This window comes from Bidens hawaiensis, unplaced genomic scaffold, assembly GCF_021521415.1.
Source record: "Bidens hawaiensis isolate Kalapana, Puna unplaced genomic scaffold, B.hawaiensis_p1.1 tig00009361_1, whole genome shotgun sequence".
NCBI classification, from domain to species: domain Eukaryota; kingdom Viridiplantae; phylum Streptophyta; class Magnoliopsida; order Asterales; family Asteraceae; genus Bidens; species Bidens hawaiensis.
The window spans coordinates 249434-321522 of NW_027491690.1; the positions used below are offsets into that span (position 1 = coordinate 249434).

General features: G+C 35.9%; 3 protein-coding genes and 2 pseudogenes across 4 annotated transcripts; 2 read left to right on the forward strand and 3 right to left on the reverse strand.

Moving 5' to 3' along the window:
• Positions 1-16262: 16262 nt before the first annotated feature.
• LOC143532141 (uncharacterized) lies at positions 16263-18673 on the reverse strand (annotated as a pseudogene). The gene is made up of 2 exons (XR_013135127.1): positions 16544-18673; positions 16263-16464 (listed from the first exon to the last, which is right to left on the reverse strand). The product of XR_013135127.1 is annotated as an uncharacterized LOC143532141 (transcript).
• A 2504-nt stretch (positions 18674-21177) lies between these two features.
• LOC143532142 (asparagine synthetase [glutamine-hydrolyzing] 2-like) lies at positions 21178-29397 on the forward strand. The gene is made up of 13 exons (XM_077027273.1): positions 21178-21381; positions 22526-22664; positions 23077-23172; positions 23262-23403; positions 24820-24915; positions 25037-25131; positions 25412-25573; positions 26289-26369; positions 26446-26667; positions 27608-27742; positions 28426-28593; positions 28676-28783; positions 29080-29397. Exons 1-13 carry the CDS (start codon positions 21302-21304, stop codon positions 29230-29232), a joined length of 1677 nt encoding a protein of 558 aa, XP_076883388.1. The 5' UTR covers positions 21178-21301; the 3' UTR covers positions 29233-29397.
• Positions 29398-30280: 883 nt separating this feature from the next.
• Positions 30281-33479, reverse strand: LOC143532143 (pentatricopeptide repeat-containing protein At2g22070-like). Its single transcript, XM_077027274.1, has 3 exons — positions 32724-33479; positions 31387-31809; positions 30281-30950 (listed from the first exon to the last, which is right to left on the reverse strand). Exons 1-3 carry the CDS (start codon positions 33400-33402, stop codon positions 30442-30444), a joined length of 1611 nt encoding a protein of 536 aa, XP_076883389.1. The 5' UTR covers positions 33403-33479; the 3' UTR covers positions 30281-30441.
• Positions 33480-36062: 2583 nt separating this feature from the next.
• LOC143532144 (uncharacterized) lies at positions 36063-41382 on the reverse strand. Its single transcript, XM_077027275.1, has 9 exons — positions 40832-41382; positions 39817-40023; positions 39492-39734; positions 38878-38944; positions 38602-38781; positions 38406-38497; positions 37433-37621; positions 37218-37354; positions 36063-36516 (listed from the first exon to the last, which is right to left on the reverse strand). The coding sequence occupies exons 1-9, from the start codon at positions 41324-41326 to the stop codon at positions 36339-36341; spliced, it is 1788 nt and encodes a 595-aa protein (XP_076883390.1). The 5' UTR covers positions 41327-41382; the 3' UTR covers positions 36063-36338.
• An 8449-nt stretch (positions 41383-49831) lies between these two features.
• LOC143532115 (BTB/POZ domain-containing protein DOT3-like) lies at positions 49832-71845 on the forward strand (annotated as a pseudogene).
• The last annotated feature ends 244 nt before the right edge of the window (positions 71846-72089 follow it).

Genomic DNA, 72089 nt, shown 5'->3' on the forward strand with positions numbered 1-72089 from the left:
CAAGGACTTCCTCATTCTTACGACTTAGCGCATCAGCGACCACGTTAGCTTTACCGGGGTAATACTTAATCTCACAGTCGTAATCCTTTATCAATTCTAACCATCTTCTCTGCCTCATGTTCAATTCTTTCTGCTCGAAAAAGTACTTTAAACTCTTATGATCTGTATAGATAGTACACTTAGTACCGTACAGATAATGCCTCCATATCTTAAGAGCATGCACTACGGCTGCTAACTCCAAATCATGCGTCGGATAAGTACTCTCATGGACCTTCAACTGTCTAGACGCGTAAGCTATCACCTTCCCTCGTTGCATCAACACGCAACCTAACCCTTGATGCGAGGCATCAGCACACACAACGAAATCCTCGTCACCATCGGGTAGAGCAAGGATTGGAGCTTGCGTGAGTCTTCTCTTTAATTCTTCAAAGGCTTCTTCTTGAAATTTTCCCCAACTGAATACTATCGACTTTCGGGTCATACCGGTCAGCGGTGCGGCTATCTTGGAGAAACCTTCGATGAATCTCCTGTAGTAGCCTGCTAACCCTAAGAAGTTTCGTATATCGGTCGGATTCTGCGGAGTCTTCCAATTCGTTATCGCTTCAATCTTAGCCGGGTCCACGGTTATCCCCTCCGGATTAATCACGTGACCTAAAAATTGCACTTCTCTTAACCAGAACGCGCACTTCGAAAACTTGGCATACAACTTCTCTTTCTTCAGAGTCTCTAGTACCTCTCTCAGATGCTCAGTATGTTCAGATTCGTTCTTTGAATAAATCAATATATCGTCAATGAAGACGATAACTGACTTATCCAACATCGGCCGACACACCCTATTCATCATGTCCATAAATGCTGCAGGAGCATTTGTTAGACCGAATGACATTACGAGGAACTCGTAGTGTCCATACCGCGTTCGGAACGCTGTCTTAGGGATGTCTACCTCTTTCACCTTCAGCTGATGGTAGCCTGATCTGAGATCTATTCGTGAGAACCAACTTGCACCTTGCAGTTGGTCAAACAGATCATCAATCCTTGGCAAAGGATATCTATTCTTTACCGTAAGCTTATTCAACTCACGATAGTCTATGCACATTCTCATACTTCCATCCTTCTTTTTCACAAACAAAACCGGTGCGCCCCACGGAGAAACACTCGGTCTGATAAAACCCTTGTCGAGGAGTTCTTGCAGTTGGGACATCAATTCCTTCATCTCGGACGGTGCTAGACGGTAAGGCGCTTTCGCGACGGGCTGGGCTCCTGGTACTAGATCTATCTGAAATTCTATCTCTCGCTCAGGTGGCAACCCCGGAAGATCCTCAGGGAATACTTCTGGGTAGTCGCGCACAATAGGAACATTCTTCATTTCTTTCGTCTCGGCCGTAGCGTTGACAACATACGCCAGGTAGGCACACAAACCCTCGGCTTTTATCATCGAAATGACATTAAGTCCATAACTCTCCTTATCACCATAAACCGTCACCGCACTACCATCCAATGACTTTAACCTTAACATCTTACTTTTACATACTATCTGAGCCTCAAACTCAGACAACCAATCCATACCCAAGACTACATCGAACCCTCCTAAGGCCATAACATACAAAGTAACAGGGAACTCATGTCCCTCTAACACTATCTTACAATTCTTAACCATTTTTGTTATTTTCACCGAAGTGTCACTTGCGGTTTCTACTACAAAAGTTTCCGACACTCGGCAGCCTTTCATTTTAGCTAGTTTACTAAACGTCGTAGCTACAAAACTTCTATTCGCACCAGAATCAAATAATACAGAAGCGGAAACATCGTTCACTAGAAACGTACCTGTGACGACATCCGGAATCTGCCTGGCTTGTTCCTGGGTCAGCATGTAGGCTCTAGTTCTGGGCCTAGCTTGATCGGCATCCTTCTTTCCACTACCTCCAGCTACACCTTCAGTGCACTCCCTTGACATATGGCCTGTCTTGCCACATTTGTAACATGCTGGCTTCGCACTGCACTCATTGGCATAATGCCCTACCTTCCCGCACTTATAACAGGCATTCGACCCCATTCTGCATTCCCCACCATGAGCCTTTCCACATTTGAGACAAACATTAGAACTTTTACCCCACTTGCACTCACCACCATGCCTCTTTCCGCAGGTCTTACACGATCTCTTCTCCCACACTTTCTGTTTCTTATCCTTGGAGTTCCATAACTGAGTACCGGGTCGTTTAGCAGGAGTGACCCCTTTCTTCTCTTTCTCTTCGTCCCTTTCCACCCTATCATCCGCGGCCACGTCAGCATAGACCATTTCCGCGAGTCCAACAGCCGAATCAAAAGTAGCAGGTTGAATCGCCCTGACTAACATGCGGACCTTTTGTGGCAACCCCCTCACATAACATTTGATTCTCTTGACCTCAGTGTCAACCATGTCAGGCACCAACCTAGATATTCGGTTGAACTCCGTGGTATACTCACGATGCGTCATCATACCGGCTTTTAAATTCTGGAACTTCATCTCCGTTCTTTCAACCTCGGCATCTGCACAGAACTTCTTCATTACCAATTCTTTCAAATCTTCCCACTTCATCGCTCTGATCTCATCCTTAGTCTTTCTCTGCTCCACACTTTCCCACCAATACATAGCCTCATCTACGAATGACTGAGTAGCGTAACCCACAGCTTGGTCGGGACGGCATTCGCTAATGCGGATAACCTTGTCCATAGCGGTTATCCACTGGAGAGTAGCGATTGCGTCTCCTAAACCAGTCAGCTTAGGCGGGTCACAACCTTTGAAGGACTTATAGCTGCACCCACCTTGTCCTCCTCTCCTATCATCGACTTTTACAGACTTATCCCCACTCGAGGCCCCTCTTTCACCTTCCCCATCCTTTCTACCATCACCACCCGCCCCTTCAGCAGTTCGCTCACGGCTTCCAGCAGATCCTTCGGGATTCAGGTTCTTCACAGCAGCAACTACAGCCTGAACGATGGCTGCTTGAACTGCAGGGCTAAGTTGAACTTCCTCGTTGTTGTTCTGGTCTCCTCCAGCTGCGCTTCCTTCATCTTCGGTGTGGGAAGCTTCTTCCACCGAGGGTTGCCGGACAAGACGAGGCCTGCCACGACGCCCAGTGCGACCCCCAGTTTCAACAAATTCTCCAGCTCCAGCCATTAGTATTCTAAAGGGGAAAACACAAACATCATCACTCAAGGAACTATCTAGTACAAGGATAGTAAGGCTAACAGGTAATAACAGTGGCCAGTTGTGATTAGCTGATCACGTTACTTTCCGTGTCCTATACACTTCCTTTTATGAGTCTATTTGTGCTGGTTCTACTTAAGTAGTTAGTCAATTCAAACAATCAATTATTCCTATCCGTACCATTCTCATATCTTTTCTTTCTCATTAACGTATATCATTTAATCATACCTTTCACCTTTACTGATCTTGCTTGAGCGACACATGGCATTCTTGAACTGGCATCTTCTTTCTTTTCTTACTTAAATCCCATTCTCTGTTCGAGTCTAAGCATGTAGGATGCTTAAATCTCTCGAACTTTGCTCTGATACCAACTTGTAAGGCCCCGTTACCGGTAACCCTACTTTCGTGTTGGATTTACTCATAAACACAGTTCTAAATATCAGAGTTAATTAAAAACTTTACGCGGAATATAAAACTTTCATAAAACATTACATATCGATTCATAATCATGTCTTAAAACATTCCTCTTGTCTTTCAAAATCAAAACATAACTTATAAAACATATCAGATCTTCAGATGCCAGGCTTTAGTCTTCTGCCATGTGTCCTCCACTCAAGCCAGCTGTCTCAACCTACTCACCTGCGTGCATACTAAAAGTCAGCTACGCTGAGTGAGTTCTAGTTAATCATACAATACCATACAATACCTTATTACATACATACGTACTTAACCTCATAACTTTCTTTCATACACACATAAGTACTCATGCCTTCATTCTTACTTACATACTTTCTTTCTTACTTACATACTTTCTTTCTTACTTACATACTTTCTTTACATTCATAATCATACGTTTTAAAGAGCCTTTCGCCCTATAACCTCACAGATATTATAAGGGTCTGGTCCCTAACATCACAGATATTATAAGGGTCTGGTCCCTAACATCACAGATATTATAAGGGTCTGGTCCCTAACATCACAGATATTATGAGGGTCTGGTCCCTAACATCACAGATATTATTAGGGTCTGGTCCCTAACATCACAGATATTATGAGGGTCTGGTCCCTAACATCACAGATATTATTAGGGTCTGGTCCCTAACATCACAGATATTATTAGGGTCTGGTCCCTTGTTTTCGAATATTAGTAGGGTTCGATTCCCTCTTCGTTACCATACAACCATACATCATACCTCGAGTATTATTAGGGCTCGGTACCCTTTTCGTAACCATACAACCATACAACCGTCATTTCTTTCTTTTATTAACTTTATTACGTTCATACACATAAACATACATATCATACTTGCCATATTTATAACGTTACAACCTGACAGTACGCGCAATATCCGAAGATCGTTCACGTACCATCAAGCAATCATTCATACATATCATACTTACCATATTTATAACGTTACAACCTGACAGTACGTGCAATATCCGAAGATCGTTCACGTACCATCAAGCAATCATTCATACATAGCATACTTACCATATTTATAACGTTACAACCTGACAGTACGTGCAATATCCGAAGATCGTTCACGTACCATCAAGCAATCATTCATACATAGCATACTTACCATATTTATAACGTTACAACCTGACAGTACGTGCAATATCCGATGATCGTTCACGTACCATCAAGCAATCATTCATACATATCACATATATCACATATGGCATACACTTATCACTTAGGATAAATGTATTAACAACACATCAAGTATGCACACAGCCCCGAAAACATAACAAGGAATGGGGCTAGAAACTCACCTGGATCCTGTTACGCTCGCCGTTGATCGTAATTCCTTTCTTTAACTGGGCTCGGCTAACTGTATAATATTTACACATATCAATTAACTACTACTACCCGTTTTGTATTTCTATCTACATATGACCCACAACGAACGGGGGTCCGGGGGCAGCGCCCCTGGCAGCGGGGTTCTAGAAGCGGCAGCCCCTAGCGGGGTCCAAGGGGCAGAGCCCCTGGCTGGGGTTAAGCTGCCAGGTCAGCTTGGAAAAATTTTATTTTCGATAACTGCCTTAACACATTTTCCATTAGGTTTTTAATTTATTTTCTAAACGAACTTCACTTCAGGCGAAGTTAAACCTCGGGCGAACTTGGCTTCAGGCGAAGTTAAACCTTAGGCGAACTTGGCTTCAGGCGAAGTTACACCTTAGGCGAACTTGGCTTCAGGCGAAGTTAAACCTTAGGCGAACTTGGCTTCAGGCGAAGTTAAACCTTAGGCGAACTTGGCTTCAGGCGAAGTTATCCTTAGGCGAACTTGGCTTCAGGCGAAGTTATCCTTAGGCGAACTTGGCTTCAGGCGAAGTTATCCTTAGGCGAACTTGGCTTCAGGCGAAGTTATCCTTAGGCGAACTTGGCCGTAGGCAAAGTTATCCTTAGGCGAAGTTACGCTTGAAGGCGAAGTTACGCTTGAAGGCGAAGTTCATCAGGCGAACTTAATCTTGCAGGCGAAGTTATCGCGCTGCAGATCTGTTTGCCCATAACTCCTTCGTTTCTTAGCCAAATAACTCGATTTTGGTACCCACGGAATCGTATGATCGGCGCCTACAAATCCCAACCATCAAATCGGCCTAAAATCGACGTTTTAGGGGTCCGATTTGGGCAGTTTGGGTTTCGGGTCCGGTTAACCCATCCAATCCTAACCATTTACAGTAATAATAGCTTTGTTGGATTGTTCTTACCTTACCAACTCAGATCTATCAACAAAATCTCGGGTTTCGGCTTCGAATCTTGATCGGTTAGTATGTGTGTTTTGAGGAGTGTGTGGAGTGTGTGTGGAGTTTGGTGAGAAATGAGATATTTTGGGATTTTGGGGGTATTTATATCCCTGAAATCCCATTCTCATTTATCCTATCTCAATTAATCCAAGTCCATGACCCGCTCCTACTCGATATTAATAATTAAAACGCGAAATCACTAACATAACTTTCTTTATTCAACATTATAAATTTTAGGATGTTACACTCAATTTACAAATAATGCAATATGGTGGCTTGAGAGAATGTAGGGAGCTACCAGACCGTGACACATAGGATTTTAAAGGTTTCGTTTATATATATTATAGATATTTCCTTTGTTGTCTTCCTTGTCTTTTGTTATGCGTCCGTGTTTTCATCATCGATGTTTGGGCGTTTGGCCACCAGCATGCAAGGGTTCCTGATCTCATCTAAACTATTCAATTGAAAGTATCAGTGACATGCACGGGAACATCAACTCAATTGAATAATGTTACCTTAATCTTGTTATATTTCATTAATCTTGTTTTTGTAAAATAATGATTTAATAAATCAAAAAACAAATATTTTCGGTCAATTTAACTTGATTCGTTGATGCACGAAATCTTTAATTAACAGAATTTTAAATTTTGGTGGTGGGTCAAACCCACACCCTTGATGTTGTCTAAAGGGTCAAATCCATGAGTCGAGTCTACCCATTTGCAATATTTATGTTCATGACAACATAATAATTAAATTATGATAGTTGTTAAAAATGTTTAATGTATACTAAAACAAATAATGTAGAAAAAACATTAAAATATAGACGAATTGTATTTTAACGATTCAAATTATGACTCGCTGGTTGATAAATAACTTACACAAATTTTCGTCCAAAAATGATAAATTTACACTACTGAGCATAAAAGTGAAGGGGCGTGACTCAAAATTTCGGTCGAAAACAGGTAAATTTACAATATGTATAAAAATTTTGGGCCGAAAAATGATAAATTTACCCTGCCGAGCGAATAACGGAGGGCGTTGAGCTCAAAATTTCGGTTGAAAACAGATAAATTTACACTATGTATAAAAATTTTCGACCAAAAAAAGATAAATTAACACCACCGAGTGAAAAACAATGGGGCTGGGCCACCCCTGGCCCCAACTAAGCTACGCAAATGATTTTAAGGATTCAAATCATGACTCACCGAGTCGCTGGTTGATAAATAACTTATACTAACAACACTAGTGACATTTTTGCTTTTCGATTTTATTGACAAAGGAAATCCCACTATTACAAACATGTAACTTTGCATGCCCCAATGGTCGAATCTTCATATATCATTATAACAATTTACAAAAATTTAATTAAAATAAAACTCACTCAAATTCTCATTACAAGTAGATGAAGCTATTTATCAATTGGAATAAGATTAGCCTTTGTGATTAAATGAAAAGTTAAATTCATCATTGTTAAATGGCTGGTATAACTATTATCAACAAATAAATCATATTATTTGATTCCAGTTTACCTATTCTTCTCTATGTAATGATTAGATAGTCACTAATAAGTCTTTAAAGTCGTAATTAATTGTGGCGAATCCACAACCACTATTTTGGTCTAGTAGCATAAGCGTACGACTTTCAACCAAATGGTTATGAATTCTAGTTTCATTTGAGGCACTAGGGTAAAAATTGGTGGAGAGAGATTAGTTAAAAAAATAGTGGCGAGCACGTGCATAGTAGTAAGGATGTGGGAATTCGGCCGGAATCGTTGGACGAAAACAAACTTGAAAAAATATACCTAAAAAATCTGGAAGAAAATTTAAAAATATATATACAAACAGTTAATGAAAAAAAAAAGAAGAAGAAAAGGGAAAACAGGAATAAGGTTCGAACCTGGTTAAAAACCAATATTAAACAGAGGATGACTATTAAAATTCAAGGTGAATAAATTAGTTAAATGGAAAAAACAAAATTTATGTCAACTCAGGCTATGTGTAGTGGAGGGGTTACAAATTGGGACGTTTTGCGCCGTATGACGCCCAGTCAGCAAGGGGTGAGAGTTTGTTTTTGGGGTGTAATGATGTAGGAGCTACATATAGTAATATATATATATACTAGTTTAGAACCCGTGTAACACACGGGCTAATCGAAAAAATCATAATATTTAAAAATATGTCCAACATGAATATACAATTTAGGTACAAAGAACGAATTTTTATTGATATGTTTACTTTAAAATACATGATGATGCATGTCTTATTAGTATACACTTTACAACCATGGACTACAATAATTGTTTATATAGCTCATGAGGCATTGTGGACTCCAATAGGGATTTTAAAGCTTAAAACATTTTACAAAACAGAAAAAAAAAATCCGAAACCAATACGCATACTAATAATAAGTAGGTGTAATATGTCTTAAAAGCCTTGGAACAACAAATAAAACTTGAGTTCATATGTCATTGTTACATTCAAAACAATTTTTTCTTCAACCTTACTTGAGAGTCTGAGACGTCAACTTTCTCGGTTGTAATGACTTTTCCGTTAACCTTGTTACTACAATTCTTGTATGCATCAAAACACCATGGGATATTTTGAGGTACACACTTGATTGTTCCCAAAAGTATCACTGCTTGATCTATAAAATGTGTATATAGTTTAGTATTCATTACTTTTTCAATATCAAAATAATTTGAATCAGAATTAAGTGATTTGATATTTAATAATAGCAAACAAAATTAGAAAATTATGGAAATATACATATAGAAATCAAAATGATTGGAATCATGCATATGATATCTTAATTTTATTTTTCTTATCAGTATGTAAAAAAACATAAAATTAAATAACAAATAATTAGGAATTTAGTCACAATTGATATATGAGTAGTTAAGTATATATAAACTATCAAAATCTTCAATGCTAATTATTAACAAAGTAAATTTAGAGAATCTTCTAAAATAACAACTAATCAAAGTTATCAACAAGTGATAAAACTTAAGAAACATAATGTTAAACAAAGATTTGATCTAGTTATGAACTATAACTTGCTCATATATTTCAATCACAAAGAGAGTCACTGAAACAAACTTCACTATAAAACAGAAAATACATGCAGTTGTCCTTAGTAAACGAATAGAACCTAATTTATGCTTACTGTAACAATTTACCTCAGGTTTGAAGTAAAACACATGTTATAAACTTCAAATCAGAGTCCAATCCATATAAATTTTTAGCAAACTTAAACAAAAACAAAGGTTCAAATGTGCTTGTACCTGCACGTTGCGGTGGAGATGCACCAATAATTCAATCGGTAACTGGTTTGTTACAATAGTGGTGCAGTATTCTTTAGGCCTCTTCTACATAATGATTTTTGCATACATTCAACATCTTTTTCTACCTAATATAATAAGTAGACAACAACAGATGCATGAGTTGCATAAATTCAAATTTAAACTATCAATTAACTTTATACTCTGAATCATTTTTTATTATTATTTTTTTTATAAAGTGATTGTTCGGAGATAAATCTCCTTATCCACCCGTTAGTAACAGGGTGAAAAGACATTTAACTAATCACGTGACGAAATATGGGTCAGGAAGGCTAAACTATGGTATCACATCATCAACAAATGAAAACACTTTATTTTAGGGATATTTATTATAAATCTATACGACTATACTCATACACACTCTTTAAAGAACATGAATAGTAAATAATCATAGTTACCTCCTCATATTCATGTTCTGCATCTAACATCTTCCCATATCTTATTACTCTAATCATAATACTAACATATCAATTGCATAATAACCTCAAAATTGGCCACAAAACACAATCAAATTTCTTAATCCTTCATTAAACCTAACCTATAAATAATCACCAACGACAAATATCGCTACGAATTGAAATAGTCGAATCTGATTACACTACAAATGAATATGTGTAATCTGTAAACATCAGAGTGAGTATGTTTAACGATCGATAAATATATAATTAGCACTGAGGATTGCATCTCTTGTTCTGATTGACATTGGTTGTTTAACGATTGAAAAACATAGAATTAGATTTGAGGATTAAATATGTTGCTCCGATTGACATTAGAAATAGATTTAAGGATTACCTTTAAAATTAAAAGAAGGATCGATTTGAAAGCAATTCGGATTGTCACCACAATCCGCAGATGGAGATTGAGTTCATCATTAGGGCTATGAGTCTGGAGAGGATCGCAAAGTTTGAATTTGAATATTGAAAATTTAGTTTAGAAAGAAATATAAAAAAATCAGAAAATATATGGAGAACACCACGTATTTTGAAGAGTTCTTGAGATGCCATGTGGCACAATGGAGTATTTTGGTGAAATTTTGTTTCAGATCCACTTGTTTATTAGATAGGTAGATATATATATATATATATATATATATATATATATATATGTAACGCTAGTAATATTATAATAAACTCAATCTCCTCCCCGGCGACAAATACCCCAAGCCCTCGCCCATTTTGCCCCAATTTCGCCCAGGGAGCGGTGTTCCATCCCAATTTCGCCCCTTACACATGGCCTCAATAAATGGCCAGTAAACCAATGATGATTTACGTGTGTCGATCCCTTCTTAAATGAATATATTAGAATCGAATATTAGCCAATTAATTTTAAATTTAAGTGTGTAATCCTTGTATTGATCACTTAGCACGCATATATATATATATATATATATATATATATATATATATATATATATATATATATATATATATATATATATATATAGGGTAGGGTTAATGTAAAAAACAATATTTTTGTGAGAAGAATAAGAATAGATCTAGGCCCTTTGATCTATAATCTAGTGGTTGAGATTGGTAGTTTCTAAATAGTTGTATTGTTTCTTATTTACATGGTATAGTGTGGTATGGTGTCATATTTATGTGATTTGTTTTATTTTAAAGCTCTTTTCATCATTCTCACAAAACAATTGTTTTTTATTTGAACTCTTATATATATATATTTATATATATATATACACACGCGCGTGACATATTATTTTGTAATCATTTTTATGAGGTTTGTGGAGATGTGTTTATAAAGAAAAAAATGTATCTGAACAAGTTTAAAACTTAATATGATAGCTTATACGGAGGTTTTGTATTCCGATGTTCAGTACCTCAGTGGATGAAAAAAGAGAATGAGAAAATTTCACACAATTTATGACAAGTGACACTCAGTTATACTTAATTATACATAGATATGATCTCTGCTATTAAAACTTAAAATAAATATTAATATTAATATTAATATCAACTTACCCTACGATAGCTATTTTAATAAAGTAATATTTTGGTCAAATTACCAATGACAAATATATTTACACAAAAAAAAAAAGTCACTTTCGGAAAGGAATCTGTTGCTTATATCATATGGGACCCACTCTCAATTTCAAAATTATAACTTTAAAGAAAAGATAATTTAATGTCACTCATAACAACTAAATATTCTAGATCTTATGTTATGTGCACATATGTGATACATCGACGAAAATTAAACATTAAAAGCATCAAAACCCATATTTTAACTATGCTTACGAATATGACTAGGGAGGGTATCTTTAATACATTTATTATAACCCCGGTAGCTAGTACGTAAGATGGCATGCTCCACTAAAAAACTATCAATCCCCATGAAATATATTCTAATATTTTTTGTTTATAATGAATAAAATTTTAGGATTATATATACTCCTAATTGTCACAAACTCGGATTTGAAAACTAATCTTTATAGTTTTGGTAAGTTGAATACGTTGACTATATCTTACCCAGTGTATACACTCTAATTGAAGACGTGAATGTTGTTAAAAACAATCATTTGTTGATTAGTTAAGACAACTTTCACTTAGTTAGCATTGAGAGTGGTTGATGTAAATACTTAGTACAATTGTGAGTGTTAATAGACATTCACTGTGAGTTGGTCAACTCTTGCAATACGAACTTAGTCAATCTTGAAAGCTTAAATGCTCAACTTATAGGTTCTCTAAGTGACCAATTAAGTTGACTGTCTCAGACGGACATTCAAACCTTCTTTCATGCTTACGTAATTGACCCGCCAAGCACTTAGACCATGTCTAGGAGGATATCGAACACTAGAGTCTAGACCCTGACGTCGATCAACTCTTCACTCAATCTATGGGAACTCAATATTAGGGTTAGTTAGATTTTACAAATGTCTCGCAAACAGATAAGGGATATTGAGATGCGACCATTATAAGAAATAGGTAGCAACAGCCTAGGTTTGATTCCTAAGACATTTCTTAACAATATTTATATAGTTTCTGAATAGTTTATTTTATTAATGAAATAAATAATTGGATTAAATGATTTTATGGTTTAAATGGACACTATCATGTACATGTTTGATTTTATACATACAACAAAAGCACTTTTGGCTTGCTTTTCTTTTTATAAAATTTTCCTTTTGGAGTCCATATCTAAATTTAGCGATCTCTTTATTTAAAGGTTTGCCTTTTTATTTTCTTATTCTTTTATAACATTTTATATTATCTCTAACCCATCAGTCGTAACCATCTCCATCTGTTTAACTTAAAAATTGCTAAAATGCATACACAAATCATAAAATGTACATTTATCACTCTCAAAGTAAGCGTTATGGAGGTGAGGGGGCGTCGGGGCTCAACTTCTCATCCATCATAACAAAAACCATGCTCAATAATATATTTCTTTTGTTTTGTTTTTTAAGTATCTAGAATTAATCCCTTCTATTACACTTGTTTTTTTTTGGGTTGGTTAGTTAAAACCCACTGTCTATGTGACAGTAACGTGACGCTTTAACTAACATCTCCACAACACATAGTCTTAACTCTTATGAAATGAATAAAACGTTATTCGAATGTGATAATATCAATGTATATATGTATATTTATGCATATATTATTTATTTTACTCATGATTCAAGTTGTACCAATCAAACCGATTGGACAAAAACCATACATGTCGCCTTGTCGGTTTGGTTTGCATGGTTGAATCGTCACCGGTTGAACCGGCCTTTTTTTTCGTTTTCTTTTTTTTTCACTCAACGACCAATTTGTCTGGTTTGAATATTTTATTATTGGAAAACATTTTTCCGTAGATCATAAAATTTAAACATGAATATTTCATATACATAAAACAGTGTACGTATAAATAAAATTTTAACAACAATTTGGATGATGATCACCAATTCATCCTCAAGAGAAAACCCACCGTAGCGTAACAAGATATTATTTTAACTTAATGTATATTTAATTACTTATAAATATATTTATGGTGTCATTCAGTCTTTGAGCTCGATTCAATCAGATCAACTATTGAATTAGTAATGCAACTCGTTCAATAACCAAGCCGATTTTCAAAATGTGTGAAAAGCCAAGTGAAAAGTAATCATATACTTGAATGAAAGTAAAAATTCTACATAAAATCAAGAAAAGCAAAAAAGTAAGTAAAACTTGTCAACAAAGTTAAAGTCAAAACATAAAAATCAAAAAGTAACAAAGTCAATAAAATGTAAATCAATAAAGAAATATCCTTGGTAAAAGATGTGTTTGTGATTTTTATACAATCAAACCACTATAGTAAAATGAACGTATTTATGATAAAAATGACGCTATAATAAATATCGATAAAAAATAAGAGATGTAGAATATATATTTGTTCTAGACTATTGTGAATTTAGTTAAATAGAAATCATCCTCTTTGTGGGGTCCAAGGGGTAGAGTCCATGGTGAGGCGCCAACAGCTAGTGAGTTCGATTAGCATGTTGAAAAGCCCACGAATATTGCTTCTAATTTGGTCTACTTGCTTGGTTGGTCAGTTTAATTGAGCATAAGCTGAAATTGAGAATTATTCATAACTAGTCGTCTGTAGTATCTGCAACAAGTAGTATGCAATCAGTAGTAACTTGGATGATCGGTAGTAACATAGGCTATCAATAACAATTAATATCAGCACTAATTATGCATCAACAACTTGGAAGATCATCAGTAACTGAAGATACTGCTTACAGGCAAATCATGAACAATAACTAAGCTACTACTCAATAAGTTTATGACGAAGGAAGTTTCAGTTGAGGGTAACTAAATAACTCTAAGTTGTTTTAACCGTCAATTGGCATACATTTTCAAGACGGGTTGTGTTGTTTACAAACGTTGTGATTGTTCCTAAACTACAATCCTATTACTTCAATTCGAGAGTCATGTGTAGATGATTCAAAGACATATAGACATTTGTAAACTATAAAATCTATAAGATGGTCATCTGTGTGAACGTGTCAGGGGAGGGTCTAAGTGATGAAGCGACTCCATTCTTCCCACACATACAAGTCATCTTCTTTACCTTCACTTTATGTCTTTGTCCTTCATTTCATGTCTTTTTGTTTATTGGTACCTTGACGACCTTTTTGTTTGTGGTGGTAGTATGAGTTTAGAAATTTGGTAGTGATGTCATGTTAAATACAATACAGTTTTGAAAACATTAAATTACTACTAGATAAACAAAAACATGAAGTTTACAAACTCATGTTGGTCCTGGGTCGATGGGTTAACAACTATTGATCTCAACGTACAACTGGTGTAAATTTATGCGTGGTGAGAGATCAAACCCATCAATAAACATAAATGATGAAGTGTATGTATCGTATTGATTAAAAATGGCTTTAAAGTTATAAATGAACCAATCAACACTTCTCTAGTTAAGCTCACTCAAAGAATAAACAATATATTTTAAAAAATTAAGTTATGACCCATGATTTATAAGTATCGATATATAGACGAGACCACTTAGTTCATGCTTTTAATAAGTCTTGTCATTTTATCATTATGAGTATTCTTTTCTTTTTTTTCCCTTCCTTTTTGCATAATACATTAATACTTGCCCGACTCATAATTTCATGGATCTTTTGGACAAGTTATTCACGTATGTTTGAATAATTGTGGTAGTGGTATTCATTCTTTGGCTGGCCGGGTGAAGTCTTCACTGTTGAGAGACCTTTGAGTTGAGGTAATGTTTAGAAATTCCCAAACTTTGTATTTAGACTTATATCTGTCCTCTACAAGACATATGACTTGGAGATGCTTAAGGGCCCCGTACGACTGGGTTGGACCAGCTATTGCCTAGTGGTGACCTTTTGTCATTGGGTCATCTTGTACGAAATACCTAGACATTATATGTCGGTTGTTCATTCAAAAAAATAAGGCGTCTAGACTTTGTTTTTCAACACTTCTAAATTATGTGATCAAATTTTTATATATTTCCTTTGAGCTAAACAATATTTTCTAACTCTAGTAACATAAAGCAAAGGAAATTCTAAAATAATGCAATAAATATGTTTATATAACGATTAAATACTCTGAAAGACATCTAACAAAACTATTTTTAAACGAATAAATTGATTTTCAAAGATATTATTTAATTCATAAAATAATAAAATATAAAAAACAAGTCGCTTTCGAAAAGGAATCTCTTTCTTATATGGGTCCATTTTTAGGCCACTTTGAAGAAAAAAATAATTTAATGTCACTCACAATATATTGTTACATTGTAGCAAAAGCTAGTCAATTTGATGATATAGTGAGTAGGGTGGAACGGTACAAACCCGTACCTATGGCATGTTGTATCTTAGGCATCATGTTGCAGAAAATCATGTCATATATAAGTAGCACAAAAACCATATCCTATGACAAACACGGTTTGGTATCAGTATGGTACTGGTTCAAACTAGTTCAGTCCTAAACGGTGTATATTACTAGATAAAAGGAACTTGCATAAATCTTTTAAGCTTAAAATTTTTATATATGTAGTACTCGATACTGAAATGGACATTTCTTAAACTGTGCAAATTATTTTATTTATTTTAATTGATATGAGTATCATGTGTATGGGTTGATATGATCATAATTAGGATTTGTAATTCATGGTTTAGTTGCAACCATTTCACACTTGTTATATCTTTAGGTTAAATATAAGGTGCCTTTTTTATTCTTTTCTTTTTCTTGTCTTTTTTCTTTAATGTAATCTATTTAACACGAACACGTATCTTTCCGACTAAGGAATGGGAAATCCTTCTCCTGCTCCATGAATCCAATTTGCATTTCCCATTTTAGGGTGACAAAAACACAAAAAACGGTCACAAACCCGACCCCCAACGGCGTTATAGCTGTTAAGCAACCGCCAAATCCGAAAAACAAGAAAAAAACGGGAGGAACCAGGTACGGGCGGGTCAGGCCAGGTTTGGGGGTCTGGGTACGAACCTCTATTTTCGAGTATGGTCGCGGGCCTGGTCTGGGTACGGTGGGTCAGGTTTGGAACCAGATTTAAGGTAGATTATCAAAATCTGAATCTATGTTTTAAAACAAAATCAAATAAACCAAAATGTATGCAGAACATAAGCTCCAACAAATTAAAAGAAACAAAGAACTCATTGGATAGATTCAAAAACTGTTTTTGTTCCCTTCTTCCCATACTATGAATTCAGTTTCTGCACAAACAATAAAAACAAACATCATCAAAACACCAACAAATCAAAAAACCAAAAGTACTAAAACCAACAACCAAACCTTAATCTTCTTCTTCAGATGCTTCATTCAACCACTGAATAAACTTCTCACATTGTTTAACAAAAACTTTATCTGATTCATCAGCACCTTCTTTCTCATTCGCCCAATTTATAACCGCTTCTTCTTGAATAATATCTTTATCGTATAACAAATGCAAAACCTGCACAAAAACATTCGCAAACTCTTTCGCGTCTTCCAAACACATTTCTTCAAATTTCATCATCACTTCAATTTCATCATCAATCCCTGGAGTATACGGTTTCAACAATTTCCCATAACGCGAGATCACATTGCTAACGTTTTTAACCAAACTCGCTGGTGAGTTATGCGGTGTTTCAAGTGCTAGTTTCATCATCGAATAAAATAATGCGCTCACGCAATCTTCGAGACCCATGTTATATGATAACCGAAGCGAGTTGACTTCTAGAATAATATGATCGTCTTTGACTTTTTCGTTGACCGCGCGCAAAAATGTCGCTTCGATCTCTTTTTCGAATATATCTTCGCCTTGATTTTCATCATCTGATTCGTTACCGGATTCCTGTTCATTAATCGCGAACACGCTATCCTCTTGATCGTTAACTTCGAGACCGTCGAATACCGTTTGAGTGAGTTCAATGAGTTTCGACTCGGGTATCGGTGCAACCGAATGACGCCACTCGTCTTCGTGGTCACCTTCACTCATTGACCAAATGAAACCACGCCCACCGACGCCGATTTCAGACGAGTCCCATTCATTAATCGAATTCCCGTTTTCAAGCGTCTCGGACACGTTTACGGCTCCGTTATTATCGGCATATTCAAGCTCCTCATCACTATCTTGTGTCACGGGTTGTGGGAGTAACGAAACTTTTGAATACGCGGGGACCACGAAACCCGGTCCGACAACAACGTTAAAAGACAAAATTACCCCAGGTTCAAGAACCGATCCAGGTTTCATAACCACCCCGTCACATAATATCGCCTGCTTTAAAACGCAACCGTCTTCGATCGTGACGTTATTCCAAATATAACAACCGTCAATCAAAACGTTAGACCCAATTTTACACCCGTCACCGATAACCGAATTCAAAATCACTGTTCTACCCCCGATGCTACTTCCTTTCCCGATACATGTAAACGGGCCGATTTCAGCCGAACGCGATTGCGAAATTTCCAAGGCTCGGTAAATTCCGTTCCGTTCGACGCGGGTCGAATCATTTGATGAAAGCGCGACATCAGGCACAAACGGATACGTCCATCTTTGAATAATATCTTTACTTATCGAATCATAGCTTCGAAAATTATCAATTCGAGCAGCGTAATCGGAGCGAATTTCGTGATTGAAGATTTTATAACCCATAATATCATCAAGAAGCAAACCTTTAACGAAATGGCGACGAAGATGTTGATAATCGAAGTTGTCAGTAAATAAACTAAGCACTTCAGGGGCACATGTCAATATAACAATCTTGTTTATCGTTGTGCACGGAAATCGACGAGTTTTCAGCAAGAAACGCTTTATCGAGCGTTAAAGATCCTTGAACATTATCAGACTTATCATCATAATATAGCAACTGCTTTGTAATGGGGTCGATTGCCATAAACAATTCATCGGTTCCTAATCGTGTTTGTCGGGTAATTGGCGACGGTTTTGATTGTTTAATCACCATTGTCATAACAGCATTACTATCCTTTTGTCTTCTTTGTTTATGTTCTTGAAGTGCTTTTGAAAGATTCATGTTGCTGACTGTATCACCGCTGATTAGTACAAAATCACCATTGATAACGTTGTGTTCGTATATTATACGTAACGCATCACCTGCGCTGATACAATTGTGGGATTCAATTGTGGTGACTGAAAAGTTTGGGTGGTTGACCCAGTTTGACTTGTTGAGGTAATCGATGATTTGTTTCGAATGTGAACAACAAAAGACGAACACTTCGTCGATGTTTGTTGATTCGAGCCATGATAATGTGTAGTCAATCATCGGGGTGTTGACTATTGGTAAAAGTACTTTTGGGCATTCGAGGGTTATTGGCCGGAATTTGGTGGTGAAACTGTTGGCCAATAGGATTGCTTTTAGAGGTACGCGTGGCATGTCTTCTGCAGCTTCTTCTGGTTTTGAAGCTTTCTTTGCTCCCATTGTTGAGTTTGACTGGATCTAGCACAAATCAAGAGTTTAAAGCTTCAAATTTAATAATAATGGTTTATAAATTGTGACATTTTGGTCTAGTAGGTGGTAACACGGTTTAACGCATAACTAAAAGTATCAATTCACGATCAAGATGGTAACGTGTTCAAGTAAATCTGCACTTCAAATTCATCAAAATCAAGTTGATCAACAATCATTTGTAAACTAACCAAAACCAAACAAGGCCTTGTTAATGCTCGTCCTTTAAGCTTTTATCGGACAAGCAAACGGTTCACGAACACCTAACCGGCCCGTGTTCATTCACAAACACAAACAATGTTTTATTTGATTTAGGTAACCGAGAATGGTCAGTGTCCACGGTTCGGTCCGGCTACCAAGTTAATACTTTTGTTTTGTATATAATAATTTTGCTTAAACCTATAAATGGTAAGATTAGAAAAGTCATTAAAATATATTAAAAACTTTTAATGAACAAACATAAACAAACAACCATTCACGAGCATAAACGGAATCGTCCACCAACACAACTGAACGAACATGGCTTCTCAGTTCGTGTTCGTTCATTTAGTTGATCGAAACGAAATTCCTTGTTCGTGTTTGCTCATTTACTAAACAAACGAACATAAACGAACTTCCCACCGAACATTCTGTTCTTTTACAGCTTATACTTCAATTTCATCAAAATCAAAATAACCTATCTTTATAATGGCACTCAAACTAAAGCCAATTTAAATCAAATTGGATAAGATTGCGAGGTATATACAAAACCCTAACTTCAACCGGAACCCTAACTGCATCTCAACAATCAAATTAATACATCACACGGTGTTGCATATGATCTGAAGATGATTGGATAACAAGCAAAAGATGTAATTTATGAAGTACGTAATCTGATTAAGAGCAGTGGAAAATAATACGGATTGGAAGAAGATGAGCACCTGCTTATACTGGATTCAATACAGGAAAATGAGACTTCGGCTTCTTCACGGCGGTAAGAGGCGGCGGTGAGTCGCCGGAGATAGAATCAGTAGAGGGAACCAGAAGCACCAGGCTAAAAGAAACAAGTTGGAGACAGTTTTTTATTTTGATTATAAAGTTTTTTGATAACTTTTGTTTATTTTGTATTTAAATCCAAATAACTTAACGACTCAGCTTGTTGTAAGTTTACTTTTTATTTCGATCTTAAGAAAAATAAAGTAACCTAACAATAAGTCGTTATTGCAATGTGTTTAGTTTTTATCTTATGTAATTCTATTTAACTTCAGACAAATTTGAATCGAATTTAACATAATATAGTATATTGCAACTTCATTTTATAGTATACTTGAATAGGCTCGATCGTTTATTCTTTCATTATCTCACACCAAACACTGTCTTAGAGTTAATTATATAAGCAATTATTGAGTTGTAGTGAAATTAGAAGTTTGTAACATATTATGGTTCTAACACTAACTTTTATTATAAAGACTTTACAAAGAGTTCAACTAAAATGAGTGTTTTACTCACAAAAAAGTTTTAGCTTTGAGATTGGTTTTGGTTAGTAACATATTGCGTTGAAGCAATGTTGCGGTGATAAGTGCTTATTGCGACATGTGATATGTAGCGATTGTATCAAATTTGCATGATGCGCTATGGTGCAGACGGCATGTTTTATTGAATAATCGGTCTTTCAAATCTGATTAACGATGTGTTGGGTGGTTTCCAAATTCCGATTAACGTGTGTAAGGTGGTTTCTCGATTCCTATTAGAGAATTTTGGTTGATTTAAAGAATCAAAATTGAGTTCAGTTGTTCAAAGGCTCATAATCGACTCTTATATAGGTTTATTGACTGAGCTGGATGGTTTAGAAAAATTAATGATTAGCGGCTTCAGTCAGTCTTCTTTGTTTTTATTCAACTTAAGTAATAAACTACTTTTGTTGAACGCCACCAAATAAATTTCATAATGTGGCGTTGCCGTGAAAAATGCACGCTTTGAAATTTTAATTATGTTATTGAATTTTAATAATTTTAAAATAACGAGCGCAACATCAAACAACATATTTCAACAAAACATAACTGAGCGCATCACACAATATAGAACCAATGATGTTTGTAACAGTGATCTCTACTGAGTTAACACATACGTTTTGATAGTGTAGATAACTCGTGATCAGTTAGCAAAGAATGACATTACTACAATCTTTATCCAAACGACTATAGATCAAGATGCCTGAATGCTGTCATCATTTTATTCCATGTACTAAAACCTTTTATAAATAACCTGTTCATCGCACCCCACCGAGATCTTAAAGCTTATACTACAGAGTTGATATTATTTGTTATCAAAATTAATTATTAATAATACCATTAATCACCAAAATTTCCCCAAATACTAGCAGTAATAACAATAATTAGGGCGTTTTTATAGCAGCGATCAAACCGTAATCCCTTCCTTAAATAATAAAAACAATATTTATTTATTTATTTACAACTGAACACTCCAAGCTGACACACACACACACACACACGGAGATTCACATTCACATCTTATTATTTTTGAGCGCCTCCACTGCATTCCATCCATCATCCAATAATACCTAGATATAATATTCTCAGCTCATTTTCATCGATTGTGAGCCGCCATGTGTGGAATACTCGCTGTATTCGGTTGCGTCGATTGCTCTCAAGCCAAACGAGCCAGAATCATCCAACTCTCCAGACGGTATTACATTCAATCGGCTATGCATGTCTCATTTCCTTTCATTATTATACTTGTTTAGGTTTTCTTATTTCTGCTCTGCACATATTTAGTTATAATTTACTATTAACAAGCGTTTTGTTTCTGTTTATTAGAATTTTAAACCATACGAATTCTGTTTTATTTGATGCATCTGTTTGGCCTAAAATTGGATGATATTAATGTATTTTTTTTTTTAAATAATGAAATGGAAGCTGAGGTGTTGCTGCATGTGGTGGTGAGTGGTGACACAGCCTTACTTTGTGCAATTAAGTAGGCGGTAAATGAGCTAAGCCGCTACTAGAAATCGGCTTGATAAAAGCTTGAATTGATTCAAGCTTAAACGAGCTTAAGCCTTAAAGTAATGCTAATAAATGAGGCCAAGCTTGAGGTTCACTTATTGAGCTCGAGCTGGCTAGCGAGTAACAACGAGCCTGTTATTTATATAGTTTTTGCTTAATACATGCTATTTTTACATATAAGTTTATAAAAATACATAGAAAAATTACTATAAATTTACATAATTTAAATAAGAAATAATTAAAGAGCCGAAGCCAAACCGAGCTCAAGTCAGAAAAACTACTCAGCCGAGCTCAAGCTCTTGTTAGTTAAATGAACCGAGCTTGAGCTCTGGCTTGACTCATTTACGCCTCTACATTTAACCAATCTATTTAACTAGTTAGCTCGTAGTTATCATGTACAGCAGTTTTAATGTCTAAATTTTGGGTATGCGATACCAGAAAGTAGAAACCTACCAAAAATATAAGAAAGTATTATATATATAAATATCACACGTCTTTGCGAGTGGACTCTACCCGCCTTGGTGTGGCGCGCGTTTTTTAAAAACCCAGGTAGTTAGGCTTCCTTTTAAGAGTTAACTGCCAGAAATCAGTTAGTCTGTTCAAATTATAATTGTTCCAAAATTTGAAGTGGAATTATGAACATGCGAGTCACATTAGGTAAGTGCATAACTGTCGATATAGGAATGCATATTATCATCAGGGTTACTTTGTTCCACGGGCCCAGCTTACATCTCTATAATCTATATATTGTAATCTGTAATCACCTATTTAATGGTAATCAGTTCAGTCTTTCATAATCTTACAGTCTGTTTTTTGTACTCTGTTAGGTTACGCCACCGAGGTCCTGACTGGAGTGGGCTCCACAGTGAGGAAGACTGTTATCTTGCTCATCAACGTTTAGCTATTGTAGATCCTGCTTCAGGGGATCAACCACTTTATAATGAAGACAAATCCATTATTGTGACAGTAAGTTGAATGAATATTCTTTTCATCAAAATGTGTAATTGTTATATTTACTGTCACCTTTTTATGATTATTAGAGAAAATTGGACAAATGGTTCCTGTGGTTTGATCATATTTTAAGTTTGGTCCTCATTTAAAAAAACAAACTTTGTCCAAATGTTTGTGAGAGGGTTTCACGTTTAGTCCCCACTGTTTTAATCTTAGTTAGTTTTACATGGAAAAGTGATTTCATGTGCCATCACTTATGTGTTAAAAACTAACTGAGATTAACGTTGGGGACTAATCGTGCAACCCGTCCACAAATATTTGGACTAAGTTTGCATTTTTTAAAACTTAGGGACAAAATTTGCACTTTGCTCAAACCACAGGGATCATTTTGTGCAATTTTTTGTAACTCTTTATTTACAATTATTAGGTGAATGGGGAGATTTATAACCATAAAGCGTTGAAGGAGAAACTGAAGTCTCATACGTTTAATACCGGAAGCGACTGTGAAGTGATTGCCCATCTTGTAAGTAGAAAGGGTAGATTTGTCAAAATTGAGATTATAACAGAATTTAAGGATATACATAACATTTGAAGTATTTATGTTTTTACTAGTATGAAGAATATGGAGAAGACTTTGTGCATATGTTGGATGGAATGTTCTCTTTTGTTCTTCTAGACAAACGTGATAAAAGTTACATAGCAGCAAGGGACGCGATTGGGATCACTCCACTTTACATTGGTTGGGGCCTCGATGGTACGTTTATCTACAAGTGAAACAGGCTGAGTCGAGCCCGAGCTCAGGTGAGCTTGGGTTTGGCTTGGCTCATTTTGAGCTTTATGTCTAAAGCTTCAGCTCGGCTCGTTTATTCTTTGTTAATTATTATATTTGCATACTTAATATAATTCCTTTATTTATTGATAAATTATAACTACAATCTTATATATATATAACGCATTATATGTATATATGCATATATGTATAGCAATTTTATCATAATAATGTTTATAACAGCATTCATTATGCAATTATATATTTATTGGGGATAATTTCATATATAGCTCTACAAACTTGCAAAAATATCATATATATTCCCTATAATACTTACAAAATATCATACATATCCAAGCCAAATTCTAATTATCATATATATCCCTATAGAATAATCAAAATATCATATATATATATATTCCATAAAAATAATTGACTATATGACCATTTTTTCCTTAAATTTCTAAAAACTTATTACTACCCCCTTTTAAATCGTCTTATTACTGCTTCTTTTTTTCTTTCGTATTTTCTTGTTTCATTTCTTACGACCTTTTTTACTGCTTCTGCAATTGACTCAATTTAAAAATAACAGTTTTTTTACTTTGTTAAGTTTGTAAATATATATGAAATTCACCCTATTTATTATTCAAAAGTCAAAATAAACATTATTATATTATATGAAGAATAGGTTTGTTTAGGCTTCCAAGCCTAGTCAGGATCAGTATGTGAAACTCAGGCTTGAGCTAAATGAGCTTATATTTAAGGTCGAGCTGGTTTTGATCTTTTTGCAAGCTGATTTTGAGTAGCTCACAAGCGGGCTCGCTCGTTTACACCCCTATGTAGGGGTGTTGGTCGTGTTTGATGGTCCAATCCAACATGAGCCTGAGTCACACACATGAACCTGAACATGACACATTTGGGAGATTTTTTCTTATGGTTTTCACTTTTCACATATAAATACTAAGTTACTAACTTTACATTTTTATAACAAAATATACAAATTTGTATAAAAACAATTACATTTTAGTTATAAAAAATCTTAATATTTGGCATAAGATACCCAATCAAATTCATTTATTACATAAAACACATTTAAAAGAAAAGATAAAAAATAAATGCGTTAACGGGTCAATTTGTGAACATGATGAGTTTATCCGAACATGACCCGTTTAGTTAAACAGGTTGCGGGTTCTTCCTGATACCGACTCAAACTTGTTTACGCTTTACACCAAACCCAAACCCGCGAATTTCATGTTAGGGTCATGCCGTGTCGGAGATTCACATCCCTATCCCTATGTATATCCATTTTTTCGGATATAAAAACAATATTGTTGTTCATATTATGAAGTTATTCGTTCTTTTTTTATGGGTTTGTTTTAAACTTATAACTTTCATCGACAGGTTCTGTGTGGTTTGCATCAGAAATGAAGGCTTTGAGTGATGATTGTGAACAGTTTATGTCATTTCTTCCTGGCCACATATATTCTAGCAAAAATGGTACCCTATTAATCGTCATTTATTATCTACAGTATCACATAATTGTTCCAAAATGTGACAAATAATATAATTTTATCAATCAAAATAATCAAGTTTCTATATTGTAATATCTATGTCACAGGTGGGCTGAGACGGTGGTATAACCCCACATGGTATTCAGAACGCGTTCCTTCAACCCCATACGATCCCCTTGTTCTACGCAACGCCTTTGAGAAGGTTATTGTAATTAAATATAAGTGAATATTTTTATTTTGTATGATTTGAAAGTTATTTTAGAGGAAGTGGTTTGACCATATTGCAAGTTTGGACGAAGCGTAAGTTTTGGACCAGGCATAAGGTTCATTTTAATTAATATAAATGTTACTAACAAGTGTTTGGACCAAGCATAAGTTTGCATTTTTTTTTAAATTTGGGGACCAAACTTGCAATATGACCAAACCACATGGATCATTTGTGCAATTTTTTCTTAATTTAAATCCATTTCATATATTTACAGGCTGTGGTTAAAAGACTAATGACGGATGTACCCTTCGGTGTACTTCTTTCTGGAGGCCTTGATTCGTCTCTTGTTGCTGCTGTTGCTTCACGCCATTTGATCGATTCGGAAGCTTATTGTCAGTGGGGATCACAGCTGCATACGTTCTGCGTCGGATTGAAGGTCAGCATTGTTTTATTATGCATACATATGTTAGTTATTGTTTCGAAAGAGAGACAAAATTTAAATTTCAAAACTTGTAAGCACGACTAGGCTCATTTTACTTACAAGAGCTTGAGCTTGGGTCGTTTCAAGCTTTATTTCTAAAGTACGAGCTTGATTCATTTATTATCTAATTAATTTATATACATTTTTAATTGTTTTTTACATAGCATATAACATAATACATATTATTTAGTTATCTTTATCATAATGTTATATATATTAACAATTATTATATAAGTGTATATTTAATACTTTAATAAATTTTATATAAATAATGACTCGTCTAGGCTAAGGAGCTTCAAAGGTTTTTTATAAATTTGAGCTTCAGGCTTGGCTCATTGTTATTTATTAATTAGTTTTTATACATCTTTTTTATTTTATAATTATAATTTTTATACATGACAATATATATTATTTATTTTTTTATCATAATTTTATATTATATTTAATAAAATTCTATAATAAGTTTGTGAGCCAGTTCAAGCTTGATAAGTGAAGCGCGGGCTTGAGCTCATTGATTAAGCTTGTTTTAGGAGCTTTGGTGGAGCTCCTTTAATCTCGGCCCGCTTGAGCTTTTAGGGAGCTAATCTCTAGTGGCTCATCAACAGTTTGGGCTCATTTACACCCTTACTGGTAGCAAACACGTTGTAAGTAAATCTGTTTCTTTTTTCAGGGATCTCCTGATTTGGTTGCTGCGAGAGAGGTTGCTGATTATCTTAAGACTCGACACCATGAGTTTTACTTTACTGTTCAGGTAAATTTTTTTTAACTTAATGTTAGATAAACAAAATCTAAAATATGCGCATATGTTCGTGATGTATATATATTAGGAAGGAATCGATGCAATTGAAGAGGTGATTTACCATATTGAAACGTATGATGTAACTACTATTAGAGCTAGCACACCGATGTTTCTTATGTCGCGTAAAATCAAGTCGTTGGGAGTCAAAATGGTTCTTTCGGGTGAAGGATCGGATGAAATATTTGGTGGTTATTTGTATTTTCACAAGGCTCCTAACAAGGAGGAGTTTCATGAAGAAACATGTAGAAAGGTTTGACAATTTTTTTATTTTTTTAATAGTGATTCTTGCTTTTACTTTGGTAAATGTTGGGAATTAGACCTGTTAAAAAAAGCTTGCACCTCGCTCGAAATCTGCTCGGTCTGTATACAAGCCGAGACGAACCTGAGCCCTAACCAAGGTCGGCTTGGCTTGTGGCTCGCTTGTTGGCTTGTTTAAACTAAAGCCCAATTTATATGCGCGTGTGTGTATTGTATATATTTGTAACTTAAAGGCATATGAAATTTTTTATTGAAAAAAATAAAAAAGTATTGGAAGTTCTCTTAATAATGAAAATTCTCGTTTGGCTTCTTTAAAAATAAAAGACAAATTTTATTATATATAAATTATAAATTATGGAGTTTATGAATTCTAAATTTTTGTATGTGACAAATATTGTTTTTAGTTAAACAAAGTTAAAAAAAAAGGCAGAGTCGAACTTTGACGCACCGAGCTTAGGCTCAACATTTTAGCTTGTCAAGTTAAACGAGCCGGGCGAGCCCACATTAGCTCGGCTCGTTTACAACCGTAGTTGGGGCATCATATTTTTTAATGGAAAAAAAATAGTTGTTAAAAGTTCTCGTTTGGCTTGTTTAAAGTTAAAGCCAAAATTTTGATATATATAAGTTATATTCTAAAATTATAACCCAACTTTTAATAAATATATCATGAATTATATAGATTCTTAATTATGAATTATGTGTGTTACAAATATTAATTCTAGTTTTATATGTGTTATGCATATTTAAAAAAATGTTAAAAATAAACAAGCCGGCTCGAGCTTTTGACGATCCAATCTTTAACTCGATGTTTCAGGTTGTTAAGATAAACTAGCCGAGCCTAAGCTCACCCTGGCTCAGCTCAGCTCGTTGACTGCCCTAGTTGGGACTATCATAGTTTTTAATGATTGTGAATGGTTGATTTGTTCATGTAGATCAAGGCTCTTCATCTGTATGATTGCTTGAGGGCAAATAAGTCCACGTCAGCATGGGGTCTTGAGGCGCGTGTACCTTTTCTAGATAAGGAGTTCATTGATGTTGCAATGAGCATTGACCCAAAGTGGAAGATGGTAAGACGTTAATTTACGATGTGTTTATAATATAATTATCACTTTATTTATGTAAACAAACGCATTCAGTAAAATCCCACTCATAGCAAAAGCTACTGGTACTTTTTTGGCCTCAAGTTGAACCGAAAACCGGTTTTCACAATATGTTCGGTTCGTTTTCGGTTTTACTATTTGGCTTGAAAATTTAGGCCAATAAAACGGCCCAAAACAATGAAATGGAGTTTGAAATTTTGGACCTAATTTTTTTGTTAATTTATTATTAATTGATATTGCACAATTGGGCCTAAAGGCCATGCCCATTTATTTATTTCTTCTAATCTACTTTATATCAGTATTTTCAGTTTGGTTCAGTTTCTAAAAACATAAAGCAAAACTGTCTATTTTTTTGAGTACGGTTTGGTTCCAATTGGCTTGGTTTGCCTTTTCGGTTTTTGGTTGATACCAAAATCAAAACCGAACCAAAAAAATCGGTTTCCTAAAAACATAAAACCAAACTGTCGGTTTTTTCGGCTTGGTTTGGTTCCAATCGGTTTGGTTCAGTTCAGCATTTTGGTTTTTTGTTGATAGCAAAACCGAAACAAAACTGAAAAACTGATTTCTAAGAACATAAAACTAAACCAAACATAAACATTTGGTTCGTTTATTTACGAGCATAATAAATTATTGTAATTTTTTTATAATAGATTCAACGCGACATTGGGAGAATTGAAAAATGGGTGTTGCGCAATGCGTTTGACGATGACGAGAAGCCATATCTTCCAAAGCATATATTATACAGGCAAAAGGAACAGTTTAGTGATGGAGTAGGATACAGTTGGATTGATGGGTTGAAAGATCATGCAAACAAACAGGTCGGTTGTTCGTCTTCAAAATTTAATATACTTTGTGCATAAAATCCAATATTGTTATTGACAGATTGAATGATGTTTTCAGGTTACTGATTCGATGTTAGCAAATGCAAACTTTGTTTATCCCGAAAACACCCCGGTGACAAAGGAAGCGTACTACTATCGCACCATCTTTGAGAAGTTCTTCCCTAAGGTACCTTCAATTATTGTTATTTTTATAGAGAACGTTATAAAATAATAACAAATTTTTAATACTGTTCAAATAAAGTCGCATGCACTTTCTCCTAACAATGAAAACCACGAGTATCATTATTATTCCATGAACAATTTCATATATCATAGATACCTAACTTTGACTCCTTTATAAAGTGCTAAAATTATTATCGGTGAAATGTTGTCTTATAAGTTATAATATAGTGGATTTTTTACATTATTTATTCATAAACTTAGTGTCCTTGTACATGACATATAGTTTTTATGTTGACGCAGAATGCTGCAAGATTAACGGTTCCCGGGGGTCCAAGTGTGGCATGCAGCACGGCTAAAGCAGTAGAGTGGGATGCATCGTGGTCCAAAAACCTTGACCCGTCTGGCCGAGCAGCTCTTGGGGTTCATGAAGCCGCCTACAAAGACACCAAGTGAATCGGGTTAATGATGGCGGACACTTCAGTTTAGTTGTTTTTTTGTTAATTAGTTTGGTGATGGGAATAAGAACAAAGGAATGTAATAAAAGGTATGAAAGATTGGAAATGATTCCAATCTTTCAAACCCCAAAACCTCCCTTATTTTTATTTCGAAATGACGTTAGTTATTAATAAAGTAGGAAGTTTAGAACAATCGTATTGATGTTTTTCATCGTCGTTTTACACTAATTTAGGTCGCATAATTCTCAACTTTGAGTTGCCGACCAGAGTTGAACACAAAGCTAGAAATGGTCAAACTTGGTGACCTTACTTTGTTAAAATATTGGCGACGACTTCAAAAGTTATAATTGTTGGATCCTACATTTTGTATGCATCCAGATATTTGTAAAAGATCCATGCTTGAATCACCAGAGTTATCGTTGTGGGTGGCAACTTCTGACTTGGACCGAAACACGACACAAAACACAAAACAATCAACTTTCTGTTCAGGGCTTATGATTAGCATTTTCATATTAAAAACTAGTTGTGGATATTGAAGTAGATATGCTTATTTGCATTTCATATTAGAAAGATATTAAATAGAATTGGAACATTCAAATGATTAGGAAAACATCCTTTAGGTGCAGACATTGTGAATTATGAAACAAAGTTTCACTACAGATTTACAAAATTAAGTATTTAATCAACTGTGTTGTTGATGAGCACTTGACTGCTGAGAGAACGAAGCTATCCACTCTGCCCCGGTATAAATGTATCTTGGATTGGGAATGGCACTGGTGCTCTTATGGAACCAAGAAAACAAAATGATCCATTCGGGGCTGTTGATAATGAATCCTCGGTTATGGCTCAAAGTAGTGAATACGTCTCTCGCCCGAAATGCAATGGAAAACGGATCTGATGTAACTTCTGATGCTCTTATGGATGTTCACACTGGCTTTATTAAAAGTTCTGCTTCTACAAAGGATGTCGTGCCCAATATTGAAGATAGCTCGGGCCTAAATATAATACGCTGTTCAAATTCAGCTGTGGATGATCATGAGTCCGTATTGGGATCAATGCAGTCGATGGAACCGAGTGTTTTGGAATCTGAGAAGACAGGCATACAGATTACACCTGTTAATCAAAACGAGCGAGAGGTGGAGTGATGCAAGAGCATTTTAATTGGAAACCAAAAATCATTAGTATAGATGTGTAATGTGTTGCTAAACTAACATTCCTTATCCATGTGTTTCATTTGTGAGTAAAGTTGAACAATAATATGATGAATCTCATCAATTGCTAAATGTGATGCATCTCCTCCAACAAAATAATGCACCGTGCTATCGATCTCCATCCAACTAAACGCAGTTTGCTTCTTAACTTCATTTTCCTTCATCAAATGTCTAACTCGACTCACTTTCTTCCACAAACCACCCGCAGCATAAATATTAGACAACATAACATAAGCCCCCGAGTTTTTAGGATCCAACCTCATAATTTCAGTTGCAGCTAATTCAGCTAACTCAATATTTAAACTAAACCGACACCCTGCTAGAACCGCACCCCATATTCCCAAGTCGGGTTCAAATGGCATCTTTTTAATCATTGTATAAGCGGTCTCAACTTGACCTGATCGACCCAAAATGTCAATCAAACAAGCGTAGTGTTCACACCTTGGTTCCACCTTGTAAGTATCTTTCATTGAGTCAAACCAATATAAACTCTCCTTTACCATACCTGTATAAATTATAAAATCAACTGTCAAAAAAAAGGTGGCAAGATGGTTGGGTCGGGTATGTTGGATAATGGGTCAAAATTGGTAGAGGTCAACAGGGTCAGATCAAGCTGACTTGAAATAAAATATCACCTATCACAATTTTGCCTAGTTTTTTATATTTATTTTAGGCTCAACAGATTGATGTTCATGTTTAATTTTAAATTGATGTTCTCTCAGTCATGTCCATTTGTTTATGATTGTTTATACTATTAACAAATAAACATAAACGGGCATGAACAAGTTCATTTGATTAATGAACGAACACGAACAAACAAAAACCCCATTCTTTTAATTATTCATGTCCAACCATTTGTTCGTTTTAATCTAAATGAATGAACGAACGAACACGAACATGCCTCGTTCAGGTTCGTTACAGGCATATAATGCTAGCTATACCTGCATGACCACAAGCCGACAACATGCTAAGAAACGTTATCCCATCCGGTTCAATTCCATCCACCTCCATCTTCTTAAAAAAATAAACAGCTTTCTCATACAATCCGTGTTGAGCAAGAGCAGCAATGATTGTGTTCCAAGAAACGACATCTGGATTACAAATATGTTCGAAAACTGACTCAAACTCCATTAAACACCCGCACTTGCTGTACATAGTGATCAAAGCATTGCATACAGAAACATGTGTGTCAAGATGATATTTGAATGCAAGTGCATGTGTTTGTTGGCCTTCAGTTAATGAAGCAAGACCAGAACATGCAGTAAGAATGGAAACGAGTGTGTATCGGTCTGGTTTTAACCGACTACGTATCATGTCTACTAGTAGTTTTAGTGCTTCTTCGCCTCTTCCATTTTGAGCACAGCCTGAAAGAAAAAACAAACTAATGCAGTCACTAACTGAAATAACCAACACGTAACCGAATCCAAACCAAAATCGACAGTTTTATTTTATGATTTTATCAATAATCAAACCTCCGGTTCGGTGTCGGTTTTGCATGTACTGAAAACTGAACTGTACCTTAAAACCGAACTGACTTTAATAACTGAACAGAACAATAATGAATTTATGAATTATAATTTTTATTTTTTAAATTTTAAGTAAACTAATAAATGGTGTAACTCAAATTTTAGAATCAAATGTGTAATAATTAATTAATTATTAATTAACAAAAGAATTAGCCCAAAGTTTTACACCTTAATTAATTATTTTGGGTCGGTTTTTGTTGGCCCAAGAATTTTAGGACCAAATGCGTAATAACTAACTAATTAATTAAAAAAATTTAGGCCCAAAGCTTCTGACCCATATTCATTATTTTGGGTCAGTTTTTGCCGGCTCAAAAGTTTTAGAACCAAATGTGTAATAATTAACCAATCATTAATTAACAACAAATTTATGCCCAAATTCATTATTCTGGGTCATCTTTTGTTGACCCGAAAATTTCAACCCCAAATGGCAAAACTCAAAACCAAACTAAACCGAACATGTTGTGAAAACCAAAACTAAACAGTTTTCAAAAACACAAAAAAAAACTGAATTTTCGGTTTTTCGTTTGGTTTTCAGCTCAAAGCCGACCTATGCACACCCCTAACTAAAACCCCTTACTCCAAAAACCACTTTGTTTTTTCTTTATATGAGCAGAGTGCAGACTATAGAGTAAGTATAGTAATCTAGATAACTCTAAACTATAAAACATACAAAAGCTTAAAAAGTGCTAATAATAGTTATAGTAAAGTAATAAACTACCATGAACATAAAGTGGTGAGGAAACATAACACACCCGTTATCATCGCATTATACGAAACATCATCTTTGTATCGAATCTGCTCAAACAACACCCTCGCCTCATCCACATTCCCCTCCTTACAACAACCCGTAATCATCGCAGTCACGGCCACCACATTCTTACACGGCATCCGCCCAAACAATTCCCTCGCCTCACCAAACCGATCACTCTCCACATACGCACTAATCATCACCGTCCACGAAACCTCATTCCGCCCCGGCATACTCTCAAACAACTCCCTAGCTTTCTCAACCTCTCCCATCTTCGCATACCCGTCAATCATCGCGGTATACGATATCACATTTCTCTTCGGCATTTCATCGAACAACTTCACCGCGTCCTCAAACATTCCAAACTTAACAAACCCAGCAAGCATAACGTTCCAAGATGATATATTTCTGTCAGGCATTGACTCAAACAGTGCTTTTGATTCTTGGATTAGCCCGTTTTCGACGAAACCGGCGATCATGGAGTTGTAGGAGACTACGTTTTTAACGGGCATGGAGTCGAATAGGTGTTTGGAATGGTGAATGTTGCCGTGTTTCCAGTAGGCGGTGAAGAGTGAGTTCCATGAGACGGTGTCTCGTTGGGGCATTTGGTCGAACAGTTGGTGGGCAAGGTGGAGTTTGCCTTGGCGAGAGAGAGTGGTGATTTTGAGATTGGTAGTGTACATGTCTCGGAATGAATTGAAGTCTAGAGTTGGAGTGTGTCTGTGTGTGGACAAGTGGCGAGTGAAGAATTGCCCGCGAAAGGCGGGAGAGAAGCATATCTGCATATTTCAGTGGAGTCTTTTTCTGGTCCCAAAGCTTCTATGTGCAAGAGATTCGTTTTTAGCATGATTGGTTTTGCTATTTAAAGAGGATTGCGGCGCTGCTTGTTTTCCGTTTGTCTGCCACTTTATTGTAATCGTTTTATAGTAAATTATATATATGTGATTTATATTAAAAATCATAACAAAGTAAATAAACCTTTTTCTAGTTATCATCTTAATCATTAAGACTTTAGAGCGTTTGAATTGATATAGAATAACATATGAATAATTAAAATTAGATCTTAATAATTCAGACTTATGTTGTTGTTGGATGACACAGAAGCATATTTAAATCTGAATGAACTAAACAACACCTTTCGCTAAGAGGCAAAGCTCTATCAAATTAACGTGTTATATGTGAAAATCAAGTAGTGTAATTATATATACAAGGTTTATTGGATTTAATAATCCTTATAAGACTAACATTGGCCGATAATAATTCATATTCCTTTTATCATCATTAGTGGTTCCAAATTTAAAAAAGTTTATGGTCCGCCATTAAGTCCTTTTTAACGAGATACCATTGATGGCCAACTTTCTTTTTTTGGACCGACAGTGGCGATAAAATGAATAGGGATTATTATCGGCCAATACCAATCAATAAGGATTATTAAAATCTAATAAACATATATATACAACATAGGGTAATTATAGTGTAGTGTAATTACAACATAGTATAATTACACTACGATGTAATAACATAATTACACTACTTGTAAATATAATTACTTTACTTAATTCTCTCCGTTAGTATATTAATTTAATTTATCTGTCAATTTTCCACTGAGTATATCACATTACAATGTTCTATAATAATAGAAAATATAGTAAGTAATAATAGTTTAAAATTAGTAGAAACAAAAAACTGTTTTATAACTATTGTACTTGATAATTTGTTTAGTGATGCAAATCTCATTAGTAATTTTTAACCACCTATGATTATGCGAACCTAGATATGACACCGAGTATAGGATTCGATTTCACAATCAAGTATAATAAATACTATTAGATACAAAAGCCTCTCCTATATTGATTTGTAGAATTGTAGGTAGAAATTATTTGTAATTTGAAAATATTTAATTTGTAAACTACATTGGTATGTTAAAATAATTATAGATTTTAAGACTCAAAATATTAAGAAGTGTAATTTAGAGCATCTACTAACCCTTTATAAAAAGTCAGAATAGCCAAACTATAAATTAATGAAACACTCAACTGGTTAAAGTGTTGTTTCAAACTATGAGCAAATAGAACATTGTTGACCAAATAGGTACTTGTGACGACACCATAAGGACTTTTAACACCAAATTACAAACTTGTTAAGTAATCTAGTAAGAGTTCGCAATACATACCAAATTACAAATTTGTTTAGCGAAAGCAATATGAGAAGGCAATATTACTATATAGAACTATCGCTAGCGTACATCAATACTAGGCCACCATGAGTCACCTAAAGAAGTCTAATTATGTGTAGTAATGGAACGGTTGATAATGGTTTGATATCCGCCTGAGTGGAGTGATGGTGGCCTGAAACCAACACACAAACCATATGCCTTTTGGAGATGTTAGAGTAACATTATAAGTCGTAGAAGTTTTGTGTGGCTTAAAGGTTTATGGGAATGAATTTTGTGGTAGTGATAAGAGTCTTTCAAGAATAAAAAATAAGGAAAAGTTTAATTGTTTTGATGGGTATTTCGTTGGAGGAGAATGTTATAATCATCAAAAAATAAATACGCCACGCGTTTTACATATTTTAAATGGAACAAACTTTCCTGGAAATGCAACCGACAATCAAGGTCTTCTATGCGTCAGGAAAGTTATTTTTCTTCTAATTAGTTCACAAGATTTTAAAATTGATAAAAGTGATGGTAGAAATGGGTTGTATTATGCAGAGTATTTTGAAAATGATGGTCTCCGGGGTCTTATATATTATCAAAAAACATTAATGTAATTCAATACCTGATTATTTGACTGGTAAAAAAATCAAAGCTACTCATTCAATTCTCGTAAGTATTGAATCTTTTTTTTTAAACCTACTAATTTCTTTTTATGGTCAAACACTTTTATGTTTCTACAGAAATTGCATCTGTTTTTCCATAAAAGATAAGCTTTCAACACTACTCAGTAAAAAAGAAACGAAGAAACGAGTTGCATGTCCTTTTTTCTGAAGAGATTTGATTTTTCTGAACAACCAACATAATGTTCATGTAGAGTAATCCAATGACAAAATACCACCACCAGTTGGCCTAACCCAGCCATAAGGAGCCGTTAACCGCCTCCAAGTTATCTCTAGTTCCATAGAAACCCACCCGCCCGAATGCCCACTGATGATAAAACCCGAACGCCTACATGATCGAACTGGAGATCATCCAGTCTTCCTTCATTAAGCCACTAAATTGTATATCTAGTTTGATTAAAAAAACACAGTAAAATCAAAGTCACACATTAAGAAGCTGTTTTTCCAACATATAAAAGTACCTAGAAAAAATGAACAAATCAAAAGAAAGAAAATAAAATCATCCATCCAACCAACATGTAAAGAATATCTTCTTTATGGGGTCCAATAACAACAAATTAATAATCACCCTTCCTACCTACCAACCTACATCCCTTTTACAAAACATAAGCTATAAAATACAATCTCAAATAATAATACCAGTAAGACTCTTTGTGTGTACTTGTACCTTAACATCACCAAACCTTTACACCACAACTATATGCACAGCAGCATCCATCATTCTCCAATCACCCCTCACTCAATGAATTTACATATTTGCCCCTAACTTTTATTATTATGTCTATAACCGAAAACAATCCGAAACTTTTAGGTGCTCTGCAAGTTTCATCACAGCTGATTGGACAATTTCCGCGCCAGCCGACACAGATTCTGGAAGCTGCGGTAGGCATATGGGCAAATAGTCATCATTGTCTTCCTCGCGCCCGAATAACGTGAGCAAAGACCGACATAATATGAATCTGGAAAACAACAATAAAAGTAAGGATGTGAAACGGGTCAACATAGAATGTGTAAATAGTAAAAACATGCCATTTTAAAAAAGGGTGTGCATGTCTATAACTTATACTGAAAATTCGGCTTTTGAGTTTTAAAAAACCATTCGTTTTAATTTTTACGATTTTGGTTTGGCTCGGTTTTTTCGGTTTCGCCATTTGGGCTTGAATTTTTTTAACAGAAAAAGGCACAAAATAATGCAGTAGGGCCTAAATCTTTATGTTATTTAATATATAATTAATTGATTATTATACATTCGGGTAAACTATTTATTAAATTCTTATAAACAATTTAAAACTCAAAATAAAAAACCATAAACTCGGTTCAGTTGGATTTTTTTTGTTTTCGTTACATGCAAAACCAAATACTCGATTTTTACAAAAACACAAAACAAAAGGGTTTTTGTTTGTGTTCGATTATTTTGGTTTGGTTTTTACAAAAACACAAAACCAAACAGTCTGTTTTTGTTACATGCAAAACCTAAACCGAACCGAGTGTTCAGTTTTTACAAAAACATAAAATCAAACCGTCGGCTTTTATTCAGGTCAGGTTATTTGGGGTACGTTTTTTCTGTTTTTCGGTTTTATACACACTCCTAAATTATTCAGCTCGCTTATCATGACTCGTCAACTAGTTAACATATTACGTGGAAGACAAGACTACTTACCTTAGAATTATCCGTCTCAACAAAGGTTCAGAGAGAACTTGGGCCCACACTAGATCTAGGGTGGTTGAAGTACAAAGCATTACTTCCCACTCTGCAAATGCAGCCGAAACAATGCTCTCAGCATCTTCCATAACATCCTTAAAACATCAAACATATATGAGAAACCATGTGTACAGAATATTACTTCATGAATAGATGTCATTTAATAAATGTACCACTTCGTTTTCAGAATATGTGAGACCAAACATTTGCCAGCACGCACGTAATGGAGCGGTTAAAAACAATGTGAACTGACTTCCGTTTTGTGTTATATTAATATCGCCACTTGTTTGACTTTTGAATGTTGGTTTTAGAGGTGAAAGAAGCAGGGCTGCTGGTTCACCTCTTTCTGCACCATGTAAAACCTGCAACGTGTATTAAAAGAAAACACATAAGCAGCTATAACACAAGGAACTATATTGTATATATCTTGGGTATTTTTTACACAAGATGGGGCATGTGCATATAGAGAAAGGGCACTCAAAAACAAAACCCTAAAATAACTTTTTATTTATATGAGACAGGGGCTTTAAAAAATGCTTTATAAGCTTGTAAGATAAGCTGATTAAGTTGTTTAGTAAGCTTCCGCATAAACTACTTGTACCTCACGCATAGACTTAATGTACACTTAAATTAGGCTTCTTTTGGATTTTGGTGGTACCTGGAGCCTTTCTTTGCATTTAGTTAAATCACAGGGTTGTGATATACAGAAGGGAGAACCATCTCTTAACTAAACAGTAAGGCTAAGTGGGCTATGCATAATCCAATATATATTATATAATCTAACACACATAAGTGTATATATTGAGAGGCGTACAAATAACTAAAGTAATTATTATTATGCTACATCAGTTCAATCATAATTACTCTACTTATTTTTACGTTTCTCACGTTATGATCTATTTGACCGGATCCCACACCTATGTATACTCAAAATTTTCTCTATATAGAAGCAAGTGATATACTCTAAAACTCTTCAATATTGAAAATAAAGAAAGATGTTCATTCTCTATATATAGGTTTAATTGTGCAAAATTGATGACAATATCAAGAAACTCAAAATATATTGTTTTCTTTAACACACTAAAAAAGTATCTATAAACCGTTTGCAAATGGATAACAAAAAAGTACAAGTTTAGACAAACCTGCCTTGAATGAATGGCTATTATCGCTATCAATAATGAAAAAAGCAGGTCTTCTAGTAAATGGGATTAGATCACCAGGAAAAAGGTTGTTAGACCCTGTAACAGTCAACCTTAGTCAAAGCGAGTCAAATCTTTCATCATATTTAGTCAACCATGTTAAAAAAAATAAAGTTTCACACTTCACACTTCACACTTCCTACCTCCACTTCTGGTGGGCCCTAACCACACACAACTTTCAACAGGATGACTGGAACCTCCCTTTCCATTAATATTATTTTCAGGCACAAACTTACTCCGTTCATAGACCGTGTCTAGTTTCGTAGATGTTCTCACACTTCCTGAAACGTGCTTATGTGGGACACTAGTTTGACCAGAATCCCCTGCAAAGGGCACATAATAATATGCGGCTTAATATTAATAACAACCACAAATTCACAAATCGATTTCATGGTGGATAATTGGACCTAAAAAGTAACCTGATGCTGCTATATATATAAGCATAACATTATCTGGAGGAAGCTCATCACAAATTGCAGCCAATACCTGCAGATTCCCACAAAATAAAGGATTAACTTGAATGGTTCAGGTAGGAACGGCTTTGGATCAATATGGGTTCTGAGCAAAAAAAAAAAAAAATTCAGGTCAAAACATGTCAATTTTAAGGGGGGAAACATCAATTTGGTTTGTGCCAAAACGGGTTTGGGTCTGAATGGTTTTTGGGTCAATATGGGTTCTGAGCAAAATGAGTTCGGGTCAAAACTAGTCAATTTTTTTTATTAAAAAAAACATTAATTTGGTTCGTCTCTAAAAGGGTTCTGCCAAAATGGAGTCGGGTTGAAACGGGTTTGAATGGTGTCGCGGACGTTAAGTTGGTGGTAGAGTCAAAGACTTAGCCATTGACTAACCCATTTGGATCCGTTTTAAGTTAACAAGTTTTATAACACTTACCCATTGACTAATTTAAGCAAACCCAATTGGACCCATTGACTGATTTGAGAAGATCCAAATCAACCTATTCTCTAAAAACAGGTCATGATTGTCACCTATAATATATAACCGCAACACTAAAAGTTTAAATATTTCAACTCACAGCTAGTAAATGCGTTGCAGATGGACGATAAAGAACAGCCTTCTTGGGATTTGGAGGTAAAGACGGGTCGGTCATATCCGCCACTAAATTTATATCAATTAACCCTGAAGTAGCAGACTGATCATTTGAAGTACCATTATCATGAGCTTCAGCAAGTTGCTTCTGATAAAAAGATCCACTCGACTCCCATTCCAAACACTGCAACATCCTGAATGTATCTATTGTAAGTTCTGCAAACTTAACCTGCAATGATAATATCCCAAGGTTAAAGAGATTAACGGAGGGGTAAAATGTAAATAACCAAGCAGTTATGTAACAAGTTTACCTCGTTTCGGTGATAGCTCATTAACAATGCATCTCCCAACTTTAGAACCTTTTTAGCATGGAAACGTGCCACATATGGAAGTGAATTTGGGTGTGAATCGAACATTGCACAGTATCGTAGCGGTCTAGTGTTTGAAAATGGTGAATCGACTTTCATAAACCGCATCATTTCTTGCATCACCATTTTCCATTCCTTGAATGTGGTGTCCTGTAAACAGTATGGTTTTCAAAACTGTAAACATGGCTCATAAATTCATAACTTTCTGTGTTCATACGTAATGTATGATATTGATATGGGTCCATACAATGCATCAGCTGCATATCCAATTACGCTACCTTAAAATCTTTAACAGAAATCTTGCATAATTTGATTGTTTGAAAGAGTCAAGCAGTAGGATAACCACATGAATACGTCAATCTTTAACAAATTAGCTATAACTAAACTAGGGAGTCGTGTTCTTCCAACTAAAAATACCATTTTAATACTTTTAATTTTGAATCAGAACATATAAAAATAACATAAATCTAACTTACTGATATCATAATTCCAGCATTAACTAAAAGTCCTTGCAAATTAAATAGCACATTAATGCTCACAAAATGCTTAAATTTCACATTTTCAACATGATCTTGAATGAGAACAATATGATTCTAACTTATTGATACCATCATTCTAGAATCAACTAAAGGTTCTTCCAACTAAAATAGCATGTTAATCCTCACAATACTTCAGTCTCGTATTTTGAACATCATTTTCGATCAGAACAAATAAAAACAGCATGATTCTAGCTAAAACTTCTTCGAACAAACTAGTAAACCAACTTCATGAGAGTTAAATCCATCAAACAACTAGCTCCAAAATTTCCTACAATTAGTCCTACAAAACAATAATAACCACTCCATTACTATAAATAAAACCTAACCAAATTACCCTAAAACGAAACACTCAAATTAAATTAGCCTAAAATCTCCAATAACCAAAACAGCTAGGGTTCCAGTTTCTTCTGTACACATACCGGAAACTTCGCTTTACTATCATCAAGCATCCGTCGAAAGCGGTCGAGCAGCAGGTTGACCATCTCCCATCGGTTCAAAATCAACGCCACAAGCAAAAACCTAGCATAAAACCTCAACTCCTTAAACCTAAGCCCTCTATCCTTGACCTCCTTATACCCAAACCCTTCAAAATATCCTCTATTCAAAATCGCCTCATAGAATATATACGACTCCAGCAAAAACCTGGCCTCACTGGTCCTCATGTACTGCGTGAAGTACAGCTGGCCAATCCTCGATGCGATCTCGCCGATTTCCCACCGCTGCAGACCGGATTCGACGAGCCTGGACCGGTTTCGTTGCTGGAAGTCCCATAGCTTGGTGTAGGCTTTGAAGACCTTGGGGAAGTAGTGGTTGGGAGTGCGGGTGTAGGGTGGTGTGTCACGGACCTTGGCGAACTTACGCTCGGCCGACTCGACTAGGGCTCGGAACTTTTTGGGGACCTCGGGGTCTGCCATTGGTTTGACCTGACCGGAGGGGGAATAATATTATTATTATTATTAGTTGAGGCAGCAGGTGCCACCGTAAGACATTGGTGGTGGTGGGTTTGGGGTTAGAGGGTGGACTTTTTCCGTGTTTGTTTATGACAGCTACGAGCTCTGCCGATTCTCTTATTTTATTCCTTTTTTTATTTTTATTTTTATTCCGATTAATAAAATAATAATAATAATAATAATAATAATAATAATAATATTAAACATCTAATCATTACAACTTTAGTTGAAAAAAAAAAGAGAGAGAGAGAGAGAGACTGCAAGGGATGGCTCCACCCAGACAAAGAAGCTCCGGCGGGGGTCAACGAAGAGTTCAAAGTAGAGAAACTTCTTTCTTCGTCTCAAATATTCCTGATGGGGTGTCTCAGAGGGATCTGTGGGGAGCATTTAGACATCGTGGTTCAATGTCCGATGCCTACATTGCAAAGAAGAAAGAAGGGGGTGGCCCAGGTAAGATTTCTTTTCCTAATCTGGAGGGGTGATGACGTCAGGGCTAGGTGAGTCGATTTTGTGGGTGAAAGAAATACGGTTGACTCTCAAAGGGTAACTGTTAATATGGCTAGGGGAGAGTTGGTTGGGAATAATAGCTTGGAGAGTGAGGTTAATGAGACAATCAAAGTTGGGATTGACATCGGGGTTGGATTATCAGAACATGGTGACCAGGTCAGATCAGTCAGTATTGGTGAGGGTGGTTTTAATGGTTCATCATGAATTTTTTGTCGATTAATATTAGGGGAGTTAGCGAATCCAGAAAGGCTGATTGGATTCGTGGATTAAAGACTTGTAATGGTGTACATTTTGTGGCCATTCAGGAAACGAAAGCGGCAAACTTATCTCCGTATATGGCGAACAGATTCTGGGGTAGATCGGTTTGCGATTTTGACTCGGTTGGGAGGTCGGGCGGTGTTCTTAGTTTATGGGACCCATCTTACTTTCATAAGACTGATGTAATTAAGCATCGGCGGTTCTTAGTTACGATCGGAATAATAAAACCGCTAGATTGTGTGGTGAGTATTATAAATATTTATGCTCCTAATGACCCTTCGGAGAGGAGGGTGTTGTGGAATGAGTTGTTGGAGATTAGAAGAACAACTCCGGGTTTATGTGTTTTACTTGGCGACTTTAACGAGGTTCGGGGTCCGGGTGAAAGACGGAATTCGGAATTCGTGGCGGAAAATGCGAAAGCCTTTAATGACTTCATAGAAAGGGGAGAACTAGAAGAGTACCAAATGGGTGGTGGACTCTTTACGTATATTTCGGATAAAGGAGATAAATTTAGTAAATTGGACCGTGTAGATTTCATGGATAGGTGGCCACTTGCTTCGTTGACATTACTCGCTAAGGATTGTTCGGATCACCGACCTATTTTATTTACCTCGGTTGCTTCAGATTTTGGTCATATTCCATTTCGTTTTTTCAATTCTTGGCTCGACTTAACAGGTTTTGAGGATTTTGTGGTGAAGCAGTGTAGTCGGTTCGTGTTCGAGGGTCCAACAGACTTGGCGTTATCTACCAAGATCAGGTGGCTAAAAAAATCAAATTAAAAGGTGGACAACTAAATATAATAAGTTGAAGGAGGGGAGATATATTGAAAAAAAGGATACTGTTCAAAAATTGGAATTAAAGGGGGAGTCCAGTTCACTTACAAATTCTGAGTTGGTGCTTCGGGAAGAATGTTGGGCTTTTGTAAAGGAGTTTGAATCTATAAACTACCGGGATTTAAAACAAAAGTCTAGAGTTCGGTGGGCTGTAGATGGAGACGAGAATTCAAAGTACTTTCATAGAGTTCTTAATGCAAATCTTAGTAGTAATCGGTTACACGGGCTGCGTTTTAATGGTGAGTGGGTTTCGAGTCCAACTCTAATAAAGGAGTTCACGTTTGAGTTTTTTAAGAAAAGGTTCCAGGAACCGGGTTTATATAGACCGGTTTTCTCACTATCAAATGTTAAGAAATTAAGCGAGGTGGAGGCAGGTTCTTTGGTGGCTTCGTTCACAATGGAGGAAATAAGGGTCGCGGTGTGGGATTGTGATAGTGACCTAGCGCCGGGCCCGGATGGTTATAACTTTAAGTTTTTAAAGCGATTTTGGAATTGTTTGAAAGACGATTTCGTAAAGGTTTTTGCTTAATTCTTTGAAGCCGATTCATTCGGTTTTGGTTGCTTTTCTTCGTTTATAGCGTTAATTCCCAAGGTGAAGGATCCTTCTGGTCTTAATGACTTTCGTCCGATAAGCCTTGTTGGAAGTATGAATAAGGTAATTTCTAAAGTCTTGGTGAGTCGACTGAAAAAGGTGATCGGGGAGTTAATTTCAGAGGAACAATCAGCCTTCATCGCAAACCGTAGCATACTGGATGGCCCACTAATTCTTAACGAGACTTTAGCATGGCTAAATAAATCGAAGAAAAGGGGGTTATTTTTTAAAGTCGATATTGAAAAGGCATATGACTCGTTGAGTTGGTCCTTTTTAGACTCGGTTTTGGAACAAATGAATTTCCCGGGTAGGTGGCGTAGATGGGTGGCGGCGATTTTATCGGCGAGTCGGGCCTCGGTGTTGGTAAACGGTTCCCCGACCCGGGAGTTCCAATGTACTCGGGGTCTGAGGCAGGGGGATCCGCTATCGCCGTTTCTTTTTGTTATTGCTATGGAAGCGCTTACGAGCCTGATGAAGTGTGCGTTAAACAAGGGGCTGTTTCGGGGATTGAAATGCGGGTCGGAGGGCCTAGTTCTCTCCCACCTGTTATACGCGGATGATGTGATTTTTTTGGGGGAGTGGAGCGCGGCTAACGCGTTAAATTTGAGCAGAATTTTGAGGTGCTTTTTTCTCATTTCGGGCCTGGGGATAAATTTGTTAAAAAGTTGGGTTTTTGGCTCTGAGGTAAGTGATAGTGAGAAGGTAGATTTGGCAAAAGTTCTTAGATGCAAGGTTGGTGAGTTTCCTTTTACTCACCTTGGTCTTCAAGTTGGCAAAAATATGAATGAAATAATTGCTTGGGATCCGGTAGTTGACGTGTTTCGTAAGAGGTTATCTCGTTGGAAGGCAAAACAACTCTCTTTTGGGGGTCGCGTTACGGTGATTAAGTCCGTTATGAATTCTTTGCCAACATACTATTTATCGTTATTTAAAGCCCCCGAAGGGGTTGTGCAAAAGCTCGAAAGGTTAAGAAGATTGTTCTTTTGGGGAGGGTCGGAAGAAAAGGCGAAAACGAATTGGGTGGCGTGGGACAAGGTTATGGCTCCTATTGAATACAGGGGTCTCGGTCTTGGTAGCTTACAAGATGTAAATGTGTCGTTGCTTGCTAAATGGTGGTGGCGGTTCAAAAGTGAAAAGGGTAAGTTGTGGTGGAAGGTTATATGGACCGTTCATCATACGTCTAGGTCTTGGTCTGCAATTCCGGTTAAGTTCTCGAGACCATGCCCTTGAAAGAATATCATCAAAATTAATTCGCATTTGTGGGAGGCGGGAATCGATTTGAATAACAACTTTCGGAACGAGGTTAGAGAAGGAAGACAAACTTGGTTTTGGTTGGATTGGTGGCTTGGTCCGTCTCCTCCGTGTATAAAATTCCCTAACTTGTTTTCAATTGAAAAACATAAAGCATGCATGGTGGCAGATAGATTGTTTATGTTGGACGAATGGATATGTGGGAATTAGGATTGGTCACGCGAACCGGTCGGAATTGCGAAGGTGGAGGAGTTGAGAGACTTACTTCAATTATGCCAAGGAGTTAGCTTGAGACCTGGGGAGGACAAAGTGGTTTGGACAGGAGATGAATTTGGTGGATTCTCGGTTCGAAATATCAAAGAAAAGATCTCTCAGAATGCTTATTTTGAGCATGAGTTCGTGTTCGAGTGGAACCGGTTGGTTCCGAGGAAGGTCTCATTTGTGGTGTGGCGTGCCGCCCTTGGCCGGCTACCAACTCGGGATGCTTTGATAAAAAGGAATATCCCGGTTAGTTCGATTTTTTGCCCGATTTGTGGTGATCTAGAGGAGTCGGTGGAACACATTTTTATTTCGTGTGGTTTTGCTCAATCACTGTGGAGTGTAATCTCACTTTGGTGTAAAGTGCCCCCATTTTTGTTGTTCAGTTTTCGAGATTTGTTGGAGCTTCATAAGTTCTTGGAGCTTTCTAAGGATAAAGCTAACGTTTTTCAAGCGGTTTGTCTAATAGCGTGTGGTGCTTGTGGAAGAAAAGGAATGCCCTTGTCCATGACGGGGTTCCCATATATCTATCGGGATTGATGGAGGAAATAAAAGTTTTGGGGTTTCTTTAGGTCAAGAATAGGGGTAAGATGAAGAGTCTTACTTGGGAGATTGGTGTCCGTTTAAAGTGTAAAGTTGGGTGATTTTGTATTTGGGTGTTTTTTTCTTGTTTGGTATCTTGGTGTTGTATTTTTCTAGCTTCTTGCTAGTTCTATATATTAATCTTCGTTGGTCGTTCAAAAAAAAATAAAAAAATAAAAAAAAATTACGACTTTAGTTGACTAGTCAGACGGCAGACCAGCGAAAGTACATATGTTAACACTTCAGACCAATGTTCAATGAGTCGAGTTAATATTGAGAAAAATGATAAAATGATATAGGTAGAAAAGTCCATTTTGCCCCTCAATTTAGTGGTGTTAATAACGGAATCTTGATGGAGAGATGCATTTGAGCCTGCCCGAAAAGGCGAAAACCATAGGGAGTCAACTAGCTAAAAGATTTTTATGAGACTCGGCCTGAGTCCACTGCCAAACCACAAGTATGTAAAATGCAATTCTCTCTAAATTAATTCAATAACATTTGTTTTTTCCATTTACCCTTTCTGGGCTTTTATTATTATTATTATCATTATTATTATTATTATTATTATTATTATTATTATTATTATTATTATTATTATTTACCACGTAACAAAGAAGCCGAGCCCAACATATAAAGAACACTTTTTTTAAAATTTAGGGCCTTGAGAAAAGTCTCCATAGCCCATTAAGCGCCCCTGATAATTAACAAATAATAACAAGTGATCTAACGGCATAAATAAATTTAATTTTAAATGCTATTGATAGATACTCATCTAGCTTTAAGGGTGGAGGGAGTGGTCACTTAAAGTTAGTGAAACTATTTTTGGCTAGGGCTGTCATAACATGTCGGACACGACACGATAAGACATGATGACGTGTTGTGCTAAACACGAATACGACACGATAACTAATTGTGTCATTTTTTTCAAACACGAACCTGTTTAGTAACATGTTAATCTGTTAAGACCTGTTATGGGACATGTTTAAAGACACAATAAATAATGCATGTGTAACATAACCAAAACTTTCAAAATGAGCATGAAAGCCTTAATTAGTAGATAATCCATAACATATTTGAAACGAAAAACCACAAATTCATAACATGCTATAAACAAAAGACGACAAATATATAGCATACTTGAAACGAAAAACGATAGAAACAAATCATAACATACATAAAAAATATAATATCGGGTTCTGACGGGCATTAGTGAAATGTCTTTGATGACTTTAGGTATAAGACTTTAGGAGGATATATATATATATAAATATATATATATATATATATATATACCTTTTAATATAAAAATCTACACAAGTTACTAACAGATTAACAGGTCTTTAACATTTTAAGACACAAAACATGTTAAGATCAAACCCAAACCTGTTATAACTCGTGTCATGTTGTGATAACAGGTTCGTGTCATAAATTGACAGCCCTACTTTTGGCACTGACCAACCATACACTACCATATTATTTTTACCCTCAACTACCCTCGACTACCCTAAGGACTGACAACGGTACACCCAAACTACCCTAAAGTTTTTTATTTTTTAATTTAAAATAACTCAGTAAAATATTTTTTAAAACTCAAAAATAGATAAAAAATACATACATTATAGATTTGAAAACACATAATAATTAAACAACCTTTTATTAAATAAAACATAGACAAAAATGTTATTCCCAATTTCATCGGTTTTTAATTTTTGTTATGAGTTTAAACATATCGTTATCGCTAGCGTTAATTTGCCTGCCCATATGTCGCCGATTCGAATACACTTGGTGTTGTATACGATCACTTGATCCTCCCTCTGAAACAAAATAGTTCCAAACGCGTGGCCAAAAACCCAACGCTCGTTGCTCCACGGGGTCCATGTCTTCGAAAACATAGACCCAAGCCTTAGCTAACGCCACTTTTTTTCATTCCTCCATCTTCGTGACGCAATTCCTTGGGGATTTGGTTGAGAATTTGGTTGATCCATGTAATATTGTTTGCATTTTAAGAGAATGGAAAAATTGTTGTAGAATATTGTGTATAAAAATTGAAAAAGAGAGAGAGAGAGAGAGAGAGAGAGAGAGATTTAAATAGGAAAATAGGAAAAATTGGGTATCTAATTTAATGGAATTACATTAAAAAAATATAGTCGTTGAACGACTATATTCACAAAACATGTCACGAGTATTAGTATCCTAGCCAAACACTCACCGACAAAAATAACAGGGTAGCAGCGGTGTTCTTTAAAAACATAGACCCATTATTTTTCTAATATTGACTTGGAGTTATTTATCCTTTGGATTTCGTCCACATGGACCTTTCTTTAAGCTGATATTTTCTTACTCTCAGTTTTGTTGGAAGGAGTACTCTTATGCCTTTCTATTCTTGACATAGTTTAAAGATAAGTTTAGTATTTCGTCCACATGGACCTTTCTTTAAGCTGATATTTTCTTACTCTCAGTTTTGTTGGAAGGAGTACTCTTATGCCTTTCTATTCTTGACATAGTTTAAAGATAAGTTTAGTATTTTGAAAAAAGTAAAACATATCCTTTATTTATGTTGTAGTAGCAAGAGTGTACATAATTACTACTATACTAATTACATATGTTAATATCTTATTATTGTCTATTTCTTCCAATGGACGATCAATTTTTTGATCTTGTTTTCCTTCTTGGTGTTTTTGTTTGTCTCCTCTTATTTTTGGCTTTCCTCGTTTTCCATTTCTTTCTTAAGCATTGATTATGCTATTTTGGTGACATTCATTTCGTAATGTGTGGAATTATCTTTAATGTCATACATTCCTTCTAAGGAATTTTGATCTGTATTCAAGCGTTCACCTTGAGTATGAGTTTAGTAAGGATTTTGTATTAGTGGATAATGGAAATGTTGTTGTTTCTGAGAATATTCTTCGGGATTAGTCATTACTCCTTTTCCCTTTGACAACGTTGGTTTCTTTGATTTACTTGGTTATGCTCCTTGCATATTCTGATTTGGAATGATCTGAGCTAGTGGGATGTTAATATTAAATGAATCTGAATCTTCTTTTATTGTTGTTTGGTATGATTCTTCATCACTAGATATAGGAATTGGGAGTAGAGACGTTCCCATGTATCATTTTCGTTTACCTGATCGAGGTCGATAGGTATAACTATGGTGATCGGACATTTGCATAAGGTTTGATTAAAAGTAGGAATGCGTTCCTAACTTATTCGTACAATTTATCTTATCCGTAATATTTACACATTCAATGGTTAAAGCTTAGATATTTTTCAGTCAAATATCTAATTTGCTATAAATGATGGTTATGTAATAAGATTTATATCTCTATCAGTATTTGTGGATTGTCAGGAAGATACTTTGGTTGACCTTCATATGGAAAATTGGAAATTGTCGGTTGCTCTTGACCGAAAAAGCTTGTAATAGCTGTTATTAGTGTTCATATCTGATGGTTCAGATTCAGATGTAGTGATTGAATGTCTAACTACCCGGCGCATATGCCCGAAGTAGTTTGTATAAGACATTTGTACATATTATGTTTAGGGATATGTAAACTATCAATCTTTGTTTGTCCCTATTTATTAAAAAAGTGGTTAAAACTTAGATAATAACTTTCACTGAAACCGATGGCTCTATAATATGATTGATATCTATATCTAATCAAAGCCTATGTATGATTAAATACATAATTCGCTAAGATCGATGACTCTGATACCAATCTATCACACCCCGACTTAGGGCCTAGAAGTGTGACCACAATTGGTACTTGTTTTTAGTTGTTTTCCATTACCTGTCTTGATAATATTTTTGATCCTTCAACTTTAACAAGTTGTCAAATTTAGATCAAAATTTAAGGGACGTTACAGCCAAACACTTAAATATTTCTAAACAGTTACAGCTAATAACTACCAGCTACAACATTCAGCCACCAGCTAGCAGCTTCCATCTACAGTTACCAACTTCTTTTGCCAAACATACCATAAATGATTTAAATAATTCAATAAGCAAAGATGTGTCAAATTATAGAATTGAGTTAACGTGATGTATTGGTTCGAATTAATATGGTATATTGCCAATTTAAATTCATGCATAATATCTAAATTACCATATGAGATAATTAATATATTCTACATTGCAGAACATATTAATTAAATTGAGTGGGCTAATCAGCTAAAATAAAAGTGTGTATAAACATGGATGATTGCATAAAAGATCTTGAGGGGGCTGCTAGTAAAGTCAAAAGCCCAAGTGAGTTTGATTTTAACCGACTACAAATCACTTTAAAGGGCTGCCATTTTGATTGAGAAAAAAAAAAGAAAAAGAAAGATTGGAAGATCGGCCCCTGTTTAGTTTTGAAAAGATAATTCGGCAGCCGCAAGGAAGGGCAAGCCCATTGATTCAAGCAAAGAGCGTTTGAGTTGAACATTTACTCATCAAAGTTATTATTCGGTTTGATTTTAATCTTTTATTGTTTTGTTTATGAATTCAGTTTTTAAACTTTAGTTATTATGGTTTGTTGTTGAGTATGGTTGTTGGCTAAACCCCTAGACTGCCTAGACTTATAATAAACTTTTGTTGATTTTTTAATTTAGTTTGGATTTTGCTTTGTTTATGGCTTTATGATCAAGTAAGACGTTTATGTTATTTATTCAATGCATATGTGTGTTTAGGATTGTTTGATGAGTTTTATTGTTTCACAGAGTCTTTAATGATTGTTTCATACATAGAATTTTGTTAGGTTATCCACCGTGTGTTTTTGACTAGCTTGTGGTTGATTTGCAATAAAACCATAGAAACAATAATAATAAATCAAGTAGACCTAAATGTGCTGTTAATCTAAATAACTTTAAGGCCATAGATTATGGGATAGGTCTTGGTTGATGAATTGTTAAATTTAGTTATTCATAAGGAGTCCGTTTAGGTTTGGTTTATTTGTCATGTCTATCTAGTCGAGTGAATTCTTTAAACTACCTTTGATTTCCGCGTTGTAAGGTAGGATTTCATATGGAGGTACTTGTCATATAATAAATTAGCGACCGTAAGTGAGACAAATTAAACCGGTATTATTAATAACTTATTAGGTTCCATAGGTGTGTCCTTGAGAATGGTCGAGGGTCTTGTTCGGTTTCCATTAAGTGAATATTTTAAGATGCCGGTTCCATAGCATAAAATTTTCCAACTATTTGATAATTGATACATTAAGGATTCTAGCCTAGGTAGTTACTTGTCATTAATTGAATTAAATCTAAGTCCTAAGTTGTAAGGCCCCGTTACTGGTACCTCACATTTGGACGTTGGATTTACTCATAAATGCATTTCTAAATATCAAAGTAATTAAAAACTTACGCGGAATATAAAAAATTTCATAACATTACCGTACTAATTCATAACATGTCTTAAAACATTCGTCTTGTCTTTCAAAATTAAAGCATTAATTATAAAACATAACAAGTCTTCAGATGCCAGGATTTTATTCTTCTGCCATGTGTCCCGCTCACGCCAGCTGTCGCATCCTACTCACCTACATGCATACTAAAAGTTGTTTTGGATAAAAATCAGTTGTCACACCCCGACTTAGGGCCTAGGCGTGTGACCACAAGTTGGTACCTGTTTTGTAAATATATCAGAGTATTGGGTTGATTTTAGCGGAAGACTTTAGATTTGAATATAATATTAATTTTCATTGAAAATTTACTCAGGAATTAAATACCCGAGTATTAGTTTACAAAAGATAAGTTTCATATTACAAGGATTTAGTTTATCAAAACGGAGCCATCTTGTACGCGATACTATCTTCATAAGACTCCAATCCTTGCTATTGCTACTTATGCTTAATTACCTGCAATGGGTTGGAAAAATACGTCAGCTATATGCTTGTGAACACGTATGACTCAATAAAACATTTTGAATGACAATATAATACAAATGTAGTTTTCTTGACAATCTCAGCGGAAGAATTGTACTTACGGTATATGTACCACTGTCCTACACACACAACGGTATTCCCAAAGCCAAACGACCCTAAACTGAGAACTGGTCATGACCGTTTAAGCTCGCGACTTCATTGCCTTTGATTGATTGATTGAGCTTTAACAGTTATGTTTGGATCCAGACACATGCGTATTCGGTCTGAGTTGATATTATTCTCTACTTTGTATTATAATGTGTTAGAGATTTCATTATCTCATGTAGACATTGATTGACTCGTTAAGACAAACACCCGTTCGTCTCATTGAGTATAAATATGTTTTGACTGATTAAAAAGGTTGACGTATTCACCTGTACCGTCGGTGTTGTAAACCTTGACTGATTGATTGATCGATTGTGAATGATATTAACCTATACATAAATAGGTTCGTATGAATATTTTGAATGATGTTAAGCTGTGATTGTAAGCTTAACCTTGAAATCGTTTGTCTCTGATTGTGAATGAAAACACTTAGTTTTATGTGACGTTTGATATAGCATGCTTTGGCGTAATAGGTTCTATCACGTTGGTAAGTTTCTCCATGTAAGTAAACGGGTCCCTCGGTTGATTGGGATTTAAGCGAATTACTTTTCCTTAGGCAAGAAACTTACTACTAATGATATCCCCCTTCCAGTTACTACATGCCCGTCAAAATATCTCTTTTGTTTAACATTACTTCATCATGAAGTAACGTTTTATGAAAACATGATTGTGAATGAATGTTTGTAAAATACGATCAAGGTTAAAGGCCATAGCTTTGATTGATAATCTAAGCTATAATTCAAATAACTTAAACATAACTCCTACCTTAGATTGGATGCTTAGAATGATTACACGATAAGGCAGGACTTGATCTACTCGCTTAGGTGATTGCTAGCTTAATTCCAACTTCGTTTCTTGCACGAATATCGAGAAAACAGTATGTCGGCTTGCTACAGCAACGGGGCACGTTTTCCAAGGCTATGTGTGTGTAAAGGAAGGTGTTTTTGGGATGATTTGAGCTCATGCCCGTCACCCCCCTTATATAGCCAATCCTGGACCCCGTCGCGTACCGCGCCCGGTCCTTTGGGACTGGTCGCGAACCGCGACGCCGCAAAAGTACACCGCCTTATGCGGTGTTGACACGTGGCCTGTCATATTGCGCCACGTGTCGATACGGTATTAACATGTGTCCGGTGACTCATCAACCCCATCGCGCTACGCGATGGGTTACATATTACCCCGTCGCGTACCGCGGCGGGATATTATTTTTAGAATTATCATTTATGGTCCCTGTACTTTCTAAGTTAGTATATTTAGACCAAAATTGAGAGGGTACATCAGCTAAGGATCAAGTATCCAAATCTGTAAAGTGAGGTATAGTGCTATGTTGATAATAACGAATATGTAATCGAAATCTTGATGTACACAATGATTTGATCACGAGGGAAAAAGCCCTTGAATACGATAATCTTACTTCGGTCAAAACTTAACAAGGTAATCTTTGGTCGAATCACTTCGGTCAAGGATTAACGAGGTAACCTTTGGTCGGATAGTACGTGATTATAGTAATCTCCGGCACAAAAAACCCCCGGACGGTGAAAACTATCACCGTCAAGTTTATTAATCGTAAAAGGTGGTTACAAGGGTTGGAAGCTATGATCAGCGAATACAAGTGTGAGTGTCTATTCTAGAATTACAGAGAAAAGTCGTGTATGATGTGTTGTGATCTTGTGTCTAAACCTAGCTAATCATGCTTCTATATATACATGAAGTAGAATAACTAATTCTCCTAATTTTTAGCCTTCAATCAAGCCTTTCCTTCATTGTAACTCTTTCCTTCATTATCCACGCATTTTATTAACTTGATTGCGAGATTATAGGTTGGACTTGGTAACTAGCCGTTATACCTGCAAAAAATACCAAGACAACAAAGGAAAATCGTTAATAAATGATAAGTACTGAGGATCATTGATCCTGACAGGATCTGCAACATATTCTAAGGATAATTGATCCATATTATATGCCAGGATAACATATCCACAGTGTCAAATTTCCGTGCACTAACAATTGCCCCCAAAATGGCGGTTGTGATAAGATCACAACTGTCATTTTTTTGCCTTTGAAATCAAGCTTCCTGCAAAACAGATGAGATTTGACAAGCTGGGTATAATTGTCATATATCAATGGAGTTTCCTTGGCAACTTCCTTTCCGGCTCTATATCCAATACCATTAAGTTACCATAAGTGTTGATCCTTCTGTGATCCTTGTAATTGAACTTAGAGTACCTGATGCAAATAACTTATGATATTAACTGGAATAAACCCAACAAACTGGGGACAAGCCCAAATAAACTGGGGACAAGCCCGTGCAACTGGGTACAAGCCCGTGTAACTGGGGACAAGCCCGTGCAACTGGTGTTAAATTGGGGACTGGCCCAAAGATACGGATGTAAACTGGGGACTCGCCCAAACCGGGATTTAGCCCAAACGTGAGATAACGTGAAAACGTTATAAACCGGTGGTATGGTACGTCTACCATAAATCATAGGATCCTCCATATAGCCGAAACAACGAAATTGTCAGCCACTAAACGTGTACTAGTCCCGCTGCCCCGGATTATACGTTGGATAGCGTGCGCTCCAGGCGAGAGTGTAGAAACTCTATTTTATAAGAAAGGTGAAAACCTTTAAACCTTAGGGGATATGATCATCGGGGGTCATATCCAATCGTGGGCTAGGCCAAGGGAAATAGTAAAGTACCTTAAATGTAAAGGAGAGGTGGCCAACCTCTTAGAAATTGGACTTCTTACTGAAATCTGCATTGTTATTTAAAACTTGGAAAAAGAGAAACGTTAAAAATATATTATCCTTATATTAATAAGAATCTGAAATGAATAAGTGATCGGATAGATATTACCAATTTTAGGATCCTTGATCCTTCTGAGGATACTTGACCCTGATTAGAAAACGTATTTCTTGAGATGAATAGCATTCCATGCTCTAGGTAACCTGTTGTCTTCCATAGTCAGCAGGTGATATGCCCCCTTTCCGGCATCTGACTCGATCAAGTAGGGGCCTTCCCACTTAGGTGCTAGCTTTCCATCCGCTGGATTGGTTGTATTTTTGAAGGTTTTCCTCAAAACCAGATCTCCTTCTTGAAATCTTCGAATCATGATATTCTTGTTGTATGCTCCAGCTACCCTTTGTTGATATGCTGCCATTCTGATCTTAGCTAGGTCTCTGAGCTCATTAACAGTATCCAGATCTTGGAGAAGGATTTCGTTGTTAGCTTGAGGATCACGGATGCTTGTTCTGGCGGTAGGAACCACCATCTCCGTAGGGATCACAGCTTCTGAGCCAAACACCAATGAGAAGGGTGTTTGACCTGTTACATTCTTTGGTGTTGTTCTATCAGCCCAAAGAAATATGGTAGCTCTTCGGCCCACTTGCCTTTCTTGGATCCTAGTTTCTTCTTCAAGTTGTTGATAATAATCTTGTTACTTGATTCAGCTTGACCATTAGCTTGAGGATGAATTGGTGTGGAGGTAATCATCTTAATGCCCCAACTGTAACAAAAGTTAGTGGTTATTTTCCCGATAAACTGGGAACCATTGTCACAAATAATTTCTGAAGGGATACCAAATCTAGTAATAATATTTCTTTTATTGAAGGATATCACCTCTTTTTCGCGGACATGAACGAAAGCTTCTGCTTCTATCCACTTTGAAAAGTAATCAGTCATTGCAAGCATGAATACTTTTCCTCCTGGAGCTTTAGGTAGCTTACCCACAATATCCATGCCCCACTTCATGAAAGGCCATGATGAGGATATAGGATACATAGGCTCTGCTGGCTGATGCAAAATATTGCCATGTCTTTGACATGAGTCACACTTTTTTGAGTACTCCATGGCGTCTCTCTTCATGGTAGGCCAGAAGTATCCTGTTCTCAGAATCCTTGAGAATAGGGCTACCTCCAGTATGATTACCGCAATCTCCTTCATGAAAGTCTTTGAGCACCTCTTGAATTTCAGGATCTTCAATGCATCTCAAGTACAGACCTGCAAGAGATTTCCTATACAGAATATTGTTTAATAAAATGTATTGTGATACCTTAAGTTTGAAGGACTTAGGTTTCTCTGTGGCTGGAATCTCTCCATTTTGAATGAATTTCTTGATTGGGAGGATCCAAGATCCTTGATTATTTGAGGATAATGGATCCCAAGACACAATCTCTTTGTCAGTTGTTATCTCCCCAACTTCTTGTTCTCCTATTGCTGGTGAGAGTATATGGATGATTGGAATCTTTGTATCTTCTGGAATCTTCAATGATGAAGCTAAATTTGCTAAGGCATCTGCCCCAGCATTCTCTTCTCTTGGTACATATATAATACTCAATTAATCGAAGGACTTTGATAGTACCTTCACAACATCTAGATATTTGATTAGTTTCTCGCCTTTAACAGCATATGAGCCGCTAAAATGGTTAGCCATCAATAAAGAATCTACATATACTTGAAGATACCTGATCCTCATATGTTTAGCTAATTGCAAACCTGCGATCAGAGCTTCATATTCCGCTTCATTACTAGTGGTTTGGAATGCACACGCAATGGACTGGGGTATTATGTCCCCCTGTGGCGATTTTAGTAGGACACCCAATCCTGTTCCTCTTACGTTGGATGCTCCATCAGTAAAGAGGATCCAAGGATCCTTGGTTTCTTCCAGTTTGTTGAACCTCCAAATCAGCCTCCTCTTGTATGTCACTACTGAAATCAACCACATAGTCTGCAAGCGCTTGTGACTTAATGGCTGTTCTGGGCTCATACAGAATATCATATGCACTCAATTTCACAGCCCATTGATATGGTTTAAAATATACATGTTATTATATAAATATTTCCTACACTTTCAAATATTTTTGAGCCAGTTTTTTATTGAATATATTTCTATTTGGCTCATAATTTGATTTTAAAGGTTAAGTGTTTAAACGAGATAAATTAAAGTATTTATGCTAAACTTGAGACAATGGCATCTAAGTAGTAATTGATGGAATAAATTGTCATATATTTTGTGGAGTTTCATGTTCACTAATAATATTCTCGTTGATGGCATAGTGACAGGAAATAATAAAAATCCAAATGGGCCTCAAATGGAATTAAAAGACTTGGAGTTGGGCTGTGGTGACGAAAGGAATAAATTGGGCCGGTTACGTGAGAAATAGGTCAAAACGAAGAAGTTTATTATATATATAAAATAATATAATTTGGTAGAGAGCGGCAGGCGAAACATAAATAGATATATAATAGAGTTTGGTGGTGCTACTGTACGTGATTGGGAGAGTCACGTGAAGCCAAAGAAATCACAAAAGTTTGTAGCAGGTCAGCGAAGGAAAAAAATATATAATAATACATTGAAGAATTTTGGTGTGGCTGTGACGCAAGACAAGTCAGTCAAGGAATTTTTGTTTGCAACTGTGGTAAGAGAATTATATGGTTGTGGCTATTTTTGAGTCTTGAAGCATAGAAAAGGCACACTCTTTCATCTTTAGTTTTATTTTATGAACTATAATCTTTATATTATTTTTGTGTCATACTTTATTATGAGTGGCTAAATATTTTATACTACCTTGGTTTTGGTTGAACACTATGTTAGATTAATGGTTTGACGAACTACTATTGATCATTGGTTGATTTAATATTATGGAAAAGTTTTTAATTGGTTTGTTCATGGTATTGTTGAGTAATTAAATCTAGTTTATTATTATAATATTTATTCCACTTGTGTTTAATAATTTTTGGTGATTGTTAGACACATGATTAGGTTGTCTACTTTGTGTTTTCAACTTATTTGCGGTTTATGGTCGAAATAACCGTAGGAGTAATTTATAAGAGTTTATTAGATTTTATTGTTCTTTCACTAGAGAGACCGGGAGGTGATTTAGTGTTGTGTCATCTTTGTCTTTTGCGGTTTTGGGTCATAATTGCACGAGAGTGAGTTATCCTAGGTCCTTTAAGATTATTGTGATATAAGTTGTGTTCAAATTAATTAATAATACCCTCTTTATATTAATATATATTGTATTCGAAGAGACCGGGAGGTGATTCGGGTTTTGGGGGTACCATAATATTATTAGGCAAGGTGAGACCGGGAGGTGATCCAAACCTTTAACGATTGAGCTTCACATGTCATTAGAGTTCTAAGGTGTCGTTGGTGAGGCCGGGAGGCGATCTAGCGTATTTTAGTGGTCTTTAATGTCATATTTTTAAGGTATTGTTTTTCAACCAAGTCAAGTTCGTTAACTATTAATTTTAACTAGTGGGATTCCATTACCTAGGTAGTCGTTTCTCATATCTGTTTTTAAACCCAATTTTTATAACGTTTTATTTTTAGTTTATTTTTTTTAATTAGTTAAGTATTACTAGTTTTATTAATATAAAAAAATATAAAAATCAAAAGAAAGTTTAGGTTAGTAATCATAAGGTTTAATAATTAGAGTTTACCCATAGTGTCCTAGGTTAGATATCCGTTCTTACTTGCTAGCTACATTGTGACCGGTACACTTGCCGACTGTGTGTTTTTTTTAGGTGAATTCGGTAAAACTTGGTTTTTAATATTATATACGTTTTTCACACTTCACCCATTTAGCCATCCTTCCTGACAATTCTGGTTTTCTAAGCACATTTTTATCAGGATAATTAGTTCTTAAAATAATAGTATGTGTTTCAAAATAGTGTCTCAACTTGGTTAAGGCCATAATCAAAGCAAGAATTAATTTTTCAAGGTGAGAATACCTGAACTCTGCATCTAACAAGCTTTTACTTACGTAATATACCGGGTGTTGTTGTCCGTCATGATCTTTGGCTAGAACAGCACTGATTGCATTTCCTGACACAGCTAAGTATAGGGACAGCGGCTCACCATCTATTGGCTTCATCAAAGCAGGTGCTGAGGATATATAATCCTTAAGAGCCTTTAGTGCATCTTCATGCCTTTGGGTCCATTCAAGCTTTTTATTTTTCCTCAAGATATCATAGAAGTCTTTGCACTTCTCTGAGGATCTGGAAATGAATCTGTTGAGGGCAGCTATTCTTCTTGTCAGTCTTTGGACATCTTTAGCATTCCCAGGAGACTTTAAATTAATGATGGCTTCTATCTGCTCCGGGCTCGCTTCTATTCCCCTTTTGGTCACCATGTACTAGAAACTTTCCAGCCTTAACACCAAAATGGCATTTTGACGGGTTCAGTTTCATGTTATATTGGTCAAGGATATTGAATGCTTCTTCAAGATCTCTAAGGTGATCCTCAGCCCTCTTTGACTTCACTACCATGTCATCTATGTAGACTTCCATGGTTTTGCCTAACTGATCCTTGAACATCATGTTGACCAATCTTTGATATGTTGCCCCTGCATTTCTTAGTCCGAACGGCATAACACTATAACAATATATGCCGGTAGGAGTCATGAATGTTGTATCCTCTTGATCAGATGGTTCCATCTGAATTTGTTGAAATCCAGAGGAAGCATCCATAAAGGTAAGCATCTCATGCCCTGTCGTTGCATCCACTATGGAGTCTATATGTGGTAACGGGAAAGGATCCTTGGGGCATGCCTTGTTTAAATCGGTAAAATCGACACACACCCTCCACTTTCCATTCTTTTTAGAAACAACAACCACATTAGCCAACCATCGAGGATACATAACCTCTCTGATCATACCGGCCTTAAGAATTTTTTCAACTTCTTCTTGTATGATCGCGTTCCTCTCAGGAGCGAATTTCCTTCGCTTCTGATGGACGGGTTTAATAGAATAATCAAGGCCCAACTTATGAGTAATTACCTCCTTAGAAATACCTGTCATGTCTGAATGTCTAAAGGCAAATGTGGATTTTCGTCACTTTAGGAAGGATATCATATCCTCCTCGATCTCGTCAGGGATACAGGATCCTAGGAACACCTTTGTGTCCGGATCTTCAGGATCTAAAGATACTTCTTTTACGTCTCGCTCCCGAGCTTCCAGCACGTCCCTAGGATGTTGCTGTAATTGCTATGCTATCGTTTGTTTAGTCTTCGGCTTCATTGATGAAGAATAATAATTCTTGGCTTCCACTTGGTCACCATCTATCCTTACTACTCCCCAAGGAGTTGGTAGTTTGATGCACTGATGGTAAGTAGAGGCTACAGCCTTCATTCCATGTATCCAAGGTCTGCCAAGAATAACGTTGCAACAAGAAAGATTGTCAATAACACAAAACTTTTGGTAAGAGTTTAACCCTTCGATGTATATCGGGAGTTTGATGTCCCCCAATGTTTTCTTGGTTTCACCACTGAAACCCACTAGAACCGACGTTCTTGGGATGATTTCTGAGTCTGGGATGTTTATTTTATGTAGTACGTCATGTTGTATGATGTTGACCGAGCTTCCACCGTCGACTAGGATTCTGCGTACATAATGGTTAGCAATAAATAAAGTTTAATCAAACCATCGTGGTGAGGATCCTGGATGCTTGTCTTATTTTCTTCATCAAAGAAGATTCTTTTGTCAGTCGTCAAAGTAGTGGATATGACTAGTCGGTCTCCGTTCTCCAACTTTGTTTCTTTGGCGTGTCTTTTTGCCGAGGAGAAAGAAGTACCGCATATATCTGAGACACCGGAGATGAAGTTGATTACTTGTGCGTCTGGTGGGGGTGGAGTTGCTTTATGTGGTACGTCTTCAGTATCCTGGATCCTAGGCTTTTTTCTTCCCAAGAGCTCTTTGAAATGACCCTTGCTCAAGAGGTATCCGATTTCCCTCCTTAAACCAATGCACTCGTCTGTCATGTGACCAAAATCTTCGTGGAAAACACACCACTTAGACTTATCTTTGAAGGTGGTAGTCTTCTCGTTCTTTCGGGGCCACCTTGCATTTTCCCCTAGATCCTTCATGGCACAAATTAAGCCATGGGTATCTACGGAGAAACAATACTTGGAGATGCAGGGATAGTCTTCATCATCATCTCCTTCTTCGACTGCTCGTACGTTTTGATTGTTGAACTTGGTGTACGGCTTTGAGTTGTTGTTCTTGTATGAGGATCCTCTATTTTTGTCAGGGGATTCCTGTTTTGTTTGATCCCCCAGACGATCCTGGATCCTCTTGTCGTCTTCCAATCGTATGAACCGGAGTGCCCTTCTTCTTACTTCATCTTGAGACCTGCAAGGAGTCATCACAAGATCATCATAAAACGGGGAGCCCCTCTGAAGTCCCATCTTGAATGCTTCAACAGCAGTAGCCATGTCAAGATTAGGGATTTCTAGAGCTTCCCTGCCGAACCTCGTAACAAAATCCCTAAGGGATTCATCACTAGGTTGGATAACTCGGTATAAATCACTAGTTAACTTCTCAAATTTCCTACTACAGGAAAATTGGCTGTTGAACAAGTTAACTAAATGTGAAAAAGAAGTAACTGAAAAGGGATGAAGACTTAGCAGCCACTTTAAGGCGGATCCGAAACCTTTGCACAAGCAAGCTTCCTTGAGTCTCTCCGGGATAGGTTTGATTTCCATACGCTCCCTATATTGTGCAACGTGCTCTTCAGGATCGGTGGTCCCATCATAAGTCTTCATGTTGGGGGTCTGGAACCGCTTCGGGATTTCAGCATCACAGATAGGTGGAGAAAATCTGGATAACTTGTGACTTCTCTCAGGTATCTCGGGGATTGGTCGTATCACCCCGGGAACACTTGATATCATATCCTTGAGCTTCTGTAGCTCCTTGGCCATAGCTTGGTTGATACATGCATCCTGCACGGGACCACGGTTAGCGTTAAAGGATATAGGATCATATGGGTTACCTCTTTGTTGGGTGAAGGTAGGTATCCCGGATGAGTAGCTGGGATAAGAAAAATCTGCGATAGGAGTTGGTCCTCCAGAAGCTATGGTCTGCATGGGGATAATGTCTCCTTCATGGACCTCCGAAGACCTTTGATGTTGAACCCCTGAGAATCCTTGATCCTTGAAGAAGGATCCTTGATTGTGGATGAAGGATCCTAGTGGTTGGGAGTTGAAGGATCCTTGAAGATACAATCCGGAGGATCCTGGTTGAAGGATCGATGGTCCTTGCTGAAAGGTTGAGGATCCTTGAGCTGGTTGAACCATGGACTCTTGTTGGAGGATAGATGATCCTGGCTGAACGAATGAGGATCCTTGAGTTTGTTGACCCATGGACCCCTGGTTGAAGGATGGATGATCCTTGCTGGAAGATCGAGGATCCTTGAGTATGGACCCTGGTTGAAGGATGGATGATCCTTGTTGGAAAATCGAGGATCCTTGAGTATGTTGAGCCACAGATCCTGGAGTAGAGAATTCCAGCACCCTAGGCATCAAGGGAGTCTGATCCTCCGCTGGCCTCTTTCTTTTCTTGAGATCTTCAATTTCACGCAGGATCCCCTGGTTGGTTTTGTTCTGCTGCTCCATGTATGCCTTAACTTGTGAAAACATAGCAGAAACATCATTGTTAGATTTGACCACCGAAGTGGCAACAATGGTTTTTGAGCTCTGAAGGACTGGAATTTATGTCTTGTTTCCAACCGCGGTGGTCCTTGGTGCTCCCGTAATTGGAGGAGGCATCGGCGGCAAAGCTCTTGATGAGAGAGAAACCGAGGATGGCATGGTTGATGAAGCAGAGGTTGATTGAGAGGCCATTGATGGTGATATGGGTATGAAAGGTTGAATATTGATAAGGTATTTTCTGGATTATAGCACCAATTGCCCCACGGTGAGCGCCAAATTGTTTTGGATAAAAATTAGCTAAGGATCAAGTATCCAAATCTGTAAAGTGAGGTATAGTGCTATGTTGATAATAACGAATATGTAATCGAAATCTTGATGTACACATTGATTTGATCACGAGGGAAAAAGCCCTTGAATACGATAATCTTACTTCGGTCAAAACTTAACAAGGTAATCTTTGGTCGAATCACTTTGGTCAAGGATTAACGAGGTAACCTTTGGTCGGATAGTACGTGATTATAGTAATCTCCAGCTAAATTGTTTTGGATAAAAATTAGCTAAGGATCAAGTATCCAAATCTGTAAAGTGAGGTATAGTGCTATGTTGATAATAACGAATATGTAATCGAAATCTTGATGTACACAATGATTTGATCACGAGGGAAAAAGCCCTTGAATACGATAATCTTACTTCGGTCAAAACTTAACAAGGTAATCTTTGGTCGAATCACTTCGGTCAAGGATTAACGAGGTAACCTTTGGTCGGATAGTACGTGATTATAGTAATCTCCGACACAAAAAACCCCCGGACGGTGAAAACTATCACCGTCAAGTTTATTAATCGTAAAAGGTGGTTACAAGGGTTGGAAGCTATGATCAGCGAATACAAGTGTGAGTGTCTATTCTATAATTACGGAGAAAAGTCGTGTATGATGTGTTGTGATCTTGTGTCTAACCCTAGCTGATCATGCTTCTATATATACATGAAGTAGAATAACTAATTCTCCTAATTTTTAGCCTTCAATCAAGCCTTTCCTTCATTATCCACGCGTTTTATTAACTTGATTGCGAGATTATAGGTTGGACTTGGTAACTAGCCGTTATACCTGCCAAAAATACCAAGATAACAAAGGAAAATCTTTAATAAATGATAAGTACTGAGGATCATTGATCCTGAAAAGATCTGCAACATATTATAAGGATAATTGATCCATATTATATGCCAGGATAACATATCCACTGTGTCAAATTTTCGTGCACTAACAAAAGTCAGCTGCGCTGAGTGAGCTCTAGTTAATCATACATCATACAACGCATACACTTACCTTCAATCATTCATCCGAAGATACATAATAATTATTTTACTAATTTTACTTTCATTTCATATTTTCATACATACGTACATACCTTATTACTTTCATACTTTATATTTATTGTCCATTCTATCTCAGATATTATTAGAGTCTGATCCATTTTCTTTTCTATCTCAGATATTATTAGGGTCTGATCCATCTTTCCTTTGTCTATCTCAGATATTATTAGGGTCTGATCCCTTTCTTGTCTATCTCAGATATTATTAGGGTCTGATCCCTTTTTACTTCTCTATCTCAGATATTATTAGGGTCTGATCCCTTTCTTCTCTATTTCAGATATTATTAGGGTCTGATCCCTTACTTCTTCATCTTCGTACATACTGTCTTTTCATACCCGTAATATACAAATACTTCCTTTAATCATTATTACGTACTCATATGTTATACACATATATATCATACACATTCATCTTTCATATGCATACCTCCCTTGTCGATAAGTGTAATATCCGAAGATCGTTCACGTATCGACAAGCTTTCATTCACAATCATAACATAATATCTATCACATAAATCATACATGGCATACACTTACCATTTAAGGTAAGTGTATTAACTATCACATCGAGTATGCACACAACCCCGAAAACATTTTAAATTATTTTCTAAGTTGGGCTTATTTGTTTAACTTATACGAATGGGCTAGCTCATTATAAATGGGCTTAGTTAGATCAAGCCCATCTGTTTTAAATGGTACTGGCCCAGAACATAACAGATCAGCCGAGAACTCTTGGCTGAGAACTTAGCAGAAAACACATGACCGAAAACTCTTGGGACCGAGAACCTTGCCTTGACCGAGAACCCTTGTCACCGAGAACTCGGGTCACCGAAAACTCAGGTCACCGAGAATTCTCGTTGACCGAGATCCCTTGTTGACTGACTGTTGACCGAGAACTCAAGTTTTTGACCGAGAACCCTCAGGTCAAATCTTTCTATCTTTTCTTCTTGTTTCCAGGTTCGGGTAACTGTTAACTGGTTCGTATTATAACTTTTAACCACCTTTTCTATTTTCCATAACCGTTATACACCTATTATCATTACCTCATCAAGATCTATCCTTTTTAAGGCATAAAGCCTAAATCTTTAACCATAGAACGTTCTTTACTAGATCTAGGGTTTTCTTTAACGAGCCGTATCTAACAATAAGTCCATTTCGTCCATTTTAAGCATCAAGTTTGCTACTTTATGAATTAACTAGACCCGATTCATTCTATGTTTAAATTTCATGATCATTTGTTCATAAAAACATAAGCTTTAAGATCAAGCACATACCTTTAATCGTTTGCTAGGTCGCGGCTAGCTTGGTTATGAGCTTGGATCTTGTAACTAGCTTGAATATAGAGGATAGATCGAAGATCTTGGCTCGTTTGATCTTGGATCTCACTTCTCTCTCTTGCGGCCGAAAAGGAAAGGTTGTGTGTGTGTTATGGAGGTGTAGGGAGAATAAGATAAATAAGATGGATGGAAATGGAAAGATTTAGGGTTTAAGGGGTATTTATACTCCCTTAAGCCCATGGACCTAAGGCTCATCTTTCCTTTCTAGTCCATGATTAATCCCTCTAATCTAGCATACTTAACCTTCCACCTATTATTATTATTTTATTTACCATCTTAAGTAAACTTGTCCACCGTAAGAGAGAATGTATAAAATATTATTTATTGAACTTTTGGGATGTTACATAAGTCAAGTTGTGTCTAGTTTTTATTTATTACTTTTAATTAGTTTAAATTTAGCTTTTTAGTAAAACCCCCCTCAAAATAATATAACATAAATAGTCGTGTCAGTCAGTTGAATCTTATTAGCTAGTGTACGTATATTAAAGAGTCTCGTGGGTTCGATATTCGAACTTATTTAGTTGTACTAGAGTCGGCTAGTTCACTTGCCGATTAGTAGTTTTAGTAAGTTAAGAGTACAGAATTATTATCTAGTGTCTAGATTAATATAATTTTAGTTAATAATTTTATAACTATTAGCATATGATTCATACAAAGGATATACACAATATATTTCATTATTGAACATGTATGTAATAACATGAAGGCATGATTAAATGCGTGTTCTAATTTCAAGGAAATAAGGAACCGATAAGTTAAATTGACAAATACAATTGCAAAAGTAATGTTGTCATGTTTTACAATATAATTAGAAACGAAATATATATAGCAATATAATAAATTCAAAATAAACAAGCTTTTATATTCAATAGTCGTTGGTCAAGCAACCGAAGGCATATTCAAGATCAAGTGGCAGTTATCTTTTTGATAATTAGATTCAGGCTGATCATGAATGCTTTCTTTAATCTATTGTAAGAATTTGATGTAAAGAGGAGTTTGATTTATATAATTTTTATAAATTATTAAAGCATGTTAAAGAAATTTGAACCCTCACTATTTTGACGAGGGCAATACTTGATAGCAGCCGGATGATCACATGCCACGTTTGATGAAATATTGTTTCGTTGCTAATATTGATAAGAAAATTAAAATATAATGATGATGCTTTCTAATTTCGAAATGAATATTCTTTGAATTCCTTACTAAAAGAAATTTATGAGATCGAGTTTATTTTTAACTCTAATTATTGTCCAGATTCTAATTCCATTCAGATCCAATATCTTGTTCTTGTACCTATCTAACTTTTTTGCCATGCATCTAAATACTTCATGCATGGTTATATTTCAACTTATTTAGTAATTGTTTAATATTAATTATTTGTTATCCACAAAGCAAAAGCCTCTCTTTAGTATAAAAAAATTTGAGCGAGGTGGTTTAATATCCTTTGGTTGTTCTTTCAAACAAAAAATAAAAAATATATGGTCAGTTATTTCTTATATTCAAATAAAGACATGACATGACTGTCAGGAAACACATACCCAAGTGTTTGAATACTGTTTCAGACTTTCACCTACCAAATTTATTGATATTCTTTTTACATCCACACAATATGGAATGCATACTTTTGAGCATAAAGTGGAGTTTAGAAACAACCACGTGTTAATGATTATTATACTAGCTTGAATGAACAAAATGCGACAATGATCATGGTTCATGAAATAATAAATAAATGAATTAACTAAGACACAAGTGACAAACACTTAAACGATGTTTTCATAGCCGGACTCCTTGCGGGTTCAGTTCGTTGCTCCTCGCCATTTTTTTAGCCAAAGATCAAACCGGTGACCTTCTTAGCGGCTGGTTGAATTGCATATTTTTTATAGTGTCTTTAGCTTGTAGAAAACTCGTAGAGGATAAACAAGTAGTAGAGCTATCAACTTGTTTTTATTAATATATGTAACTCAAGCATATATTAATAAAATTTTATTTTACTAAATTTGCATTTATAATGAAATCTTTGTGTATTTTTGTTTAGTTATAAAAGGATAACAAAACACATATATGTATAATACTTTTTCTTCTATATCCAGATTAAAATTTAGTATTTTTACTTTTAATAAGCCGGTCCAACTGATCGACTAGTAGACCGGTAAAATATTTGTTTAGATTTTCAGCCACCCGGGTATGAAAACACTATATTTAACCATATGAAAATATACATGAGTGTAAAAGTAAATTAGTATATATAAAAAAGTGAAGATTTATTTTGTATGTCCATATACTAGTAAATTACTTGAACATGCATTTGTAGTATGGAAGTAGCCACGAAGTGATTTGGAGGTTGAGTTTGCATACACGTGAAATGATAGTGACTTGTCGGAGTCTAATGCCCAAACATTCTCTTCATTCTCTTAATACCAAACAACCAACTTACATTATTCTTCTAAGCCCCACATCACTTCAAAATCAATACCAGATGGACTAAAATAATACAAATAAAAAGGTCGACCATTTCATTGATTGTGGCCCAATGATTGGGTACGTTAAAGTAACCAACTATGCCACGAGACCATTTCGTCGAGAATATTATTAATCATGATAACAAAGTAATATGTATATGATCTGTTATTATTTAGTGATGGTTAATTGTCATATAGTATAATGGCTAATGCAAACAACATGTACATATGAATTATGATGTTAAATCTTTTGTTATGATTTTTTTGCATCCAATAAAACACCAGTTTTTAGAAATATATTCATGTTAACATTACAAAAAGGATACCCATTTCTTTTCTAAGGGTGGACATAAAATATTCGTCATGTTTAAGTTATCTTTTAAAAAACTTATAGAAATAGATGAGTTAAGCCATTAGGTTGAGCGGAACACGACATATTTAGCTAGCTAGGCATATTAATGTGTTCGACAAAATATTGATTCGATTACATTTATATGACTAAGGCGGTTGGTAAGGATAATAAAGGGATTTTAGGGAATACAAGGAAACATGTTTCACATGATGAACTAAAGATGTGTGGCACAAATTTGTTTGTGGAGACCATTTAAGATTTAATACATGAAATTTATATAAAGAATAAACTATATTGTGATGAAATTATTTGTAAAGTATGAAAATTTTATAAATCATAACAAGTACTGTTTAATAGTTTTTGTTCTGTTTATCTAAAATGGCATTCTTAGATTATGTTAATAGATCATGTCTTTAAAGTAAATCAACGTATTTTCTCAAAAACTAAGTTGAAATATAAAAGAATATTTTGTTTCTCAATGTTCGGAGGTCACCATAAACAAGTTTACTTATAAATCAAACATCAAAACTTGTATATATTTAAGCTTTTATAACAACAAATATAAGAGTACATAGTATATTGTTGTTATTGTCTAAGAGTACCTTCCCCACTAAAGTTTCTAAAATTTTGATTAATATTTTATGAGTAGAATATTAGATGTTAAAAGTTTGATTAATATTTATGAGTTGAATAACGGTGAAGAGTTTGCTAGTTAGTTAAATTGTTATGTCATTGTCGTGTATGCAGTGAAGGTTTAACTAACTAACTAATTAACTAACCTGTTAACTCACATGTTGTAATTTACCTAGACATTAATTATACAAAAAGAAAAAAAATGTGATTGTTTATTTAGGGGTGGCACCACCATTTTCTTGTTAAAAGCCGTTACTTGACTAACAGGGGTCCCTTAATGACCCGGCGCGATGTAGCCGGCGGTAAATTAAGCCTTGTCGCCTCATCTTTGCCGCCCCCTTTGATGCCCCACAACAAGTAACCTAAGAGTTAACAACACATATTGTCACTGTAATTTGATCATATTGCATGTTTGGTCACTGAAAATGGACTAAAATTGCAAATTTAGGAGCGAGTTACACGTTTAATCCCCAATGTTAATGCCTGTCAGCCGGGTCCAGCTTATTTGGCAGGCATCAACATTGCGACTTACAAGCCGGGCCTAGCTTGTTTACACCCCTACTCAAACACGACAGCCCACACTCTATATACCAAACCTGTCCATGACAACTGACCTATACAAATTATATATACCGCTAAAGCATACAAAGAGAGAGGATCACAATAAGTAGTTATAAATTTGTTGAAATGGCCGAGTCAAATTTCGCTGAGACAGATTAAGAAGATGCCCCTCAACAAGACTTGGTTGTTCCTCCAACTCTAATCTCTGCAGCAGAAAGCTTCGAGAAAAAAGGCAATTCATGGTAACAAGTTAACACACATGCATGCATCTTATTTATTTTGTAAATATATATATGATTAGCCGGTCGGTCATGAAGAAACTAATTAACCCATGGAACTTGAACTCGCAGGTTTGCTATATCTCAGTTTCCATCAGATTTAGTAGTCACTGTTGACGATGTTACGTTTTATGTTCACAAGGTATTAATAACACACACATATATATATATTATGTATTGTACAGACAAACACAAACACCTAGTAATGTCATCATACATAGGACCGTCTTTGAAAACGCGTGAGCTCTCATAGGCTATGTGAGAGTATAAGAAATAGACTATAATATAAACTTACATATATATATATATAATCACGAGTAGAACAATAGGTTTGAGTAATTCATAAACACACAAAATACTAAAATAGTTTAGTTAAAATTCCAAACAATAAAAAGCGTATTTAATCAAGTGCATTTATAAAAAATAATACATACCTTTTAAAAAATTACATGCCATATGCGGCTACACACCCCGCACAAGGTACTGAGGTGACCCTGATACGGCTGTATGATATAGAGAAAATTGTTATGTTAACCGTATGACTTTGTTATTAATTGATCATATCAATCACTTTTATATCAGTGTATATACCACATCATACGGTCATATAATTTGACGACACCAGCTCATACCACAAAGCAGTACACTGATGTGCCAATTTAACACGTTATTCGACCCATATATCTAATTATAGAAAAATTGTACATGACATGCTATCGTTGACTTCACTTTGTAATACATTTTTCAGTATCCATTGCTTTCAAGATGCGGCTATTTGGAACATATTGAGCTACAGCCTTCAATCTCAAACTATGGTTACGACCTAAAACTCCAAAACATGCCCGGTAAACCATGGTCAAGTTTTGCTACGGCCTTCCCGTATCACTAAGCCCGAAAACCGCAGCCCCTTTAAGATGCGCGGCAGAGTTTCTAGACATGAGTGAAGAACTCGAAGAAGGAAACCTGATTTCAAAAACCGAGTCATTCCTCACTTTCGTCGTCTTCTCGTCATGGAAAGACTCGATCACGGTCCTTAAATCATGTCAAACGCTCTCACCGTGGGCCGAAAACCTTCAAATTGTTAGAAGATGTTGTGATTCAATAGCGTGGGCGTGTCAAGAAACACCGGTGAACAAAGCCGGTGGTTAAACGATGTTGTCATGCTTCGTATCGATCATTTTAAACGGATCATGACATCAATGGCTCTTAAAGGAACATTAAGGCCTGATTTTTTAGGTTCGTGTATTATGTTGTATGCTGAAAAATGGTTGATGGTTGGAAATGATGGTGAGAATAATACTAATACTAATAATAATAATATTAATAATAGTTATAGTTATAATAATAATAATAATAATAGTAATAATAATAATAATAATAATAATAATCGAAAAGAGGAGTTGAAATGGAGTATTATGCAAGGGAGGAAGACTGAAAAGGAGTTTCAAAATGAAGAGCAAAGGATGATTTTAGAGAGTTTGGTGGGGATATTACCGCATGAGAAAGATGCGACTTCGTGTAAGTTTTTGTTGTGGATGTTAAAGATGGGTGTGGTTTATTCGATATCGTGTTTCCGAGCTTGAAAAACGAGCTGGGATGGCGCTGGAGAACGCAACCGTGTATGACCTTTTGATACCCAACGGGGAAGGAACACAAGTCAAGTAAGTTTAATTTTAGATGTTATGACTTTTTTTACCTTCGGGTTTTGGTAATTCGGGTTCGGAATTTTTCGGGTTGGGTTAATCGGGTTTCGAGTATCATAGGAAAAAAATCTACATTATTAAATTTTAATGTAACATATTCTTTTTTACTCGTAATGTAAATAAACCAATAACAAAACAAAAATAAACCGATAAAACATCCTAAAAAGAGTAATATTTTAACAAAGTTCAACCATAATAAATAAGACCGACATAATTTTCTTCAGTATGTTGAGATTAGGGTGTTGGATTATAGTTGCTTTTAGTCATAAACTTAAAACATTAACAAACAATAAACAATCAATTCATAATAGGTGGAATGAGAATAGTCCATTTGGACAAAATTCTGATATCATTATTAGTGGCTGAGGCTTAGCCAGTAACATATAAAAATATATATCTTTTTAAAACTAAAAGTTTATTCGGGTTAACCCGGATGCTTGAATTCGGACCCAAGAACCAACCCAAACTACTTCGATTCGGGTTTGGGTTAGCCTTTTCTTGGGTTCGGGTTTCTTGGTTCGGATTAGTTCGGATTCAGGTACGTGTAGTCTGGGGTTGGGTTTCGGTTAAAAGTGACAGCCCTATTAGTACATATGATATTAGTTATTGATCAGTATATATATATGGTGTAGGTCAATGGTAGATCAGACTATATACAATGTAGATTCAGTATTAAGGATTCTTGAATATTACTTGATGAACCAAGAGCAACAAGTAGAAAGTCATGGGAAAGCAAACATTAGCAAATTACTGGATAGTTACCTTGCGGAAATAGCAGGAGATCCGAACCTTTCTGCTATTAAGTTTCAAGTGATTGCTGAATCAATACCACATGCTGCGCGTCCATGTGACGATGGACTCTACCGTGCAATTGATATATATCTCAAGGTTTAATGATGATATATAATTTAATATACCCTTAGCTAAATTAGCAACCTTGTTGTTTAAAAATGTTATATGTTTTGTAACTTGCAGGCACACCCTACACTGTCTGACCACACCCTACACTGTCAAAACCCGAAATCAAATTCTCGCTTTTTGGTTCGGTTTAAGCCCACAATGTTTAAGAATAAATAGTAAAACCATAAAAACAAACTCACTGAAAACTAAAAAAATGGAATCCATGGTGAATACCAAAAAACCAGAAACCGAACGGTTTTCACAAACCCAAGAACCGAATTTGTGGTTTTTGGTTAGATTTGAGCCCGAAACCGACCCATTAACACCTTGAGACAGTTGAAGCTTCAAGATTAATATAATAAAAGAGTTAAAATGAATTATCAAATGTGTAGTACCTGCCACCCTGCATTTCCTCTGAACT

Coding starts and splice junctions, on each gene's coding strand:
- LOC143532142 (XM_077027273.1), top strand. CDS start 21,302: ATGTGTGGAATACTCGCTGTATTCGGTTGCGTCGATTGCTCTCAAGCC. Junction 28,594..28,675: donor AAGATCATGCAAACAAACAG/GTCGGTTGTTCG, acceptor TGATGTTTTCAG/GTTACTGATTCGATGTTAGC. Junction 28,784..29,079: donor TTGAGAAGTTCTTCCCTAAG/GTACCTTCAATT, acceptor ATGTTGACGCAG/AATGCTGCAAGATTAACGGT.
- LOC143532143 (XM_077027274.1), bottom strand. CDS start 33,402: ATGTACACTACCAATCTCAAAATCACCACTCTCTCTCGCCAAGGCAAA. Junction 31,810..32,723: donor GTATAATGCGATGATAACGG/GTGTGTTATGTT, acceptor TTTTTCTTTCAG/GCTGTGCTCAAAATGGAAGA. Junction 30,951..31,386: donor GTCGGCTTGTGGTCATGCAG/GTATAGCTAGCA, acceptor TAATTTATACAG/GTATGGTAAAGGAGAGTTTA.
- LOC143532144 (XM_077027275.1), bottom strand. CDS start 41,326: ATGGCAGACCCCGAGGTCCCCAAAAAGTTCCGAGCCCTAGTCGAGTCG. Junction 38,498..38,601: donor AGGGCCCACCAGAAGTGGAG/GTAGGAAGTGTG, acceptor TGACTGTTACAG/GGTCTAACAACCTTTTTCCT. Junction 36,517..37,217: donor TTGAGACGGATAATTCTAAG/GTAAGTAGTCTT, acceptor GTTGTTTTCCAG/ATTCATATTATGTCGGTCTT.